General features: G+C 44.7%; 1 protein-coding gene and 1 long non-coding RNA gene across 2 annotated transcripts; both read left to right on the top strand.

Moving 5' to 3' along the window:
• The first annotated feature begins 17716 nt into the window (after positions 1-17716).
• On the top strand, positions 17717-21774 carry LOC125113186 (uncharacterized). The gene is made up of 4 exons (XR_007131378.1): positions 17717-17828; positions 18488-18707; positions 18988-20152; positions 21178-21774. It is a non-coding gene; the product is annotated as an uncharacterized LOC125113186 (long non-coding RNA).
• A 22882-nt stretch (positions 21775-44656) lies between these two features.
• ARGLU1 (arginine and glutamate rich 1) lies at positions 44657-71203 on the top strand. Its single transcript, XM_047755722.1, has 4 exons — positions 44657-45247; positions 53400-53625; positions 55915-55998; positions 70374-71203. The coding sequence occupies exons 1-4, from the start codon at positions 44901-44903 to the stop codon at positions 70536-70538; spliced, it is 822 nt and encodes a 273-aa protein (XP_047611678.1). The 5' UTR covers positions 44657-44900; the 3' UTR covers positions 70539-71203.
• Positions 71204-71676: the final 473 nt, after the last annotated feature.

The raw sequence follows: 71676 nt of genomic DNA, 5'->3' as shown, positions 1-71676 counted from the left end.
ATGAGATGAACACTCAGAGGAATTGAAGACTGCATACATAGGTTTGGTTTTGTTTTGAAATATGGGTGATGAGAAATGAGAGTTTCCAGTAAATACAGAGAACTTAGTTTTGCTCAGATATCTTGGTTCTAAGGCAAGTGTGAATAAACCAGGCAATAATGCAAGAGGGGAAAATCTGCAGAAGAAAATGACAGGTTTTTTTTTTGGTCTGCCTTTGAATCTCCAAATATTTGGCACAAACCTTGAGAACAGTTCAAAGATATTTCCTCCCAGCTGTAAGTTAAATATTAGAAGGGAATATGTCCTCATTGTGAATACAAACATAAAGCAAGAACATAAAACCGTCAGTTTCAAAGAAGATTGTATTTCTCATGCAGCTGGTACCTTATGAAACCAGCACGAACCTCATCCTTTTCTTCATTCTCATCTGTGACCCTTGCGTTGGGCTCTGCCCATGGCCTGAAGCAAGATGATACTTTCCAGAAGGTTTGAAACAGTTTGCTTCACTCAGAGCACGGGGAGGGGCAAGTCACGAGCTGGCAGGTCATAAATACCAAGACTTGAATCCGTGGACTCTTTGCGGTAAGGTAGCCCATCTCTTTTTCTAAGTATCCTTATCCACGAAATGAAGACATAGCCGTGCTATGGTCAAGATTAAATCAGAGACTGTGTGTAAAATACTGGCTGTGCTTGCTTGAATGGTGGCCCCCGAAAAGCTGTGTCCTCTCTGACCCCCAGAACCTGAGTGTGACCTTATTTGAAAAAAGGGTCTTGGAGTCCCAGCTGGGGCTCAGTGGGTTAAGTACCCGAGCAATATCCATGAGGATGAGGGTTGGATCCCTGGCCTCCCTCAATGGGTTAAGGATCTCGCATTGCCTCAAGCTGCAGCGGCATAGGTTGCAGTTGTAGTTCAGATCCCACTGTGCATGGCTGTGGCTATGGTGTAGGCTGGCAGCTGCAGCTCTGATTTGACCCCTAGCCTGGGAACTTTCATATGCTGCAGGTGCAGTCATAAAAAGGAAGAAAGAAAAGAAACAAAGAAAACAGGGTCGAAATTTCTAAATGCAATGACAAGTGTTCTTATAAGATGCAGCAGATGAGAACACAGGGTCAGGGAGGAGAAGCCGTGAAGACGGAGGCAGAGACTGTGCTGCTGCAGCTATAAGCCCAGAAATGCCGTCGGCCACCGGATGCTGGAAGAGGCAAGGAATGACTGTCCCCTGGAGACTCACAGGGAACACAGCCCTGCTGGGACCTTGATGTGAGACTTCCAGCTTCAGAACTAGAAGATAATACATTTCTCTTGTTTTAAGTCACCCAGTTTACATTAGGTTGTTCAGGCAGCCCTAGAAAACTAATATACCTGGAAAATTCTCCAAAAAAAAAAAAGGTTTATTCTCTTGTCTCATTCTTCCCCTTCCTCAGCTGGAGTGAGGCCCCCTACCCGTGGAACGGGGACATGGCTCCCTCATGGGCCACCTGCCATGCTCCCCGCTTATACAAGAGAATCAGTAGGTGCCATAGTACTGGGGCATCACCGTAATGAACAGAAGCCCCATCATGCCTTCATGTGTGTTTCCCACCATGACGTGCGGTCCTGTGGGGGAGGGGAGGCAGGCTGGGAAGCACATTGCGGATAATCGGTAGAAACAGCCAACCTGGAGAGTGTCCTGCTCTGTGCAAAGCACTAGCTGCATGCATGCACTCCAGGCACACATTTCACCTCTGTAACACGCTTGTGAGGCACATCCAGCCCTATCTGATGGAGGAGAGCACCAAGGACCAGAGAAGCTGAATGGCTTGCTCAGAGTGACAAAGCTAGTCGATGCCAAGCCTGGGGGATTTGTGGCCAGCCATTCGGATTCAGAAATTCATGCTTTTAACCACAGTATTTGTTTCCTGTGGCTGCCATAACGCACTGGGTGGCTTGTGCAATAGATATTTATTGCCTCGCAGTTCTGGAGGCCAATGTCTGAAATGATGTGTCAGCAGAGTTGGTTCCTTCTTTGCCCTGTCTCTTGGTGTCATCTTGCCTCCAGGCGTGTCTCTGCATCCGGATTTCCGCTTTCAAGACGGACACCAGTCTTTTTGGATTACAGCCTGCCCAAACGACCTCGTTTTACCCTGACTACCTCTGTAAAGACCCCGTTTCCAAACAAGATCTCACTCAGACGTATTGGGGTTAAGACTTCACCATATGGATTTTGGGAGAACACAGTCCAATCCACAGCAGCCACCCCGCCACACTGGCTCTCATCACTGAAGAATGAATGAATGAATGAGCAGGTGAAGCACCACCTTCCCTGCCAGAGTCGCCAACTCGGAGGCTCACCTCCGGGTCCCAGCTACTGCAAACCCAGCAGATGAGGCAAGAGTGTTTGGTGGATGTGAGTAGAGAGGTTGGAATCAAATCCTGGCTCTGACACGTCTTTCCTGTGGGACTGAGGGAAGGGGCTCAATTTCCGAGTTGAGTCTCTTTTTCCTCTTCTGATAAGAGAAAAATATACAGGGCCGACCTCTGAGGGCGGTAAGAGCTGCAGTGAGGAGCCCAGGAAAGCAGAGTGCCTGCAAGCGTTCTGAGTGCCGGCCCTGCCCTTAGATGCCTCTCTTCCTCTGTAGGACACTCTGCCCCCGTCCTTTGCTGGCCTCTTCTCTGGATGGCGCTGGAGCTCCTGATTTCTTACAGCATCTCTGCCTCCCGTTTTACACCAGTGGGAATTAGAACTTTCCCAGGAACTGACCTTGCTGGAGCAGAATATCAGCAGGTGCGGGCATGGCCAGGGCTGAGCAAACTAGAGCCCGCTGTCAAATTACAGGGTCCAGAAAAGCAGAGACAATGCAGACGTGACTCAAGCCAGTGTCTCCATTCAAAGGAATATAATGGGATTCTGGGATCCTCATGGGATACTCAAAAATCCCATGAGATTCACCAACCAGACACTATGATTTTCAACTCAGAGAGAGTGTAAATGACGTGTCCAGTGTTAGACCAAGGCAGTGGCCAAAGTCAACAACAGTACAAATGCCAGGGGGAGGGGGAGCCAGAGGACACCAGTCAGCTCAGTTCAATTGGTTTAACAAACATTTGCTGAGAATGAAGGAATCATTAGACCAAGCGCCAGAAAACAAGGGCCCAGAGCAGCCACAGAGATGTCTTCCTCCGGCCCCCTCAACAGGAGGTGGCAGATTTACAGGAGGGGATGAGCAAAAGGTTAGGGGGAGTCCAGGAGCAGGAGGGGCTGATCCGAGCCAGGGGCTCAGGGAAACTGCAGGGAACCACTGGCAAGGCAGCATAAGGGTGAGGAGAAAGCAGAAAGTCGAAGAGGGCCATGGAGGCCAGGGTGGGATCAGCGGGTACAGGCGGGGACGGAGCCACGGAAACCGACAAGCCATTCATTTCTGCTAACTCGGGAGCTGGGCGCAGAACTCTGCCACTGCGGAGGCAGCACCAGCCGCCAGAAGGCCGCCCGCCTGCTGCCTGCCCCGTGTGGACATCACCCAGAAATCGTCCAGGGGTTAAACAGAAGAGACAAGATCAGCTTTGACGCTGAAGAGCAGCTCCCCAGGGAAGGATGGACTGGGGCGTTGGTTCTTGATCGTCATGATTAGCAGAATCTCCTGGAAGGCTTATCCAAAGACACATTGCCAGCCTTCCCCCCCACACCCCCCCCCCACCCCACCCACCCCCCTGGTTCTAACTCACTAAATCTGGAGCAGGGCCTGAGAATCTGCACATCTCTTAGCTTCAAGCTAATGGCCTGGCAATTTTTTTTTTTAATTTTTTTTTGCTTTTTAGGATGGCGTCCGTGGCATATGGACATTCTCAGATCAAAGAGGAGCCACAGCTGCCAGCCTACACCACAACCACAACAATGCAGGATCCAAGCCGCGTCTGAGACCTACACCCCAGCTCACTGCAAGGCCAGATCCCCAACCCGCTCAGCAAGGCCAGGGATCGAATCTGCATCCTCACGGAGACTAGCTGGATTCATTTCTGCTACGACACAACAGGATTCCCTGGTCTAGCAAGCTGGCTTTCAAAGATGAAGCTAGATGGTGTTAGTCCTGAAAGCACAGTCAAGTGAGAGGCTCCCGTAAAAGGAAGCTGAGCCCCGAGGCCCTGAGCTAAAGCAGGGGAGGGTGGACGTGCAGAGGCAAGGCTGGGTCTGAGACTCTGATGACCAGTGGGATGTAAGGAGGAGCCTCCCAGGTTTCCGACTGGCGTGGCTGGGTGGAGTGGGGCAACCACCCGAGCCAGTGGTGATGCAGAAGGAGGCCCTGGGGGCCAAATGGGGGAAACTGCGATGGGCTTGAAAACATCTTGCACCTAAAAGTATTTCCTAGAAATGGGAAATTAATATTAGTTCGAGGAAGGGGCCTATCTCGGGGAGTAGCTTGGTTTTAAAGCCCTCTTAGTGAGTCACTTCCAAAGTCTTTGTTTCATCAGCCAGGCAGTCAATCAGAAAATTTCAATCTGTGTTATTGCTTTAGAACAATATGATCCGATTAGCAATACATCTTAGCATCTGTTTTAAACCCTAACTTTTCATAAGTAGTCCAGAGAAACATAAAGTGAGATACTCTAAATTTTGCATTCATTTGCTAATCTCCTTCTGAAAATATCATTTACCAATGATTTCAAAATACCTACAATGTGGTCTGTTTTACGCATGCGGGGCTTTGTCTTAGGGAATAATCTAGGTCATCTACTTTGAACACACAGTAGGAAATGTATAATTTGTATTTTATAGTTTTATTACTAAGTCTATTCTCCGCGAATTGTTTTATTAAATGTTACAGTAAAGAGAAGTTGCAACAAGCCTCATTTTTCACTGGTCTCTACCAACATTTTAAGTTTCACTCCTCTCTACCATTATTAAAAATATACAAATGATTTTATGTCTCAGAAAACAACTAAAATATGAATATAAATAAGTGAAAAGCATTCAATTATTATTCGGGCAAGTTCGGCAAACATCAGTTCCGGTGTAACATCTGTTACTCAAACACCGTGCCTATTCCTGAAATTCGCTGTTGTAACAGGTTATAATTGAGCAGATCTTGGAGAGAAGGCTTATGTGAGCTGCTGTTATCTTCTGGGTGAGAAAGGCCGTTTCCCATGCTCCAGAGACCCGTGTTGTGATGTTTTAACAGCATAGTTTTTGCCTTCCCATGAAGGGCTCCATTCAGTTGGTCCCAGCAGCAGCCCTTGCTCCTGAGTGGGTGGGCGGCCTGAGGCTCAGCACTCCTTCAGGAGAGCCTTCCTGGGTGGGCTGTGGGAAGCCTGCAGGATCCACCGCTGCTCTGACCATGGCCTTCCCCTTCCAGGAGCCTCCAGCCAGCAGGCAAGCGCCATAGGGGTACCAGCCCTGGCCGTTTCTACTCAACACAGGACCCCACTATTGAGAACTCTTGGCTCCAGGTTCCATATTTGTTCATATGTTTTCACTGCATTCTGACCTCTAGTTTGTAAACTCCATGAAAACTGGAACCAGGCCAATTTTATTCGTCAGTTTTCACGACAGGAGCACAGCTCTTGACACCTAGCGGGTGCTATGAACTGAATGTCTCTGACACACACACACACACACACACACACACAATTCCGTATGTTGAAATCCTAGCCTCCAGTGGGATGCTATCCGGGGCTGAGGCCACTGGGAGGTGATAGGTTCAGATGCAATGGTGGGGGTGAGGCCTGCAGGATGGGAGGGAGGGACGGGAGAGTCTCGCCTTCAGTCCCCCCCACATCTCCTCTCTGCCCGTCCCTATCCCTCTGCGCACACTCGCACCAAGGAAAGGCCCTGCGTGGACATAACAGGGGAGAGGGCTGGCCCCAGACCCCCGCCCTGCCTGCCCTCTGACCCGGGACCTCTAGCCTCCAGAACTGTGAGAAATCCATTCCTGTTGTTCAAGCTGCCCCATCTCTGTTCCAACAGCAGCCAGAGCTGACAGGCCAGCTCCCCACCCCACCCAGTGCTCTGATCCCATCACGGTCTGCGGCTATTTCTGCCCAGTCCTGCTTGGCCCCCCATTGCCCTCCGAAGGCAGCAGATCTCACTGCTTTGCAGAGGTGCCTGTGCAACCTTGCACCAGGGCTACATCCAACACACCTAAGCAAACCTCTCAGCTGTCCTTGAAAACAGTTCAGCGACTTGCCCTCAGAAGTGATCAAAGCCCTTAGTGAGCATGTGTTACAAAGAACGGCAAGGCTTGGTATTTCTGCCTTCCAGCCTCACCCCCTCCCCAGCTCCATCCCTCCGCGTTGCTTAAGGCCCCACCAGGTGGGTGTTTTGTGCATTCAGCCCCCCCACCCCCACCCCTGGACTCCTCTGCTTCTGGAACTCTTCATCCAGTCAACCTATCACTCTCCCTCCAGAGCTCAGCTCCAACTATCCCTCCTCTAAAAAGCACAGCCTAACTTTGCCCGTGAACCAAATTCTGCTCTTATTGCTTCTTAGGGAACCATGGGGGTTACTTGACGTTGATCACGACAATAGAGTCTCTTGACATCTGTCTCCCCCACTCAATGGCAAGCTCCCTGAGGGGCAGGACCAGGACTCCCTGGTCCTGCTGTCGTCACTCTGCTCACTGTGCTGTGTTGTCTCCAACACAACAGGCCATATGCATGGCCCCAGCTAGACACTCACACAGTGTTTCTGGAATAAAAGAACAAACAAAACTTGTATAATAAACATGAAAAGGCTGAGGTTCCCCCGTGCCAAGTCCCATGATTAAAAGATGAGAAAATGTGCCTGGTTTTCTTCCTTTGCTTTGCAATCTTTTCCCCAGTTTCTCTGGCTGGAATCAGTTAATATAACTAACGTGCATAAGAGCCGACCTCTGAGATCCAGCCCCAAAGTGCAGAATCTGTAAACATCTAACCCAGGACACCGTGCCAAAGAGCAAATGCTAGAGTGAGTCTCAGCCATGTGGCACGGAGCTGTGGGAGTTTCTGTGTGGGTTTTAACTGAATCGGGGGTTGGACACCCTTCTGCAAGGCTCCTCCCTACCACCAATAAAGACATTGTTAAACTTCTAGAAAACGTCCATATTTGAACCAAATCTCAACTTCCATCCCTTGCTAAAGCAATGTTCAAAAGTTGGACGATTCTTTTGCTTGACTCCCAAAACTCAGTTCCGTCCTAGGCTGGGCTCTCCTAACCAGTTCGGTGGCTAAATAGGTCGGCCACTGAGTTAAACTTCCAACATCCAGTTCAGCAGTACTGAACCCGTGTATCCGCAAGGACGCATGAACAATTCCGAAAGGACGAACACTTTCAGTGGGAATGCATTTCTTCCTTCAGCCTCAGTGAGGAATCAGAACTGCCTGACATGAGCAAAGCGAGGGAGGCCCAGACAGCATGTAACCTGCACATCTTTTCAACATATGAGGGGGGTGTGATGGAAAGAGAAGGGTGAGACTCTACGGCCCCGCGCCTCCAATAACAAGCACCATGCAGGCAAGGACTTTCACCTGTGCTCGCCGCAGCCTAAAATGCTTCCTGGCACGTAACTCAATCAATTTTTCCCAAATGATGAATGAGCAAATGGGTCAATGAACTGAAATCTTGGTACCCTCTAGATACTTTTCTAAGTCCTTGAATGTGGCCGCTCATTTCATCCTGACGACCACGTCATAAGGTGGCCACTATTGCCCTGTCTTCAGATGAAGAAACTTGAGAGAAGGCCCCCAAGTTTTCTGGTCACTTTGAAGGGTGAGCCTGATCCCCACTATGGCCAGATCATGAAACCAATGCTCCCCTGGGGCAAGAGGCCCGGGGCACATCATGTCCCATCTGTAATGACACACTACGGCTCCAGCTCTGCATTTCATGCCACACTGACACCCGGTCCCATATGGCTTCCCGTTTTCTGGGCTTGGACACACTAGCCTGGCACATCCTACTCCCACTGGTAAGAGGGGAGTTCGTCTACTCATGCATGTCTGCACGGAGCTAGGCTACCCGCCTGTGAAGAGTGTGATCAAGCAGAGCCTGTGACTGGAAAGGCGGCAGGTCCTCAAGGCTGAGGGAGAGGCGGCCGAGCTTTGCTGAGGGCTATTTTGCATATTCACTGGCTTCACTGGGTTGTGACTAGGAAATGAAGTCACACTTCTTTTAAGACCAGAGTAGTTACAGCAAAGCCCCCGGGGCCATCATGCCCACCTGGGTGTGGCCTCTGGGGGTGGGGGGGGCCCCTCCATCCTGACCTCTTCTTGTGACCATGCCGTGGCCTCTGCATCTCCTGAAGACAAATGCCCCGTGTCACTCTACCCCTTCCGTGAAGGCATCCTGCCCTCCTGATCTCCCAGCACAGATGACAGCAACTGCGACCCTGAATGAGAATGGACGCAAGGTTTACAGTCACAGAGATGGCACCAAGTCACGGTCACTTAGATCTGAGGTCCCCACCAGACCTCAGCATTCCTGCCAGCCTGTCCAGCCCGGGGCCCAGCTGGGGGCAGTCACTTCTGTCCCTCTCAGTGCAAATTTTGATGGCTCTCTCCCAGAGCTCTTGCTCCCAGGCCCAGGCTCACCTCAATGACAGCAGCCACAGCTATGTCCTCCAGGGTGTAACCCTCGGCCCACCCTCCAGCGTCTAACTCAGAAGGCCTGACCCAAACAATGACAATAATTCACAGAGCAATACCCAAAGTCTGGCTCATTTGGTTTTAAATAACACCACGTGTGGGAACCCACCAGCCTAGTTCCAGAAACTCTGTGCTGAGCCCGTTCCATTGTCTTCCATCCCACCCAAGGGGAGAAAACACCAGGCCAGCTGGGCCCTCACACTGGGGGCCAGTTGTCCCCCTATCAGCTGAGGGCTTAGGGAGAACTCACACACACACAGACACACACACACACACACACACACACACACACACACACCCCTCGTCTAAGAACAAGCAAGGATTTTCAGACAACTGGCGCTTAAGTCATGATTCAAGGGGAAGAAAGAACACCGCATCTGAGTCTACAACAGCACAGTCTCGGGGAAGGCTAGAATTTACCTCACTCAGCGGAACACTGACCCACCCAGCGTGTCCATCCACCTTTGCATTACACCGGGCATTCGGGAAGGTCCAGACTCAGCCCATTTGCCCCTCCAAGCCCACTCCCCTCCCCAAACACTGCGCTCCCTGATCGCTGCCCTGTCTGGTGTGCAGTGGCCTCCGAGGTCCAGCTCAGCCGGCTGGTGAGGAGTCCAGAGAGAGCGGAAAGAAACTTAGGATGTTCATCCCTTTGGCTCCTGCCCTGTGGCACCCTGTGGAGCGGGCTGTGTCTCCCCCTGCTCCAAGGGCCATCTTCTCTGCAGGACTGTCCCAGGATCCACCCCTCCCCTGCCCCTCTGGGCTAGGGGGGGTGACAGCCCTGTTTTGTCAGCCCTGGTCCTTGCACTATCTCTGGGCTCCCAAACAGCCTGCTCATATCTTTGTACCTAGTCCCTTGAGTCAACCATCCCCAGATCATCCTAATTTGAGATGCCAGCCATCCTGGTGGGGCGCTGACTGACACAGGGTTTTCCAAGAACAGAGCTGCGTGGCTGCAAAGCCGGACACGAGGGAGCAAAGGAAGAGTCTTCTGGTACTTTCTGAACATTTTGAGTTCCTTAGGGTAGCATTCCTGCAGCCCGTTCTTTTCTCTTCTTCTATCTCCACCCAACATGCTCTTCCTTATGCCACAGCCAGGCTTTTGTTCCCAAATACAATAAAGAAAAGCGCCTGAAAGTGAACAATACAAGTCTTGGCACCTATAGGCAAAATATATTATTATACTTGTTTTCCTCTGACCTGGAAAAGAAACAACATGAAAAGAAGAGCAATGTTATTATAAGCTGGACAACCTCCATCCTGGCCTCTCCAAGCTGATGTTTAGGACTTATTGCTTTCGAGTTTCTGTTTTATAGGGAACATTGGCTACAGGCATATGTTTCTCCCTTTCTAACCACTTGCTTTCTATATGTTATTAAACATTTATCTGGAGACTGAGGTTCTATTGCATTTTTAAATTTTAATATTTCTCAAATGATTTGAAAATGTCCATTTAGAGCAATGTTACAAGGGCCCACAGATATTATAATTACTCTTAACCAAGGAATGGTGATTGTTTGTCTTTTGAAATGCCCTTTTGGGATGGGGGAGCCACATGTTATTTCAGAGAAACAGTCAAGAGAATCAGAAACAGTGAGATGGGGAGTTCCCTCTGTGGCACAGTGCCTTAAGAATCCGACGACAGTGGCGGGGTCATTTCGGAAGCACATGTTTGATTTCTGGCCCGGGATGTGGCATTGTCAAGCAGGTGCAGGGCAAGAAGATTCAATATGCCTGAATCCCCAGCCTGAGAAGATCCAATGCTGCTAGTGCAGGCCTAAAAAAAAAATTTTTTTTTTGGCCTTTTTTAGGGCTGCACCCACAGCATAGGAGGTTCCCAGGCTAGGGGTCAAATCAGAGCTACAGCTGCCAGCCTACACCCCAGCCACAGCAACGTGGGATCCAAGTTGTGTTTGTGACCTATACCACGGCTCATGGCAATGCTGGATCCTTAACCCACTGAGCGAGGCCAGGGATCAAACCTGCAACCTTATAGTTCCTAGTCGGATTTGTTCCCGTGCCACTATGGGAACTCCTTTTCTATTTTTTTTTTTTTTGAAAAAAAAAATTTTTAATACAAGAAACAGTGAGATAGATGCAAAACAGAAGTTGGGGAGTTCCTGTCATGGCTCAGCAGAAGGAATCTGACTAGCATCCATGAGGACACAGGTTCAATCCCTGGCTCCGCTCAGTAGTTTAAGGATCCAGCGTTGCAGCAAGCTGTGGTGTAGGTTGCAGACACAGCTTGGATCCCAAGTTGCTGTGGCTGTGATGTAGGCTGGCAGCTGAAGCTCCAATTCCACCCCTAACCTGGGAACCTACATATGCCATAAGTGAGGCCCTCAAAAGACAAAAAGAAGAAAAAGAAGAAGTTTGGGTGGCGTGGGGGAGGGGGGTTTAAGCCGCCGCTGGGCCTGGAGATGGGGAGGCAGACTTGGGTTCAGGAAATCCGGGATAACCGTGCCCACCAACTGAGTGCGGTCTCCACATTTGTCTCCTGGTGGGCAGGCAAGCGGGTGCTGGACAAGCGAGGGGGCGCCCTCCCTCTGAGGGTCTCCATTCAACAGAGAGGGGGAGTGAGTGCCCAGGGTTTCAGTCACCAGAATGGCCTTGGAAGCCACTAATGTGATTCTTGCCTGCTTTGTTTCCAAGAGACTGTTATGGCCTCATTCACAGACAGGGTCCCCCAAAACTCCCAGTACCCCGGGGCCCTGCATGGAGGGCAAGAGGCAGCAGAGGCTTCATGCCCACCACGCCGCTTTCCAAGTCAGAGGAGGGAGGAGAAACACAGCAAGAGGGAGATGGAAATCCTGGGATGGCAGGACGAAAAGAGATCCAGAACGTTCATCCCACCTGCCAGACTTGGAGGGACGGCCTGGTTCCAAGTAAGAGGACCCAAGTTCAAATCTGGAACACTGCCCTTACCTAAATTCTCCAAACTATGTTCTTGGTAGGAAAACAGAGAAAGTGTTGACCTCACCGAGCTGATGTGAAGAGTAAGCAAGAGGAGAAATACACAAGTGTCTGGCCCAGGGACCAGCAGGTAAGGAGTGTGTTGTAATGAATAGACTGTCAGGGAGTGTGAACTTCAGCCTCGCGGTTCTTTACTTTTCTTACTCCCTGAAATGCCTGCCACGTCCTCGCCAGGAATTTGCTGGACGTTTCATCTCTGAATGGAAGGACTAGAGGAGGGCGTCCTCTGTGGACGCCAAGGCAGCTTCACGGCCAGTGATGTGGCTGCTATGAAGTGAGTCAGCTCTGTTCTCTAGCAAGTATCATGTCTTAAAAAAGGGATGGAAATGCACAGGGCAAGCTTAGAAGGACAGAGAGGATGGAGACACCCCAAACTACAAAATCTGAAAATGGGCTGAAAAAATGGAGGCTAATTCGCTTAAAGAAAAAGCAACCGCACAAGAACTATCTACGCACCTTCGATCATAACACTAATGATACTCTGTGCCTGCGTCACCACTGTACGCCCGGGACACATTGTTTTTCAAACCTCCACGACCCCCCTGTAAGTCAGGTTTTACAATGGGCATTTCACAGAAGAGGGTCAGAGAGGGTCAGAGAGAGCAGGACGCCGTTGCCCACAAATCCTTCTCACTCTACCCACTGCCTCCCACGGAGAGTTTTGCTGTTACAGAATGGAAAATAGGCCTCTTTCTTTTTGGGTCTGAGGCACATAACTAGAAACAATGGGTGGAAATGACAGGAAGAGAGATTCCAGTCGGATAGCAGGAAGAACTCTGTAACACTGAGGTCACTGTTAGCAGAAAGAACTCGAACAGTGGCGCCTTTGGGGACTCCACTTCCCACCGCTGGAGAAATTTGAGCGTTATCTGAAAAGGGGGTGCTGGAGAGGAGAGTGGAGGAGCAAAGGCATGAGATGACTCTGAGGGATGCTTTCCACTCTCTAAAACCTGCTTGGCCTGCAGGACAGTCAAGTCCCACTTGGGAGGAGAGGGGCATCTTTTTCTCCCCACCCTGCACTCACTGCAGATCTTCCCCTGCTCTGCCGAATCGCATCCCCTTCCAGACCAGCCCATGAAACGAAGTACTTGCGGTGCGAGAGCTTTCAATAAGCCCTGACACTGATCCCAGTGTGTGATGATGGCTGGGAAAGTGTCCGGAGCCCTCAGCCTAGACGGGTACCACCTTCCAAGGCTCTTGAATTCTTAACAACTGCAGGTTTGGGCAAAGGAATTCGATATCTCACAAAACCTTAGCAAAACAAAGTGAAACCTAACATGTAAAAGCGAACAACTTTCTTGCACACAAAGCCTTAAAAAGAAAGCCAGCCAATGTGTGTGAGACATCACACAAAGTTCACATTGTCTCGTTGAACTATTTTTAATGAAGCTGTTAGTGCGCTGCAGGAATGCAGTAAAACATCTGAAACCTGAAATTTCCTATTTTTATCACCTCCTGTAAAATTTTCAAAAGGGCCAAAATGATTTGTTTCGAAATGTGTACAGAAATAATTGGATTGAGAGTTTTCAGGCCAATTTTCCATTTGGAATGAAATCTAGAGGCCGTTACTTCATAAACCACTGCAACTATGAGCCCAAAATGAAAAGGGTAAAATATTATGGAATATAAGTATAATCCAACATAACAGACCCTGGAAGGGGCCACTGATTTTCCATCTCCCAGTGTGGGGTTCAGCACAGGGTCCTCCTGCTTATCACCAAGTGTTCATAAATAATTGGTTAGACCTGAATCCCCGAATTCCTTCCGGAAAGAGAAATACATACAAGAAATTCTGTATGTAAACACACCACACAAAGTGCTAATCCTACACTGATTAGTTTTTAAGCACAACAGTATTCCGGAAGGTTGATAGACCAACTCACGTTTTTTTTTTTTTTCTCTTTTTGACACGAATCCTTATTCCCTGTTACAAAACTCTGGCAAAAAGCAAATCCTTGGGTGCCAAGCAAATACATTCTTGCATACAAATTGAATAGAAGAAGTGTATTTCAGATTGTGATTTGTTTTCTGAGTCCTGCCAAGTGACCAGAAATTAATCAGATGCCCACACATGTAAGGCTGCAGGAAGATGCTACTTATCTCCTGATTTCAGCTTTAATTTTCAATTCACACCTTTCTTAAAGCCACCCTTGAAGATCCAGTCTCCGAGGAGACAGACACACCCTCAACTGCAAATCAAGTTTCTGGTTTGGGGTGGGGAGGGGAGATCTTTCCACAGCATTCGTCTCTGGCTATGTATCCAGGGCACCGTCTTTCATGAACAGCTTCCAGAATTCAGGGGAGCAACTCCGTCTACCATCTGGCTCTCTGATCACAACGTTTTTTCTATGTGAAAATATAAAACTGATCTGTCCCCTCGTCTAGACATAGAGTCTTTCCAAGGATACCGTCCATCCCTCAACCGTTCCAAACAGATGGAATTTTAGATGGACCAGTAATCAGAGGCGAAAGGAATGGAATTTAATTTCATATGTTTACTTAAGTTGTTTTTAAAGAACAGAGGAATTGGAATCACTTTTTTAAGAGTACCACCATCCCTGGGAATGGGCCCAATATTTATTTTTTTACTATGTGACAATGGAGCACATTTCCAGAAATACAGTAGAAAAGCCTGCATAAGGGAGGTGACACGGGTCTTATTTAGCTGTTGCAGATGTCAGTGGTTAAAACTACCCGGCTTTCGCTGGTTGATCTGGAATCAGATCTCCGCCCCCTTGGTAAGAGATCTAACCACATGGATTTATGCTAACCCACTAGAAAAAGTCATAGTTGGGGGGTGGGGGTGGGGAGCCATAAGAAGGCACCACGACCAGCGTGAGTTTGATCTGTCTTATTGTTCTTTATTTCAATGGCTTGTCTGCATGTACGGAGGGAGTTTGGGTTTCCGTCATGGAGTGGTTCTTTCCTCCATTTCTCTCCGGTCCCTACCAGAACAATGTGCTGCGAGGTGACAAACACGGTCAAGGTCACAGGGCAGGAGTTCTCCGGCTCCTGCTGCTGTGAAACTCTCAGACGGATCGTTTATAAACCACCAAGAACAAAAGCTTTCTTAAGAAAATCTTATCTTTGTTCTACAAAAAGTAATTGATGAAAGTGGGGGGTAAAGGGTATTTTCATTTCTGCCACGCGGTCTGGTGGAGATGGAGGCCACCCAAGATTCCAGCTCATCTGTATAGAGTTCAGCTTAGGGTCCTGAAGGATAAGATAGAAGGCCGTGCTGACTTAAGCTTCGAAGAAAGACTCTCCTTCCAAGACTGATTGATAATCAGTCAAAGTGCCCTAAAAGGTCATGGTCCATCCACTGCAAAGATCAGACCAGCTCCTGCTGCGGAAGCCCCGCCCTGCGCGCCTGCAGCGGAAGGGCAGCTCCCCGGCAGGGGTGCGAAGTTAAGGCACTTGCTGGGCTGGAATCTGCCCCCTCAGTGCCTCTAGACGAGTCCCTCAACCTCTCTGTGCGGCAGTTTATCTCTGCAATGGATACTCCCTCGTGAGGCTGTGAGGAGGATTTAATGAGTTAACACTCAGGTAAAATAAAGAATAAAAATCCGTCAGCCCTTGGCCTGTACCACTGACATTTTGGAGAGAGAAATTTTCATAAAGCCTAGTGAAATAGAAATTTTAAAAAGTGGTGACCAAGGACAGACGCTGGGAAAGCCCTATTCACACCTCTTTCCACCTTCTAGGACGCTCCCCAGTCTCTGTCCCCACTTCTCATTCTGTCTTTTAGTTACCTGGGGGCGAGAAAATGGACCCCTCCCCCTACAGCCCTCTTTCCCCACCTCTTCCCAGTGGCTCAGAGTTAGGCTTTCAGAGGTTTAACAATGGAAAGAGAGAAGGATGACAATGAGCTGATTCTCATGACATCTGCCTATTATGAGCGTTTGACTTCAGCTCAAGGTAAGTGAATCATTTCAGATCGCGTGACACAGAGTAAAATGTTTAGCCGCAGAAGAGCCTCCCCAGCCTTCTTCCTATCATACAGGCTAAGCCCCCTCCTAAGACTATTACCAGCCTCAGAAGTGCAGGCATCACCCTAGAATTATAGTTTTCTTAAAGTAACCATATAGATTCCACTCAAGACAGCAGTCAAGGTGACCAGTTGGTCTTACAGAACCAACTTACATTGCAATTCAGATATAAATGTTCAGATAAGAGCATTTTTTATTTTTTATCGATTTTATTTTTACGTGCGATAAAGAATCACACCTAAAAGTCTTGATTATATAAGTTACAAATTTTGGTTTACATGGTTGTGATTTTTTTGTGTGTGTAATCAGACAGGAAAGAAAAAAAAAAAACCTCACACAAGGTCTGAAGGGACCGTCGGTTGTGGTGAAAATAAAAGCTGGATCTCCGCTGAGGGATCAATGCTAGGCTTTCTCCGGTTTTAATGTCTTTTCCGTCTGCCTTGGAGCCGGCGCGGGAGGTGCCGGACCCGTGTTCCCACGGGTGATGGACGGCGCCCGCCGCTAGGGGGAGCCAAGCGAAGGCGCGGCCAGTCTGCGAAGGAGGTGGGGGGGGGGGCGTGCAGGAAGGCGGTGCCCAGACAAAGGGGCAAAGAGGCGGCCCCCGGAGGGGAGGAGCTCCGGGTGGCATCTGGGGCGTTTAGGAAACCAGCCACCCGTGTCTTTGGCTTGATGATCAGGTGCCCGGTACATAAGCAAAGGCCGAGGGGCTGGCTGCCAAAGCAAGGCGCCCTGGGCCTTGCGTTTCTCTCCCACTTTCATCTGCGCCCACCGGCGACAAGTGCAGGGAAATGAAGTCGGAGGTTCTTGATGAGAACCGGGATTTTCGAGGAATTATCAGCCGTGACGTGGAACCCGCTGATAACGGGCTTGGTTTCATTTAGCCATTGTTCAGTTTTCCTTCCAAAACCTCAGGGAGGTGGAATTGGGGGAGGGGGCGGCTCCTGGGCAGGCAGGGGACAACGGCTAAGGGTGGGGGCTGCAAATCTAACCCCGGAGACAGGCTCAGTAGGAAAGAGCACTGCACCTGTTTTCTTTTCTTTTTTTAAAATAATCTCTCTTCCCCAAGTCATGTCCTAGTCAGCATTTCCCAAAAATCATGGCCAAGAGGGCCGTTGAAAGGGATTGTTAATTGTCTGGGTCTAGTCACTGATAAGAATAAACCTGCTGAGGCCAGCTGGGCTTTTGTCGCTGTCACCCATAAGGGACATTGTTCCAGCACAGGGGGGACTGGGAGGATAAGGGAAGGAAGGCGGGAGAGAAGGGGAACCCAGGTGGCCCCTTGGCCCTCCAGGAAAGGTTACCCCCAACTGACCGAGTGCAAGGGGCAGGAGGAAGCCGTCAGTCCTCGCCAGGGGGCCAGAGCTTGTCCCCACCAGAGCCTTTTGTGACACACTAGAGTCTGCCCCCTGCCCAGAAGACAACGTGAGACCTTTGCTGATCTTGCCACACTCGGCCACAGTATTCTAAATCTTGGGGGTTTTGTTTTTTACTTTTGACTTTTTAGGGCCATACCCATGGCATATGGAGGTTCCCAGGCTAGTGGTGGAATCTAAGCTGTAGCTGCCAGCCTACATCACAGCCACAGCAACGCCAGATCAGAGCCACATCTTCGACCTACACCACAGCTCACAGCAACCCTGGATCCTTAACCTGCTGAGCGGGCCCAGCGATCGAACCCACATCCTCATGGATACTAGTCAGATTCATTTCTGCTGAGCCACGACTGGAACTCCTTATTCTAATTCTTGGCACAGCATTTATCACTCTCTAATACTGATTTACCCATCAGCTCATTCAGTCATTTCTTTAGTTTCCTGTGTCTCCCACTAAAATGTAAACGCCACTGAAAGCAAAGACTTTTTCTTGCTTTTGTTTTCTTTTTCTTTTTAGGTCTACACCCGCAGCATATGGAAGTTCCCAGGTTGGAGGTTGAATTGGAGCTACAGCTGCCAGCCTGCACCACAGCCACGGCAAGCTGGGATCCCTAACCCACTGAGTGAGGCCAGGATCTTTGTGGGTACTGGTCGAGTTCATCACCCTCTGAGCCACAACGGGAACTCCAAGCAGAGACTTTTTCTGTGTCGCTCACCATGACTGGCCCAGAATGTGATGTGGGCAGGCCGTGGCAAGCGTCCAGCAGCTGTTCCTATGTGAATAACAACCTGCGATTGAGGAAGTGTCCCCAGCAGCAGTGGCGAGGCGGAGGGACTGGCTTTGGGGGACGCAGGAGAGAGCAACACTGGAAACAGAGACAGGAGGGAGGAAACATGCATGTAAAGTGACCCTTTCCACTCCCGAAGGGGAGCCGGGGGCCTGAGTGGACAGCAAGCCCGGGAGGGAGGCAGTGAGGGCCGCGTGTAGGAGCAGTGTGGGGGGGGTGGATCAAAGGATGCAAGAGGTGGGCCGTCCCAAGGGGCGGGGCAAAGAGAAGCGTAAACTGGAGATGCTGGAGAGACAGGAAACCCTGGGGCCCAGGCTCAGGGCTGGTTAAGGCCAGGGAGCACGGGTCATGCTCCCTGCTCCCTCCAAAGAAATGGGAGTCAACGAAGAAAAGGCTTGAGAATGGAGCCTGGGGAGAGGCAATGCTCAAGAAGGGGCAGACAGGTCAAGAGGCATTTAAAGGGGACAGCGGTGGCCGCAGTGGTGCCCAGTTCCCCCTCAGCATCCCTCAGCTGCTGGGAACGTTGGTGGCTCCAGGCTCTCTGCTGAGCCCCTGGCCGGGAACTGGCCTGGGTGAAGGGAGCCTCCTGCCCAAGTTCACAGCACCCCATGACTGGTCCATGAAGGGAGGAGACAGGGGCAGGGCCTCCCTCGTGGCAGGACAAGTCTGCAAGGCCCTCCCACTCAGACCCCAGTGGGATGGACTGAGGCCTTGTTGCAGCCACCACCACAATCAGCTTCTGCTTGGGTTATGTCTGTTCTTCCTTTACAGGCGAAGACACCAGGGTCACTTCTCAGGACACCCATTTCACACAAACCGTCTTCTCCACATCTGCTTCCCAGCGCACCAGCTCTCAGAGATCAGGTGCCAGGAGTGATCTGAGGAAATGGGCTCTAAAACGGAACTGTGGCCACTCCCTCGGGCAGTTGTGGGATTGTGGGGCCCAGCATCAGCCTGCCAGCTAGAAACCCAGCCCCGTTCCTGGAGGCAGGTGAGGCCCTGCCAGTCAGTCCCTGGCTGGTTGGAGGAGCCACATCATGGGTGATGCTGGTGATGAACTGGGATGGGATCCAAGTGGGAAAGAAAGCTCTGGTCCAGGGGACACCCAGGCTACTGAGAGATTCAGGAAAGGTTCCACTCATGAGATGGGATCTGATGACTCCTCCTGAGTCCTCGATGCCTTAGGCTCGGGCTAGGAATCCCTGAGTGAAAGAAAGTGTGAAAGGTAGAAAGCCAGGCTGGTGGCATCTAAACACTCTCATCTCCTACAGGTGCAGGTGGAGGAGAGAAAAGCAGAGGCGGACGCCTGGACATGACTGTGAGAAAGCAGCTCTCCACACAAGTCTGTGTCTTCGGCCCTGGCAAGTCCTCTGTGACCACATCAGGGGCTTCAGTGGGCACGTGAGACCTGACCATTGGATAGGACATCTGAGTTAATGCTCTCGAAACCTTGAAAGCCCGCTGGGCACCCTGAAGGCCCGTAGAGGTGGCCCTGCCCTTTTGTGAGGATGTTCTCATCCTTTATTTGAACGTGAGGCATCGCCAAACAACACAGGCCCCGGAAGGACCTGCCCCAACTCCCACTCCCACCAGACCAGTAACTAGAGTCCAGTGCAAACAGCACATGGCAGGAAGAGCTGGGCCTGCTGACAGGAGAAAGGGAATAGATGCCCCATGGGGGCTGCAGGATCATGTACTGGCCAAGCTGGAAATGGTTTGCAGGACGGGATCCTAAGGCGCAAAAGATAAAGAGGAGTAAGTGTGAATTTATTTATATGGGAGCCGCTCCCTGACACGTGTGATTCACCGCCTGGCAAGGGCTCTGGGAGGAGGTGTCACCATGCTGCTAGGGTGACTCTTGGAACTTTGGAGAAAATTATGGTCCACACAAAGTAGAGCTGGAATGCCAGGCCTGTGCCGTAGATGGTGGAAGAAGTGGTGAGCCCAGTCTCAATCCTTGAGCCAGTTTTCTGCCATAGAACCTGCTCATTAAAGAGAAGGTAGGTCCTCGGGGGCCCCTGTGCAAGTGAACACAGGAGGGATTCCCACAGGCCTTTGCCAGAGGGGCCTATGGTCATATGTTTAGGAAACCACGAACTGGAAACGCGGGACACTCCAGAACAGAAGTGCCTTGGCCCTGCAGTCACCTCGTGCCTCGAGTCCATCAGGCAGGAAAGGAGCCGTCCTCCTGCAGAGTCCTTGGCCCTGACCATCCAGAGGAGCCCCTGTTGGACACAGTGGGGCCAAAGGAGAATATATTTGGTACCAGGTCATCCTTGTGCTGTCTCATGGCCCGTGTTGCAGGGAAGTGGACAAATGCAGTGTCCTGACTGAAGAAGGGCCTGTGGCTGCGGGGGGAATGACCTGCATCGCAGGAGTGCCAAGCGAGGGAGAAGGCACCCCAGGACTGGCAGAGGGGCAGGCATAGCATTCAAGGTCAGTGGCAGCATCTGTATTTCACCCTGATGTGGACTAAAGGTCTGTGTCCCCCCAGGTTCATGTGTTGAAACTTAACCCTCAATGCAATGGTATGAGGAGGTGAGAACTTAGGGAGGGATTAGGTCATGAAGGTGGAGCTCTCATGAATGGAATTAGTGCCCTCTGGCCCCTTCTGCCACTTGGGGACACGGCGAAAGCCAGCCATCTGGCACCCAGGAAGTGGGATCTGTGGGCACCTAGATCTTGAGTGTCCACAGATTGTGAGAAATGGATTTCTGTGGTTCCTGAGCCACCCAGCCTGTGGTATTCTGCTACAGCAGTGCAGGTGGACCAAGGCACATCCCATTAACCCTCCTCTTGTTACATCCACAGAAAAGAGACCAAGCAAAGCCTTGGGAAAGCCGTGCCCGGGACTGTCCTAGGAAGGTAGCAGGAATGACACATAAGGAGTAGACAGACATGGATACCGTGCTGTACAGAGCTACCCGACCTCAGCTGAAGACAATTTCACCCAAGTTCATGGCCCCCCTGGGAGCAACCTTGACCCAGTGATGGGTCTATGAGTAGAGGGGGATTTAAAGACCCATCCCCCTGCCCTCAACAGGGGACAACTCCAAAGCCCCATCCTGGCTCCAGAGCTCCTCACAAGATCGGAGACTAAGGAGGGGTGGCTGGAAAGGAAAGAGATAATCAGTGAGGAAATACATCCCTGAAATCAGAAAAGAGCAGCTAAAAGGAGGGTGTAGAAGTCTCCTGGGATTTGCTTTGCTGGAATCTAGCACGAGGGGCAGAGGAAGAGTGGAGGCAGGTAAACACGCCACTGGATTGGCCGTGCCAATTATGAAGCTGGGTAGCGGGTCCAAGGAGACTCATTTATGAATTATCTACTTGATATGTATTTACAATTTTTCCATGATAAAAACTTAAAAAACAGAAAGGGAGTAGACAGCAATGAATACTGTTTAGGTGGCAAATACAGAAAACCAGGAAAGCAAGACTTACCTTTCCTCCTCTCTCAGCAGGGCTGTCCTAGGCATCAGGGCCACAGCAGTGAACAACATGGGTGGGAGCTCTTGCCCTTATGAAGACTGTATTCTAGCGGGAGAGACAGACAATGAACATGATCGGGACTGGGAAGGCGCTCCCGTGCACCTGTGTGTCGACCCTGCTTTTTCTCCCCTCCACTATGGGCGTAGGTTGTAGCCTTGGAAACAACAGAACTGGTTCGGGGATCAGGGCAGTGCGATGAGGAGAGTCTAGGAGAGCATTGAGATGGCAGATTGCACACCCGAGTTCTTCCTTGGCCGTGCTCTTACGTACCCCCGTCCCATAAAGCAGAAATACAGTTTCCTCCTTCCCAAATCTCGCAGTCCCTACAGCCTGGAAAGAATCACCCACGGGGGACCCAGCGCCAACTCTGCACGCCACTGGACTGCTTCTTACGATAGCTCTACCAGATGGAAAATGACTGCAACCTCCATCACTCATGTTGGCTGGGAATCGGAATCTCTCCCCAGGTATTAAGCCAAAGCTCCATTCCATGTCATCGGCTCTGATTGGGTCGTGGACCCTAAACCAACCATTGTCATCAGATGAATAGAACACACTGATTGACTTGGGCTAAGTCTCAGATGCCTTTCCTGAGCTGAGGGTGGAGTCTTGCACAGGGACTTAATCGCACTGCGAATGACAGGGTTTGTTTTGACAGTTGAGTTGACAGGACTGGACGATGAATTTTAAAGAAATAATAGAGCCGTGATTTTTCAGTGGGGGTGCCACCACTCAGAAGGGATTTTTAAAAATCTGTGGGAGTATTTCTGATTGTCACAATTATTACAGGGGGGCTACTGGCATTTAGAGGTGAGAGACAGGGATGTCAGACACCCTACCTTGCACAGGGTCGCTTGCAAAAAGAAGATAGCTCGGAATCCTGCATAATTTCCATAGATCTCATCCAAAAATAAGCCTGACTGTACACTCTACAGTGAGGTAGGTAGCAAAGAGGACATTTATTTTCTGTAATATCTTTGCCACCCTGACCCATATCACAACAAAGAAAATTATTTTGTCCCTGCATTTAAAAATAGTAAAGAGGGGTTCCCGTTGTGGCACAGCGGAAATGAATCTGACTAGCATCCATGAGGACGCAGGTTCGATTCGGGCCTCGCTAAGTGGGTTAAGGATCCGGCATTGCCATGAGCTGTGGTGAAGGTTGCAGACGAGGCTCGGATCCTGCATTGCTGTGGCTCTGGTGTAGGCCAGCAGCTACAGCTCCGACTGGACCCCTAGCCTGGGAACCTCCATATGCCAGTGGGTGTGGCCCTAAAAAACAAAAACAAACAAAAAAAAAAGAAAGAAAGAAAGAAAAGAAATAGTAAACAAAGCTGGACTCATTTATAAGACTTACCCAACTTCCTCATTTTATTTTTACTTTAACTGTCCTGACCTGTTATCAACTTACGCAGTTCAATTAAGGATATTTCCCTTATCCTCTTATTTTACACCCTTGTGAGAAAAGGACCACAGACTATGAAGCCCCTCCAAGATTTTCCCCAGGGTCATCAGGGAAGGAGGGACCTCGGACGGTCAAATAGGGAAGATGGGACATCCCAATGCCCAGGAGAGAAGGAAAAAATGCCCCTATAGTCAAAGGCAGCACATTTAAGGGGGAGGTGACCTATTTCAAAGAGTACTGATAATAGGCATTTTTTAAAAGATTATAGCATTTGTCCAGAAAAACATTTAGTTTCTATTAACAAATCACTGTGCTTGTCCAGGGAAGTAAAACATCAAGAATCTTGCTGTTCATTACATTTTTAAATTTTGAATATGGGGTGTGAAGTTTGCTTGGCTATGAAAGGGATGGCTTTTGTCAACACTGGAGTAACTGTGGTTTTCCTAAAACTAGTCTGCGATCTAATGTTGGTTTTTAATCGGTGTCCCCTCAGGTCTCTGCTCCTTCCCATCCCTAGACTTTCTGTGCAGAACGATGTCTGATCTTACTTCCCATAAATCCAAACGATTCCCTAGAAGAAGATGCAAATCTCTGACCACTTCCCCATGGAGAGCTGGTTTCTACTGCTGAGTAGTTCACTACCCTGAAATTCAGTGGATTAGAACAACATTTATTATCTCACATTTCTCAGGGTCAAAAATCCGGGTATAGGAGTTCCCATTGTGGTGAAATGGAAACAAATCCGACTAGGAACCATGAGGTTGTGGGTTTGCTCCCTCGCCCCGCTCAGGGGGTTAAGGATCTGGCGTCGCTGTGAGCTGTGGTGTAGGTCGAAGACTCGGCTCAGATCCCACGTTGCTGTAGCTGTGGCATAGGCCCGCAGCAACAGCTCCGATTTGACCCCTAGCCTGGGAACCTCCACATGCCTTGGGTGCAGCCCTGAAAAAAAAAAAAAAAAAAAAAAAACCCGGGTACAGCTCAGCTGGTTCCTCTTGGACCAAGGTCTCTGATAAGACTGCAATCAAGATATCACAGGAGGGACCCACTTCTAAGCTTACTCATGGGGTTGTTGCAGGATTCAGGGCCATGCAGGCTTTTGGTCTGAGGGCCTCAGTTCCTCACTGGCAATGGGCCAGAGGCTGTACAGAGTTTGTTGCAACATGATCCTCCTGATACAGCTGCTTGCTTCACCAGAATGAGCAAAAGCCAGAGAGAAAGTGAGAGAGACAGAGGATGGAAGTCACCGGGTTTACGATGTAAGCTTGGCAGTGCCATCCCATGGTTTTACTGTGTTCTGTTCATTAGAAGAGAGTTGCTTGGTCCGCCCCACATTCAAGGAGAAGGGGTGTACAAAGGGATAATTCAACTGGGAGCCACTTAAGAAGCTACCTACCACACAGCCCAAACATCTGCATATTAACATCAATTTCCCCATTATAACTGCATTCCTTTTAATGCTCTGTTTTATTATGGTTAAGACATTTTAGTAAGATTTTACTAGGTGTAAGTTATGTTGTTGATGAATTCCACTTTAGAACGGAAAGAGAATACTGCAAAATATTTGTTATAAAAAAGGAGGGAGGTCAAATCTGTCAGAGTTGGGAAATACTATCCCAGATTATTTCTGGTTCTAATGGGAAGGAAGCATTAGGCAGGGAGAAATCGATAGTGGAGAAGAGAGAGGGAACAGAAATCCTTGAGAAGCCAGAGGAGATGGAATCAGAGTATGGTAGAGGGGTTGGGTTTTGAGGACAGAAAAATATGCATAAAAGAAACAGAGGAGGAGTTCCCGTCGTGGCGCAGTGGTTAACGAATCCGACATGGAACCATGAGGTTGCGGGTTCGGTCCCTGCCCTTGCTCAGTGGGTTAAGGATCCGGCGTTGCCGTGAGCTGTGGTGTAGGTTGCAGACGCGGCTCGGATCCCGCGTTGCTGTGGCTCTGGTGTAGGCCGGTGGCTACAGCTCCGATTCGACCCCTAGCCTGGGAACCTCCATATGCCGCGGAAGCGGTCCAAGAAATAGCAACAACAACAACAACAACAACAACAAAAAAAAAGACAAAAGACCAAAAAAAAAAGAAAGAAACAGAGGAAACATAATAATTACTTTCAAAAATCTGAATGGCCATCCTGTGAAAGAGGAGTAAGATATGTTTAATATTCCCCCAGTCAGTAGAATTGAGACCACTGAATGGGAATTAGAAGGCCCCGTGATGCCAGGATAGGAAAGAAAAGAATTTTACCAGGCAGAGCCATCCCAAGATAAACAAGCTTACCAAAAAATGGGTTTACCAAAGCCTACTGCATGCCTGCATTGGGTCCACACCTAGGCAACCTCATCACAAGATGGAAAGACTGAAACAAGTGGCTGGAGGTGTTCCCTTGTGGTGCAGCATATTAAGGACCTGGTGTGGCCACAGCTGTGACACAGGTCGCAGCTGCAGCTCAGATTTGATCCTTGACACTGGAACTTCCATATGCTGCAAGTGTGGCCAAAACAAACAAAAAGTGGCTGGAATAAATGGCCATTCAGATTTCTTCCAGCCCACAAGGTTCTTAGACATTTTAAAGTACAATTTGCTAAGAGACTATTCTGTGAAAACATCTGTGCCAGACCTTTTGTGCATGCTCAAGGAGCCTGTCTTTTAGAAGAAAAGCTTTGTCTTTTTAGTCTATGTCCTGTTTATGTGGAAACAGAAGGTAGCATCTGCCCGAGGTTCCAGATCTTAGAGGACAGAAGATACCAGCCAGAACAACGACAACACGAGGCCAATGGGCAAAGTCCATCAGTTTTTCCTTCATTCAGATATAAGCGTTGAATACCTTCCACGGGCCAGATCTGTTAACTATTGGGCACTGCGCTAGAGGCTAGTTATAATCTTCATAGCAAGATATCCTCATCTGAACAAGGTCAGGAAGACAGAAGGACCTGAGCAGAACTTCTTAACTAGCTCCGAAAATAGCAGACATGCAATAGACTGGTGTCTTGGCAAAGGTTAATTGGGAGAGTTCGGAAGGTTTCGTATTTGACACAGATGTGGGCCGTCTTTCTCTGAACACCCAGTGATGAGGCCCAGAGGAGCTGTCTTATGCTGAGTTGCTAGACAGGAAATCTGTTCAAGAGGTCGACTCAGACAGTGACCTTGGGAGAAGGGGAGTCCAGGAAGCAGGACGGAACAGGAGGAAAAATGAAGCAAGAATGTAGTTCCCGGGAAATGTGCCCATGGGGAGGTGTGGGAGTAAAGACAGGGGTTTGTCCTGCCTCGAGGCCAGTGATGCCGAGTCTTCAGTCAGTGGCCACAGTCCATGTTGATTTAGCAACCTGATGGTCACTCATGACCCTAATGGCAGTGGGTGGTGAAACTCACTGAGTGTGTTCAAGAGAACAGGAAGGGAGCAGCTGCAGACAGTGGGTGTAGACAGCTCTTCCGAGAAGTGCTGCTGTTAATGGGAGCAGAGCAGTGGAGCTACAGCTGGATAGGTGCACAGGGTCAGCGGGGTCATTTCTAAATGGAAAGAATGACGTCATGGTCTGCTGAGAGGGATAATCTAGAGAGTAGAAAACACGATGCCGCCAAGAGAAAGGAGGCTGGAGGGGATCATGGAGGGGCGGCCAGAGCACAAGCAGAGGGTGTGGCCTGGGGGTAACACACCGCTGGGAATTTGGGAAAACACAGACTCTGGGTGAATAGATTCATAGGCCAGGAGGGCCGGGGTGGTGATGGAGGCCGGTGGAAATTCTCTTCTGATGGCTCTTCGTTGGCCCAGAATTAGAAGCATGGGCGAAGGAAAGGGAGGTGGACAGGAGACCGAGAGAACAGAAAGGGTGCTGGAAGTTTGGGGAGAGAGGAGAAAGCCACCTGGAGCGTGATTGAACAAACGGGATGAGGAAATTCACGGTTATGAAATGTCTTTATATTTCAAGTGGTTCTTAGTTGATGACATGAGATCCCCTAGCTGTAGAGTCTGAAATTGTGACTTCTGGTATTTCCATACTTCTGTCCATCCTACGGTCCTCGCCAGAACTGCCCAAACACAGAGCTCTGTTGATTTTCGCCTCCTAAATATCCCTCCCTCTGCTCCTTTCTCTTCCCCTCAAAGCACCAACTGAGAACAAGCTCATCTTTCTGCCCTGGACACAAGACTCCTTCATCCAGGCCCGATTCCTTGTCTGGCCCTCATTCCATCCATTCTCTGGTCCAAAAGCGGAGTGGGTTTTCTGAGACACTGATCTGACTCTGTTACCACCACTTTATCCCCGAGATGGTTTCCACTGCTTTTTAGCCAAAGGCCCTCAACGAGCTGCTCCTTCCTACATCCCCAGCTTCATCTCCACATTCCCCTCAGTCTGAGAGCTTCAGCACACAAGCCTTCTCTCAGCCTTCTTCCACCAAGCCCGTGCCCCTCCCTCTGGAATATTCTTGCACCTCCCAGCTCGGCTCACACTTCCTGTGAAATGTGAACAGGAAGTAAAGAGAAATGGGAGGGCATTGTGAAGATTGGCATGTGACTAGTCAGCGTGTCTGTAGTAACGGAGAGAGGGAGCGTGATGAACAAGCAGTGTCTGGAGACGGAGTTCCTGAGAACTTTCCACAAAGACATCAGTACATATATTCAGGCATTCGATAAGTACCGACTATGGTAAATTAAAGAAAAAAAAAGAAATCCATACCTGGACACATCATAGAAAAGCTGAAGGACACCAATGACAAAAAGAAAAACAGATTTTTATCTTATTTTATTTTATTTGCTGCACACCTAGCATGTGGTAGTTCCCAGGCCAGGGATTGAACCCAGTCCTTAACCTGCTGAGCCATCAGGGAACTCCAAGAAAAGCAGATTATTTAAAAGAGAGAGATTGAGGAGTTCCCACTGTGGCACAGCAGGTTAAGGGTCCAGTGTTGTCTCTGCAGCAGCTCAGGTCACTGCTGAGACACAGGTTTGATCCCCAGCCTGGTACATGGGGTTAAGGATCCAACATTGCCAAGCTGCAGAATAGGTCACAGCTTCAGCTCAGATTTGAACCCTGGCCCAGGAATTTCCATATGCCTTGGGTGCTGCCAAAAAAAAGAGAGAGAGAGAGAGATTGAAAGTGAAAAACCAGAAAAACAAAAGACAAGACTACTCTTAATGGAGTGGCAACTAGACTTACAGGTAACATCTCAACAGCAACAATGGCAATCAGAAGACAAAAGAATGATACTGTCAAATAACAACTATCAACCTAAAATTGCACTCTAGTGAAGCTGTCTTTTAAGAACAAGGGCGAAGTAAAATCATGTTCAAAGACTGAGCATTTGCCACTGGCAGTCCGTCAAGACAGGAAAGTCTAGAGGCAGAAAACAGTGATTCAGATGGAATGCCTGAGATAAAGATGTGAAGGGCAAAATGGTAGTAAATAAACAAATAGGAAAACTGGCAAAGTAAGACAACACTAGGGACTGATAGAAAAACAAGTTAAAAAATGAAACTTCTAAGTCCTTATATTTTCCAGGTGTAGGATAAAGTTTTTGATTAATTTTATCTTTTTGGTTATTTTTTAGTTATTGATTAATTTTAGACATTGACAATTTAACCATGTAATTGGACTTCTAAAATTCTAATCTCTGTATTTTAACTGGAGCATTTTCCTCATTTCACATTTGGGTAATAAATTAAAGCTTAGATGTGAAAGGCAAATTTTTGAAACATTAAGGGAAATAGGAAAGATGTTTATGACCTCGAGGTAAGCAAACACCTTTTTTTTTTTTTTTCTTTTTAGGGCTACACCTGTGGCATACGGACATTCCCAGGCCGGGAATTGAATTGGAGCTGCAGCTGCCAGCCTACACCATAGCAACTCCGGATCCAAGCCTCACCTGTGATCTTTGCCACAGCTTACGGCCACACTGAACAAATCCAGGGATCGAACCTACATCCTCACATAGACCAGGCTGGGTCCTTAACCAGCTGAGCCGCAATGGGAATACCTAAATATATCTAATATTTATAGAAATATTCATGTCATATTATATGTTTATATAGATAACATATGTAAGTATATATATAACAAATATGTTTATTTTATATACTCTTGAATGCATAATATATTTCACAATACCTCACTTTTCTTTTTTTTTTTTTTTTGCTTTTTAGGGTCACACCTGCAGCATATGGAAGTTCCCAGGCTAGGGGTCTAATCGTAGCTACAGCTGCCTACCTACACCATAGCCACAGCAATGCAGAATCTACACCACAGCTACCTACACCACAGACCTACACCACAGCTCACGGCAATGCCAGATCCTCAACCTACCTACTGAACGCAGCCAGGGATAGAACCCACATCCTCATGGATCCTACTTGGGTTTGTTAACCACTGAGCCATGAAGGGAACTCCCTATCTCACATTTTAAAAAGTGAAAAGTAGATACAAACTACTACATATGAAATGGATAAACAGTAAGTTGTTACTTTACTGCACAGGGAACTATATTCAATATCTTGTAATAACCTATAATGAAAAAGAATTATATATAACTGAATCACTTTGCTGTACCAGAAACTAACACAATATTGTAAATCAACTATACTTCAATTTAAAAATTTTTTAAGTGAAACATAAACAGCGATTGAGAAAGGTACGGCAAAACATGTACAACTTGTTTTCCAAAAGTTCTGCTGTGAAACAACAAAGAAATGGTGCTGCAGCTAGAGGAGGATGGCAGGTCCATGACAGGTCCTTTTAAAGATGGAGACAAAACAGCCCACAGGGATGAGCCAGGGACGAAGGCAAAACAGATAATGAAAAGAGAGAGGTGGAGTAACAGCAGAAATAAAAGCCTAGAGCAGGCAGGAGGGGGAGGACGGTACAGACCATAAAGGAAAGAGCTTGCCTTTGAAAAAGAGCAGCCCCATCGCACTCCTGTGACAAGATGTGGGGACAGATAGGTGTGTAGTTCTACTCAAGGGACAAGGAGGGATTTCCCATCTCGGCAGCTTGGAGGTCGAGATTGGAGGCTAAAACAGAGGGCAGGGGAGAGATGGGGCCTAAAAATTCCAAGAAGAGTTGAAAAGCAGGAGATATTTTGGAGAATGTAGCAGAACCATGAGGGAGTGTTAAGGGCTGGTGGTCGTGAATTTTCATGGAAACCCTTCCACGTGGTGTATAATTTTCCCAGGTAACTTGTGACTCCTAGTAGGTGAAGCAACAGAAGAGCTGGAGGGCTGGGTCCAGGGGTTAACCAGGGCTGGAGGGTGGCTCTAATCAGAGTCAGAATTTTGTCACATTACAGCAGAGGCAAAAGGGTAAGAGAACTGAGTATGTTAGCAAGGGAAGGAATGAAGAAATCAGAGTTGAGAAGGGAGTGGTAAGGTCAAAGAAGTGGAGTTCTGGGGTGAGGTGGGAACTGCTGAAGGGACCAGAGCAAGTGAGCTTGAAGAGAGTGAGTGGTACAGGTGATGACCAAGAAGTGAGCACATTAGGAACTGCCACCTAGTCTGCACAGGGCTGGGAAGGGGTCAAGAAACCCTCAGGACCACTCCATGAGAGAGCATCCTTAGGAGTTATGCGTCTACACAACCTGTGGGAGGCCAGAATGCTCAGCAGGAGACTCGCCAGATGGCCAGGTACAAAGGCGGGCCTGGGAGCTGCAGCGGGATGGACAGGGAGCAGAGTCCATCAGGACGCACAGAGGCCTGCAGAGGCTCGTGGCAGTGACGATGCCGGGACAGGATGGGGTTAGAATCAGGAGGTGGAGCCAAAGGGGCAGCAGCTGAGAGCACCGAGGAAGTAGGTGGTCAGAGGGAGGGTGGCGGAGGAATCCCGCACTTGGCACAAAAGTTGTCGGATGCCTCTTACTGCAAGAGTTAGCCTGGGTTCAAAGCCCAGGGGCGGCTTGAGGGCTCATCCTCCACAGCCACCTCTATTGGAATCGCCTTTGACTGAGATGTTCACTGGAAAGTAAGATTTGGGAAAGACTGACAGCAGTTCACCTAGAGGGGTGAGGGGCATTCATCCAAGGGTGGGCATGAAAGGAGGATGCAAGGAAGCAGCTTTGTGAGGGCCAGTGGGAGAGTATGGCAAAAAAGCAGACAAGTCCTGATTTTTCCTCTCACTTTTTAAGAGTCAAAAAAGTGAAAGAAGGGAGTTTCCTTGTGGCTCAGCGGGTTAAGAACCCAACGTAGTGTCCATGAGGATGTGGGTTCAATCGTGGCCTCACTCGGTGGATTAAGGATCCCCCACAAGCCATGGCAGATGTGGCTCAGAACTGGTGTTTCTGTGGCTGTGACGTAGACCTGCAGCTGCAGCTCAGATTTGAACCCTAGCCCTGGAACTTCCACATGCCACTGGTGCGGCTGTAAAAAGAAAAAAAGACCAAAAAAACGAAAGAAGGTATTATTTGAGATTTAGTAAAGCTGTGGAGTTCCCTGGTGACCTAGTGGTTAAGGGCCGGGTGTTGTCACTGCTGTGGCACGGGTTCAATCCCTGGCTGGGGAACTTCTAGATGCTGTGGATGCAGCCAAAAAAAAAAGATTTAGTAAAGTTGTAAAGCAGTGAGACACTTTTTAAATTTGCACCACTGATCTTTGCCAAGACCCGTGTGCTCGTGATTCCTACATCGTACTTCCAGCCCCAGATTTTTGCACCCTCCCATGTATTAAACCGCCCACTGAAACTCTCCATTTGAGTGTCCTCCGAGGACCTTGACTCACCCTGCCCGGAGGGGGTTCTTCACAGCCGATGTCTCCCAAGGCCCGCTCGTGCATCTCTCTTACTGTTCCTTGAGATCCCAATTCCCAGAGCCCAGCTCCCCAGGCCCCTGGAGGCTTTCCCCACTCAACACCCTGTCACTCATCCAGATTCATGAATTTCACTTCCTTAACATCTGATACTAAGTCACTGAACATTAAAACGTATTCCCCCTCACTAGTTATCAAAACACACAAATCAATGGAAAAGGAAAAGAAAAACCATAGTCTCACCAACCAGTTTGCAAACATGAAAAAGATGGTACCTGATGTGGCTGACAGTCAGTGAAATGAACACTTCCAAGTGCCCCCCGTGGGAAGGCAAAACCCTCAGAGGGTACCTGGCAAGCGCCTGCCAAGTCTTTAAAAAGGCATCCTTTCGACTAAGTCAGTTCACCTCTTGCAATCTACACCAAAGAAAGAAACTGGCCAAAAAAAAAAAAAAAAAAAAAAAGAGGTATCTAACTACATTTAGCTTCACTATATTCTTTTAAATAGTAAAAACATAAATAGCATAAATGCCTAAACAGCCTAAATGAGGGATTGTTACATAAGCTATGGTAATTTTGTAATTTCTTCACAGCCATTAAGAATAATTATATATAGGAGTTCCTGTCATGACATAGCGGAACTGAATCCGGCTAGGAACCATAAGGTTGTGGGTTTGATCCCTGGCCTTGCTTAGTGGGTTAAGGATCCGGCATTGCCGTGAGCTGTGGTATAGGTCGCAGACGCGCCTTGGATCTGGTGTTGTTGTGGCTGTGGCATAGGCTGGTGCTATAGCTCCAATTAGACCCCTAGCCTGGGAACCTCCATATGGGTGCGGCCCTAAAAAGACAAAAAAAGACAAAATAAAGAAAAAAAGAAAAAAGAAAAAAAAAGAGAAAAAAGTCTGTTGGTGACTTTCCTGTTAAAAAAGCATATGAACTCCCCAAAGTTAAATCTTATATGAGCACAGACATATACAGGAATAAACTGTAAAAGGATGAATGTAAAATTATACTTCCTATGATTGGCAGTCCACCCCTGCCTCCTAAAAACTGCCTCCCACGCTTTTCTACAGTCAAATTGTTGTGAAGTCAGGTAAAATGAATATGGCTCATGTATTTATGTAGAAATTAGTATAATAAAACAAAAATGTAGGACACAGGTCCAAGGTAGACAGAAAATACACTCACTTAAAGTAAGACAACAATCCTAGGCCACATAGGCTAAGCACTGGAGCAGTACAAGCGAAAGGCGCAGAAGACAAGGACAGGTAAAATCAAGGAGGACATCATGGAGAGGGCAGGCTTGAGGCTGGCCATTTGCAGCAACATGGATGGAACCAGAGACTCTCATACTGAGTGAAGTAAGTCAGAAAGAGGAAGACAAATACCATATGATATCACTTATATCTGGTATCTAATACATGGCACAAATGAACCTTCCCACAGAAGGAGAACAGACTTGGAGAACAGACTTGTGGTTGCCAAGGGGGAGGGGGAGGCAGTGGGATGGACTGAGAATTTGTGGTTAATAGATGCAAACCATTGCCTTTAGAATGGCTAAGCAATGAGATCCTGCTGTATAGCACTGAGAACTCTATCTAGTCTCTTATGATGGAGCCTGATCATGTGAGAAAAAGAATGTACTCATCTATGTGTGACTGGGTCACCTTGCTGTAGAAAATCAACAGAACACTGTAAACCAGCTATAATGGGGAAAAAATCATTAAAATAAAAAAAAATAGAGAATGTTCCATGTGCACTTGAGAAGAATGTGTATTCTGTTGCTTTTGGATGGAATGTCCTATAAATATCTATTAAGTCCATCTGGTCTAATGCTTCATTCAGGGCCTGTGTTTCCTTATTGAATAAATCACAGGAAGAAAGAATGAAAAATATATTTCAATCAAGGTACATATTAAGAAACTGAAATTGTGCATAGAGCTTTTAGGGAAAGTTGGAGGATTGATTAAAATGAAAAGAATGCCCTTGTAGAAGAGCTAAGGCTGTAGATGCCACACACACACAACACACACACCACACATACCACATACACAACACTCAGAACATATATAATATATTCCACTCCACATACTCACACACAACATACACACTCCACATATCCCACATACTGACACACAACACACACAACACACATAATATACTTAACACACACAAAACAAACATACCACACAATATCCAGACACACCACAGCATACAAAACACACCATACACACACACAACATATGCACAATATACCCAACATACCTCACATGCTTAAAGTAAAAGCAAACAACTAGTTCCTTAATCCAAAAAAAGTTACATTATGAACAAAATCACATGTGGCTGTAACGTAAATTACTCATGTTTCTGTCATAAAATATTTGTCTCCATCTTTCCTATTTCCACCATCCCCACTGCCTCCAATGGCCTCCTGCAAACATCTGGGGGCCGGTGCCTGGTGGCAGATGTGACTGCTCTATATAGACTTTCAACCATTCCTCCCTTTCCAGCCCGGGCCTGTCCCTTATCTGCCACCACATCTGCTGCTTCCTTTGGCTTACCTCTTGATACCCCCTTCTAGAAATCTTTAGAAAGATTCCAAATTCCATCCCTGTTCAAAAACAACTAGTTACCATATTGCTTTCAGGTTCCAACTTGTAAAAATGCTGAGTTCATCACTCATCTGACATTGTTTATTCCCCACTATTTGTGCGTGTTTATTGCTTATCCCTTTGTATTAAGATGAATTTTCTATCCTTCTTTGGGGGTTCTAATTGTGGAAATGAGAAAGGGGTCTGGGCAATAGTAACGATAAATCTTATTCCTCTCAACTGAGATAAAGTTTTGCTTTTAATCCCACTCCTACGTTTTCAAAATAAATGCGCACAAAAGCACACACGCACATATCCACCCACACAGCCACCCCCACGCCTGCAGAGACCAACCAAGGGGCCCCACATTTAAAATAAAATGATCTCAGACTCTTGGCAGTAGGAGTGCCCAGCATGATATATAGCCGGTTGAGGCAAAAATAATAACGACTTTCCCCAGATATAAATTGCCCCTAAGCACGCATGACTTTGCATTTCAATCCTGTCACTATCAGGTGGAACCAACTTTTATGAAACAAACTTAAGCAACTGCAAGAAAAGTCAGTCATTTGAAAATGAGCTGGAGTCCATATTCATCCAAGCAAATAAGAGAAATCATACTTCAATTACCGGGTAGCCTCGGGTTTTGCTCTAGCATTCAGATATCACACAGGTGAATCTTGAAAAAAAATGTTTCCTGCCATGCGCCAGGCTTTCAAAGGCCGCTGGTGCTACCCTTCTCCGTGCCCCATGCCTTTTCCCCTGACCCCATCCCCAGCCTTCCTTCCCTCTGCAAACACACACCACATTCAGGGTTACCAGAAAGAAGGTGTTAATGAGCCAGTGGCACTGGTTTTGGTGGTGCTGCCGGTCAGAGATGTATAGGCTTTTTTTATCAAAGCAGGATTTGTATGAGAAGGACTTTTGCAGAGGCAGTTTCCAGGAGGTTGGAGAACCAGAAAAAAAGAACTTTAATTTTTTTTGGAAAAGGCAATAAACTTGAATCAGGCCTCTGGGATCCTCCAATTCTAGTCCCCAAATGGAACATCCCAAGTAGAGTGGCTTCTGAGGCCAGGTGCCCTGTCTTCTTGTCATTGCTTTGTCTACAGGACCTAGCATGGTGCAGGCACATATGCTTTTGTTGGGTGAAGAAGTAGAATTATTAAAGGGAAATAATTCAATAACAATCCTGCACGTGTATTCTGGAATGGTATACAGCATTCAAAGCATGAGGTAAATCTGTATGTACTGACAAGAAAAAAACTCCAAGACGAATGGTTAAGTCCTTCAAAAAATTAAACAAAATATGGAGTTCCTGTCGTGGCTCAGTGGTTAACAAATCCGACTAGGAACCATGAGGTTGAGGGTTCCATCCCTGGCCTTGCTCAGTGGGTTAAGGATCTGGCGTTGCCATGAGCTGTGGTGTAGGTCACAGACTTGGCTCGGATCCCGTGTTGCTGTGGCTCTGGCGTAGGCCAGCAGCTACAGCTCCGATTAGACCTCTAGCCTGGGAACCTCCATGTGCTGCAGGTGCGGCCCTAGAAAAGGCAAAAAATATATATATATATATATATATAAAATAAACAAAATAATATATTCAATAAGCATAAGAAAAAATTTAAAGGCACATGCAACAAATAAATAGATATTATCTTTGGGAAAGAAAATGCCAAGAGAGATGTTTTATCCATATTATTTGAATATTTTCAACAAGAGCATATTTACATATTAATTGATAAAAAATAAAGCAAATGTACCAACTACTATTTTTATGTTTTGTGCTTTTCAACATGCATAATTTTTTTTACTAAATATTAGACCTTTCTGTATGAGTATTACATATCTATATAATGATTTCATAGTGATTTCATTACATTCCTTTTATGGATATAATATTATAACCCCTTTTTTGATTTATATATTGTATTCCAATTTTTTTACGTTACAAACACAATTCTAAGAAGCATAAATTTGAGTTTGATTGATTTGTATTTTTAAAAAAGCTTTAGCAGTGTAAGTTACTATCCAGAAAAGTTGTTCTAGTTTAAACTTGCTGTGTGTAGGAACTCATTTCCCCCTACCAAAACAAAAATTGACTTTAGCATTTAAAAAAATGTTCATTATATGATAAGAGAAAAATAGGATTATATTGTTTAAATGTATACCTTTAATTATAAGTGAAAAAGTTAATATTTATCTTTATTTAGTGAAGTATTTATTCATGCCCTTTGCCTCCTGAGATATTCACTTTTCTTACTGATTTATATGCTCACTGTATATATTAAGGCTATTGGTCTTTGTAACATATGTTGAAATCTTTTTTACCAGGTCATTTAATTCTGAATATTGTTTCTAAAGATTTGTCATAGGAAGATTTAAGTTCTTATTTATTAAAATTCAGTAATATTTTCTCCTAACACTTTTTCCTCAGGGTCATGTTTAAACAATCATCCAAAATATACATGTGAGAAAATGTATATTGTTAAAGCATTAGTATAGTTTTGTTTTCTATCTTCAAATGTTTAAAATGTAAATAAAAAAAAAGAAAATGCGTGCCAGAGAGCACAAAACATAAAAACATAAATTTCCAACATAAATTTACAATTATAATTCATCATATTTATTTACCTATTTATTTACAAAGAAGCAAGACGTAAAATTTATCTTTTCCCAGATGGTAAGTTAGCTAGTTATCCTAATACCAATAAATAAACATTAATGATTTATCCACTATTACATAATACCACTTTCATTGTAAAACAAATCTTTATATAAAAATCAGTTTGTTTCTGAATTTTTATTCATTTATTCATGCCACCAAATTTTACTGAGCAAATACTATGTCCTAGGCACTGTTTTAGGCACAAAGTACATAGCACTGAGTGAGATGGACATGGTCCCTGACTTTTGAGCTTTTGTTCAAGTCGCAGGCAGACAATGAAGAAACTGCAATCAGCAGGAAGAGAAATGACGCATAGTCACGCTGTGGAGAGATGGCATGGAAAGGAGGACAGCAGAGCTATGTTAGCAAAAGTGGTCGGAGAGGAGTCTGAGGACTGATGTTTGACAGACACCTGAAAGCAAAAGCAACATGAACAATAAAAGGGATCCCCAAAGGTACTGAGGGAGTAAACCTGTGAAAGTCTGGGGATAGAGCAACAGGAGGTGCAAAGACCCTGGGGTAGAATCAGGTTTGTTATTTGGTGGAGAAGAGCAAAGAGGCCAAAGCAGCTGGACCGACATTTACAAGCAGAAGTTCAGAGACTGGGGCTCACTGCAGGCCGTGAATGAAGATTCTTTACCTAGGGAGTGTGGGCTGATTTACATTACTTAAATCGGCACCTTTACAGCCGTGTGGAAAACTGACCAAGAGATACAGCAGCAGGACCAGGAGGCCAGGTAAGAAGCACTGGAGTCATCCAAGAGAGACTAAGGCTGGAGGTACCAAGAGGGGATCAGATTCAAGCTATGAAGCTGTTAGAGCTCATAGGACTCGGTGATTTGCTGGACATGAGGGGAATGGAGGGAATTTGGGGCTGGCCTGAACAATTGAGGTGGGAAAAATAGGGGATACAGAAAGTTCCATATGGAACATCAGGGAGTTTTGTTTGAACGAGTTCAGGGTGACATCCTTGATACCTATGCAAGCAGTGACACTGGTTGGATATGCAGGTCTGGACCTCAGGGGAGTTCAGGCTGGAAATACATGTTTGGGAGGGTCATTAGCTGCCTGGTGGCATGCAGGGCCTGGGGGATCTCCTGGGAGAGAGTGAAGATAATCAGAGGGCCCAGGGGGAGAGGAGAATGCAGAGGAGTGAGCTGGGAGGGAGGACGGGGTGTGGTGCCCTCAGAGGACAGAGAACATTTTAAGAGGGAAGGAAGGATCTGCTCCTTCAAGCTGTTGAGGGGTGACTAAGGTCAAGACTGCACATGGACTATTGGGTTCTGTGAGCTCAAGATCATGGGCAACAAGGATGGGGCTATGGCAGTAGAGGAGCAGGGCTTCTGGCTAAAGAGAGTTCAGGGCAAAAAGAATAAAAGCGGAGCCAAGAGACAGAAATAGGTGTTCAGAGACTGCTTGGAGAAGTGTGTGGAACCAGGGACCCCGTTTTTCTGTGTGTGTGTGTGTGTGTTTTGTTTTTTTAATGAAAGCGAATTCAGCATGTTTGCACCCTGATCAGGTAACCCCAGAAAAAGAAAAAATTAACTGTGCAGATGAGGGGGGTAAAGGCAGGCGTAAGAGGGAATCGGATCTAGACCTAATTCAGGGACTAGCTAGCCCAAATCAGGGACTGGGCTTTGTTTGGGGCAAGAACAGTTCTTCCATTTCTATTCTGACCCATTCATCTGTCTCTTTAAACTTGGCCTAAATCCACTTAATGTTAGATATATAAAAAACATTTTAGCGTCTGATAAAGCAAGGAACTTGTTGCTAATGTGGTTTTTCATCCTTATTTTAAAATTTGATCATGAGTATTTGAAAAGAAACGGGAGGAAGAAAATGCTGGATCCTTAACCCACTGAACAAGGCCAGGGATTGAACCCGAGTCCTCATGGATACTAGTCCAGTTCATTAACCACTGAGCCACAATGGGAACTCCTTATGTTGGGTTCTTAACCCGCTGAGTGACAACAGAATTCTCAGATTTTTAGACCTCTGCACATTCTGTGAACTCACTTCAAGAGGTGATGTCTCCTCCCCTTAAATCTGGGCCAACCTCAGTGACTCACCTATACCGAATAGGATGGAGCAGAAGTGAGTGACACAGCTTCTGAAGGTACATGAGAAAAGGCTGGGTAGCTCCCGCCTCGCTTGTTCTCCTGGGTCACTGACATTTGCAGCACTGAGCTGCCACCAGGCAGCCAAGTTGTGAGGAAGCCCAGGCCATGTGTACGTGGTACAGCTGACAGCTGAGGCTCCAATGGTCCTCCAGCCACTGAATCACATCCCCCGTCTGCTTCCCCCCACTGAGTCTTCCCAGTTGAGCCCCAGACACTGCAGAGCAGGACAAGCCATTCCCACATTACAGGCCTGAATTCCTGACCCACAGAATCTCCAAACATAATAAAATGGGTGTTTTATGCCACTGGGTTTTGGGGTTGTTTGTTACACAGCAGCAGGAATATGGACACTATTGTTCCCTGCTACTAAGAACTTTTAAAGGGGGAGCAAAGAGGAAAAATTGGTTCCTGGTCTATTTTACCTTCGTGTGAGGCCAACTAAAGCCAGAACACTGCACTTCATTCAGGAAGAGAAATGAAGTAAAACTTGGTTCTGAATTTTAACTTTCTGCAGCATAGATTTTTTTGAAGAACAAATATAAGGCAATCCTAAAACGGTTTTCTTTTTTAAAATGTCATGAGATTTTCAGATGATAAACACTTGCTTAGCAGTACAGTTCCCAAGCAAATATCTAAGCAATTAATCATATGTATACAAGATTTTTTCCTGTGGAGAAAATTTTTTTGTTGTCGTTGAAAAATAGACCTTTAAAAGTATTTGAAAAAAAAAGCAAACTGGAGATTTCTCTGCTCTAGGGTACAATATGAAAAAAAAAAGTAAAATATGGCTGATTTACTTACAATGTAAACATTTTTTCTAGTTTTCTTAAGCTAAGCAAACAGAGCAGGATGAGAGCTTGTGTTGGTGTGAAGACGGGCTCTCAGCAGCACTGAATGTGTTGATGACAATGCAGCTGGACGCACTCAGACAGGGAAAACCGAGGCATGGTGTTGTTTCTATTCGCCTCCTATGACTGCTGTAAAAACTCTAACTTGGAGACCTAAAACATACACAACTCTATTGTCTCACAGTGATGGAGTCAAGATGTCCTATACCAAGAGGTGGGCACAGCCACATCCTCTCTGAAGCCCTAGGGAGACCCTTCCCCATCTTCCAGTGGCAGCTGTCAATCCTTGGGGTTCCTCTGCTTTGGCTGCATCCTTCCAGGCTCTCTGTCTCTGCGTGTCCCTGTCACCCTCCTCTTCTTACATCCATCGTATTGGATTTAGCGCCCCAACCACTCCAGTTTGAGCTCATCTTCACCTGATTATATCTAAAATGATTCTATTTCCAAAAACGATCACATTCACACATACGGGAGCAGGGTTAGGACTTGAGTATGTTGGGGGAGGGTGCAATCCGACTAACAACAGTATCCTAAAGAGGATCTAAACAAATAGCTGTGACTATGGGGCACAGGGGAGAGTTACCTGCAGGGATCCCTTTGCTGGATCTAAATACGGACTAGCTGTGATGCTCTCCAATCTCCAACCTCAGAGGACTCACCCGTAAACGCGGATTAACAGAGGCAAGTGAGACCAGCACCCGGGCATCACCCAGTGAGAAATGCTGAACCTCAGGCCCCGCCCTGGACCAACTGAGCCAGAATGTGCGTTTAAGTTGGAGCTTGAGCTTCTTCAGGTGCGTGTCAAAGCTTGAGGACTGAGCAGTCCTTGGGGCATGATAATTTGCAATAAATGCTAATCCCCTCTTCCCATAAACACCACAAAGGCACTTATATAAAACAGCTGAGTTTACATTTAATGTAATAACTGTGCACTAAATGAAAGACGAGAGGAGAGAAGAACGTCCTTAAAACCTCTCTTTCAAAAAAAATTTGGCTAACTAGCAAAGGTTAGTAGTGAAACACTTAACTTTGGGGTCTCTTTGGAAAATGTCAATTCTTTTTTTTTTTTTTTTTTTTAGGGGAAGATCGCTCACATTAAATGGGGAAAACAAATCCAGAGATGGGACACAGCTTACACACATTTTTTAATGGTTGTGTTATCTGAAAAGAACAGGTGAATTCATAGGCTACTAGTGTGTAATTCTTGTGGGAATTTAAAGCATTATTTAAGTGTAAAGACAAAACAAAAACTGTGAAGTCATGTCTCCATCCCTCGGAAGGAGAGAAGAGCTGGACAGGGAGCTCCCATTGTGGCTGAGCGGAAACAAACCCAACTAGTATCCATGAGGACACAGGTTCAATCCCTGGCCTCGCTTCGTGGGTCAAGGATTCTGAGTTGCTGTGGCTGTGGTGTAGGCTGGGAGCTGGAGTTCCAATTTGACCCCTAGCCTGGGAACTTTCATATTCCTTAGTGTGGCCCTGAAAAAAAAAAAAAAGAAAAAAAAAAAAGAAAGCTGGACAAACAAACTCAATGACTTTTCTTAGTTTCATCAGAGAATTGAGATCCCAAGACAAAGAACCACCCTGAACAGGGGAGAGTTAAGAACAGAGAACACAACCACACAGACCAGCCTCCCTGCAGAAGCCACTGGGGCCAGGAGCAGATAGGGGAGCTTATGCGGTGCCTGCAACAAAGTGCTGGAAGCTGACAATGAACTAACAGTTTAAGCAAGGACCCCTCACATTGTCACGGATCTTACCTCTGATACCCCCCACCAGCTTCCTGGTGCAAAAGGGAGAAAATTCCCCTTGTTCGGCTGAGGTGAGGGGAGTAGTCTTTTTGAAAGGTGTCGCAACAAATGCCAACCCAGCAAGAGAAAAGATTTCAATCAAATAAGAAACAAATCCTGACTTAGGAAGGGGAGGCCTTTATTCAAATGGATGATTGCGAGGGGGGGAGGGGGAGGAGGCCATGGAGGTAGGTAGTGTTCTGACCTGAAGATCTGCAACCATCTCCAGAATTAGGCAAAATGGGTTTTCCTCTTATAAAAGGAGTAAATAAGGTGGGAAGACAGTTGTGGATGGGTGGGGGAAGGAGAGTATGACTGGATGGGAGATCAAAGAATGTTCTGCCAGGGGCCAGCCGGTTCTCAGGAGGGGTTGCCTGCTGACTCAGGCTGAGGATGTGCAAAGTTCAGCCACCTGGGGCAGGAGAGAAGCTTCACCAAAGGTTGACTAACACACATTTTGTTCCCATTGATCATTGGGGACAAAGTAGCTCAGCTCATTTAAGAGGCAAAGAATGAATGTGGAAGGTCTGTGTCTGGTCTTTTCATAAGTAATCAAGGGGCTCCTGTGGGTCTTAACTAATCCTATGGGGAGGATGGATTCCTTTCGAGCCTTTTCTCTGAACACAAAACATTGGAGATGGATCAATCTGCACTAAGAGCTTGGAGTTCAAGTAACATTCAACACTGTCAGCGGTGAGGGCTTCCGAGAACAACCTAACACTTATTTCTTCTTTGACTCTCTTCCCTTCTTTACACAGATCCAAACTTCTGACACTTATCCGTTTCCTTCTCTCTGAAGAACTTTTTAAAATATTTCTTGCAAAGTGGATCTACTGGTGACAAAATTCCTTTTATTTTTGTTTATCTGAGAAAGTCTGTACTTTTGAAGGATACAAATGCTGGGTACAAAATTCTAGGTCAGTGTTTTTTTTTTTTTTTTTCTTTCAAAACTGAACTTCACCCCCCTGTCTTCTTTCTTGCATGGTTTCTGGCGAAAATTCTGACATGATGCTGATTTTTTTTCCCTCTGTAGGTGAGTTAATTTCAGGGAGTGTGCAGTGCTGAGACCTGGATAATTATAAAGTGGAATGAAGTGTGTGTGTCCCTCATTGCATCAGTGTATCCTCAGAGATAATCCCTAGTAATTTGAGTGGCTTTGATGCACTTTTTTTTTCCAGGTTTTTTTCCCCCCCAGGGACAGCAAAGCATATGACATGAATGAGATAAACACCATACTCCCTTAAAAGTTTCTTAACTACCTCAAAACCAATCCCAATATATTTATGATCTAAATAAAATAGATTACTTCCTTTGCAAGCAACTTCAGACTAAGTTCCCCAGCTTGCTTCTTCAATTCTAGACCCTTCTATGAAATATGTTGCTATCATTCACATAGATAAATATAACCATACAAATATGCTCTTAAGAACAAAAATGAGATTGGGGAGTTCCCTTATGGTGCAGTGGGTTAAGGATCCATCACCATCACTTCAGCAGCTTGGGTCACTGCTGTGACACAGGTTTGATTCCTGGCCTAGGAACTTGCACATGCCAAAGTCATGACCAAAAATAACTCTAAATAAACAAAAATTTAAAAAAAAATAAGAGAGGGAGATGAGATTGCAACCCACACATTCTTCTACAACTTTTTTTTTCTCACCTAATTGCCATAATTATACTAAGGGCATATTTGCAAATCAGTCCATATAGATCTGTATTGTGTTATATTTGTAGATACCTCATAAACTTCTTGCCCTTTAATGATTAGATTTTTTCAATTATTTGCCATCTAAACGATGCCACAATGAATATTCTTGCATATTGTTATATCATATAGGTCCTACCTGTGGAATGAGTTCTTGAAAGAGAGACTGCTGGGTCATGGGATGTAAACACCTAAAATGCTGGGAGACATGGCCAAATTATACACTAAAAATGTTGTAATAAACTATTACCAACAGTATATATGGGTGTTTATCTTAACTCATCTCCCCTGCATCTTAATACCTTATTAGTAATTTTTGAAAGAATTGTAAATCTTAAGTGAACACACACACACATGCTTGTTATTAAATTTAAATTTGAACTTCTCTAATTAGTGAGATTTAGATTCTTTTACCAGGTTCTTTTTTGGATCAGTTGTATTTGTTCTGTGAATTGTTTATATCCTTTCCTCATTTTTCTATTGAGTTGTCTTTCTTTCATTGATTATGAAAAACTCTTTAGGAATCCCATTGTGGCTCAGCAGGTTACAAATCTGATTAGCATCCATGAGGATGCAAGTTCGATCCCTGGCTTCGCTCACTGGGTTAAGGATCCCCATGAGCTATGACATAGGCTCAGCTTCTGTGTTGCTATGGCTGTGGTGTAGGCCAGCAGCTCCAGCTCCAATTTGACCCCTAGCCTGGGAACTTTCGTATGCTGCAGGAATGGACCTAAAATGGAAAAAAAATAAAAATAAAAAATAAACTTTTAAAAATTTTAGTTGGTTTTTGCTTGTTTAAAAGTTAAACTGCTAATTTTCCTTCTGCCTAGCTCTCCTGAATTAAGCCTTTTACTGAACTCAGTTTTAAAATTGAGGCATCTGACTTTTCAAGGCCTCTGTGAATAATAACTAGCCTCTTCTTTTGGGGGGGCTTGACAGTGACAATTTGCTTTTTGTATCACCTGGGGCCACACTTCCCTGACTAGCGCTTGCTGGGGCCTACCGGTTACGCGCAGGGGCGTTCTTTGCCCCCTAGGTACAACCCCTCTCCAGCTCTGCCACCTGAGCAACCTCTTTGCCCCGTGGACCTCTGCACGCACCCCCGACATCAGGACCGAACGCTAGCTAAGGAACGCAAAGCGCTGAGGACAGCGCCTGGCACTTGAAGCCCCATACTAAGCACTGACTTCCACTTATCAACGCCTCTTTCCTACCCTGGACGCCTCAGAACCGCTTCGTCAAGGGTGGTTCTTCCCACCGCACAAAATGAGGAAGCTAAGCTCAGAGAAGCAAGGGGTCTACTCAGGGTCACTCTGACACAACTTTGGTTCGCCTGACAAAACCAGCTCCTAGAAAACCATGCAGTCAGGTCGTGAGGAGGCGCGCTTTCAACCGCACCCAAACCGGACAAGCCCATTCTCAGGGTTGTCGGCATCTTACCGGAAAGCAAAAGCGCTCTAAAGCAGAGGCCAGCGGCTCGCGCTCCCGCGCCTCAGGCCGAGAGGGGCTGGCGGAAGGAGCCGAGCGCGCTCGGGAACGCTCGCCACGCCTTCCGCCAGGAGCGTCAGGGGGCGGGGCTCGCGCGACGGCGCGTTCCGCGCGGGGCATTGTGGGAAGGGCGGCCGGTGCAGCCGCGGCTGCCATCTTAGCAACTCCTGGCGTTGCGGCCTTGTGGTTTTAAGCGGCCTTCGTGGCGGCCGTTGACCTCAGGGAGCGGCACGAAGTCATCTGGGTAACAGCTGCCCTCTCCCCGGTCTCCACAGGACGACCAGCCCGAGTCCGGAGGCGAAGGCGAGGGTAGCCGGGCACGTGCAGGGCCCGAAGCCAGCGGTTGGTCACAGCGTCTCCCGGAAGGATGGGCCGGTCTCGGAGCCGCAGCTCGTCCCGCTCCAAACACACCAAGAGCAGCAAACACAACAAGAAGCGGAGCCGGTCGCGGTCGCGGTCTCGGGACAAGGAGCGCGTGCGGAAGCGCTCCAAATCCCGGGAAAGTAAACGGAACCGGCGGCGGGAGTCGCGCTCGCGCTCGCGCTCCACCAACACGGCCGTGTCCCGGCGCGAGCGGGACCGGGAGCGCGCGTCGTCCCCGCCCGACCGCATCGACATCTTCGGGCGCACGGTGAGCAAGCGCAGCAGCCTGGACGAGAAGCAGAAGCGAGAGGAGGAGGAGAAGAAAGCGGAGTTCGAGCGGCAACGAAAAATGTGAGTACCTGCGGGGGGAGGGGCGCGGAGCGGGGCGGCGGGGGGAGCGGGAGGTGGCGGGGAGAGGGGTGGTGGTGGGCGCGTCGGGGGTGGAGGCGGCGAGAGGGGTCGCAGGAGCCGGCCCCGAGGGCCAGCGTCCTCGGCGGCGTCTGGGAAGCCCGGTGCAGCACGAACGTCCACGTTGGCTGGGAAGGAGAATGGGGGGGACCAGGCTGGAGAGGCTGAGTGGAGAGAAAGCATTTTGGCGCGAGAGGAGGAGGCGAGTCCCGGAAGTAGGGGGTGGAGTTCACGGTGGGGTTGGGGAGCGGCATGGGCCCCGGACGGTGAGGGCCGAGCTTCCCGAGGACGTGGATGGGGTGCGTTTGCAGGCCCTCTGGACGAGAGCGTTCTTGCATTGCATCCTAAGCATTGCGCAGGGATTCTCCGGCGTGAAACACTTGGGGTAGTGCAACGCTATGCCCCACACGAGACCTTTTATTTCAGTGTATTCCTGTTAAGAGACGTCGCGGTCGCTTCGCCTTTCTCGGGTCTCCTCTTGGTTTTTAGGCGTGAAAACAGAGTGCACGCATTCTAAGTGTACAGCCACATAGATGAGCCTTGGTGTTTGAATTCAGTTCCAGCCGCCGTCCCAATCAAAGCCTGCTCCATCTTTTTTCTTTTTAGGGTTTTTGCTTCAATACTTGTCTGCAGCAACTTTGGTGCCATCTTGTTCGTTTCCCCTTGGGGATACCTGCCGTTTGGAACATACTTTAATGTTTACTTTTACTTTTGCACTGATCACATGCGGAAGAGTCACCTCTCAAGTATCTTTGATCTAAGAGATGGTGCAAATTAACCCCAAACTAATGAAATTTTGGCTTTCAAATGTGGAGTTTTGTCTTGGTGCAAGACCATAGTTACTCTCGAGCTCTGGGTGTTCTTTCCCAAAGCCAGGTTAGAAGGTAGAGTTAGATTTGCTGACTCCAAGTTTGACAAGCCGTCTTCCTCAGTTCTTCCGTGTGAGTTTTTAAGTGTTCATGAGTCAGGAAAGTTATGAATATAGAATTTTCCTGAGACAAATTTATGTGTACTGAATTGTGTAGGGGTTTTAAATAGTTCTGCAGTGAGGTTTGTGTTATGTGGATGTTCCAGCAGAGCTTGTTTCTAAAAGCAGATCATTAAGTAGGGACTGGAGCACTGTTACAGAGTACCTGGAGAGCGTTTTCGCTGCCTTCCTTGAAAACTCGCTCAGCGCTTTCATGTTTCCTTCACTTAGAACTGTCAGCAGTACACAGGAAAACCCAATACAAGGAATTGTGTCACAGCAAATCTTGGTTATGTAGAACCCAGGGGTTTTTTTTGGTTTGTAGCAAGATCCCTGACTTCAAATAACTTTGAACAGGTGAACTTTTCAAAAAGTTATCCAAGACATCTCTGAAGTAATATTTTCCCTGTGAAAACAAAGGATACCTCCAAAGGGTAATGATTTGCTCTTCACCAGAAAGACTTTGAGGAAGAGTGAAAGGAAACTTGGTGTGCAAGTCCTTAAGTGCATTTAGTGGGCTACACATGAGTAGCAGAGAAATCCAGGCTTGAAATGAATTCCAAGTTGATGAAGAAGCACACTACCATTCGTGTTTCTGTAGGGAGGAGGGGCAGAGCTAGCAGGCACCTGTACACTGAATGCCTGTGTGTCACACAGTAGGTACTACTTATATGGTCTAAGCACTGCTTAATACGGTTTAATGCCTAATAATGCAAAGGAGACAGTGGAAAGACCTAGGTTTTGCAGTCATGGCTATGGGTAGAATTACTGGTGCAAATCTTGTTGGTTGGTTCATTCAACTAATATTTATGAAGCATTTAATAAGTGCCAGGAGCTGTTAAAGATGATCGACCCCTCTCCAAAAGCTTGATCTAGCTTGAAGACAGGTAGATAGGTAATGATACAGTGTAGTAAATTCAGTGGCAGTGATAAGACTGTAAAAAGGAAGCATCTCAGACCGGTAAACACCTTGGTTCTCAAAAGGAAGGAGAGCCAAGGCTGGTAAAAACAGGAGGCAGAGGAGAATTCACGTGGACCTCAAGGGAGGCCCCCCTCCCCTGCCAGAATAAAGGGAGGGGTGCACAGTGGGCTTGGGATGGAGTGGAAAGGGGAATATTGACTGGAACATGAAGTTCTATAGGTGGTAGAGTCATGGAGTGACTGGAGAGGTAGGTAGAGGCTGGGAATCATGGGAAGAGTCTTGTCTGCCATTTGAAGGAGCTTGGAGTTCATCCCATAAACCAGAAAGATCTTAAGCAGGTAAGTGGCTTGAGTTTGTTTTTAAACAGATCAGATGCTATATGGGATGGAAAGTAAACAGTAAGTCCACATAGGAGTAGTGAGGGAGCAGTTGTTGGAATGGGAAAGGAGCAGATTTAGAAACATTTAGGACAAATAAAATTGTTGTGAAACATCAGGGATATAGAGCATTATTGTTAGCTCTCAAATTTATATTGTGGCTCTCGCATCTCAGCCACCAGATGTTTTAAGTACTCCTGTGTGTCAGACACTAGTTAACATGTCAGAATGGGAGAGGGAAGAGTCAAAGCGAGTTTCCACTTGGCTCTTCTGACATATAGACACTGGATTTTGGACATAGTGAGTTTATCCGAGGGTGGTATGGAGACAGGCCTGGGGAAAGATTGAAAGTAGCTGGGAGAGTGTGGAGGGTGGAGCACCTGGTTCTCTGAACGTAAGAGCCCTGGGGAATGTCTGCGTCTACAGTTGGTGGAGGAAGACAGGTGTGTGGTGGTCCAGAGAGCGGAGAAGGTGCCAGAAGAACACACTATCTTGTGTACCTTGAAGAGGTCCAGGTCGAGAAGCCGCAAAGTGAAAATTTTCTGTTGGGCTTAACCAATGAGAAAGTCTCAGTAAGATTGGACCCTGGATTGTTTTGCCCTTTGCAGTTCTGAGGGCTTTCTTAGCTTCCCTGCCTGTGAGCTTGATTTCTTATCTGAAAATGGAGGTACCTGTCTTGTTTGTAATGAGGATTAGAAATAGCGCATTTAAAGTATCTAGGTGGGAGTTCCCGTCGTGGCTCAGTGGTTAACGAATCCGACTAGGTTCGATCCCTGGTGGGTTAAGGATCCGGCGTTGCCGTGAGCTGTGGTGCAGGTTGCAGACGTGGCTTGGATCTGGCGTTGCTGTGGCTGTGGTGTAGGCCAGCAGCTGTAGCTCCAATTAGACCCCTAGCCTGGAAACCTCCTCATGCCGCGGGAGCGGCCCAAGAAATGGCAAATAAAGAAAGAAAGAAAGAAAGAAAGTGTCTAGGTGATACTTGGCATGTATGTGATGGGACTCAGTAAATAATGTTGCTTTGCGTACATGCAGCCAGACTGAATTAGTGGATTTAAGAAGTGACCTTACAGGTGATAATCTTAATGCAATAAAAGGCAGACCTTAAAATTAGAAAAAAAATTTTTTTCTCAATTTCGAATAGCTCATTTAATTTATGTAATTGAAAATTTAGTCCAAAAGGTCTCCTTAGATGCTTGTCATTCAGTGTTCCTTTCCTCCCCGTCCCCTGTATTCTTATTATTTTCATAGGTATTATTTTTGAGGTGCTTTATGTGTGTTGTATTAACTGTTGGAAAAAACGGGCAGCTGAAAATGACTTGGAGCAAACAAAGTAGTGTTAATGACATAGTAATTGACTATAGCCTTTGATATATAGGTTTGCATTGTATTTAGTGTTCAAGTGCATGACAGATTGAGAGCCTCCTAAGTTAAGTATCTAAAGTGAACTGGAATCTATCTATATGAGTGATTCTTAGAAGCACACTTGAACTGATTGCGAGAGCAGATTCAGTGTATGAAACTACTTATACCAGGGAGGTTAGGGCTTTGAGATAGACATAGGACATAAGATCAATCCAGATTAATGAGAATTTTATCAATTTCTAAGTATTTTGGTAGCTAAATTTTTTGGATATCTTTCCCTTTCACATTTGTGGTAGAGAAACAGTGTAGGGTAGTATTGAGCTTAAAATGAGTAGCTTTGGAGTCACCTGGGTTGAGCATCACCTCTCAGCAACATGCAGCGATCTGAAACTGGTTAGCCTCCCGAGCCATCAGAGATGTTCAGGATGCCATGGTGTAGAAAGCTTTGGGCAGAGCATTTGCTGTCTGTTCAGTATTGAGTAAATGCTGTTTGTTAATATTATAAAGCAGTTCCTAGAAGTAATCTCTGAGGGTTGAGTTTGTGCATTTTAAGGACGTTTAAAATTCATATTGCCCATTACTCTGTACAAAGTCACACTCTCTTTTAATGGGTGCTGTATTCCTGAGCCCTTGCTGTTTGTTTTAGTGGTTGCCATTTTAAAGTCGATTTTGATTTGTGTTTTTAAGATATCCGCGAGCAGAGAGAAAAGGACGACCTGCTCTCTACCATTTCTATTGAAAAACTTGAAGATTCTGGTTTACGCCTTTCATTAGTGGCACAGAGTCTTAGCAAGGGCATGGATTCAGCAGAGGAGTCTGAGGAGAACATCAAGAGAGTGGTAGCTCCTGTGAGAAGAGTTTAAGGGATGGATAGGCAGTGATTTTAGATGATACATGTCTTTTCTAAGATACTAATGACAAAAGTGGGTTTGGTTTTTTTTTTTCTGAAAAAGTTTTAGCACCTCCTATGAAGTTACTTCATCATTGTAATAAATTTGTCGTCAATAAAAATGAACCAGACTTCTTAATTTGAGGAACTATCCACTGGACCCCCATCACACCTGACTAAGCGGTAGAGCAAGGCTATGTTATTACAAAGTTTCCTTCCGTTCTGTACCTATATCATTGTGCATTTGTGGAAACAGAAATCGCTGAAACATGCAGCGGATCTTTATCTTGTATAGTAATACTTCTCAATTCAGTTGAGGAGTCACAGAAATACAGGGTGTATTAGTAGGTATTAGTGGGATTCAGGGTTCTAGTGCAGCATCTAGTACATAGTAGGTTGTTCAGTAAAGACTTGTTTATCTCCCAAATGCTGAATTCTGTTGTTTTATGTGTCCTTTGGTTTTCTGGATTTGGGTGGTGTCAGGGAGGGGAATTAAAGCAATATTGGGCTTTAACTTTTTCAAAACCAAGTGTGAAAATTGATTTAAATTTGTTTCCTGATTACTGAAGTAGCCATTTTAACCTTACCAAGAATAACAGCAACAACAGAAGTTATATCCTTGATGATACCTGTGGGGACAGCTCTGCTCCGGTGCCCTGACCTTGTCTCCGTGTAGGAAATGGCAAGCAAGGCGTAATAAGTAATCATAGTCCCGTGGGGGGTGGGGTGGGGTGGCCCTGAGGTTCCTCCAGGAACAAAGAGAGATAAGCAGCCTTGTGAGAAACTCTAGTAGGCCATTTCTCATCCTCCTGATTTCTGTTGAGCTTGGGAGTTTCCATTTGCCCTCCCCTTTAGGCTATAAAGCTGCTGAGCTATAGTTAGAAGTGACTCCTTAGCAGCAGCCACCTACTGCCTGCACAGCCTTTCACCTGGCCCCTCTGGTTTGTCCATCAGTGGGAGCAGAGACAGGGAGCTGACACTTTGCTGATCTGGCTTTTGCTGTAAGTAATAAACTGGATTTATTTAGGCTCATTTTCTCCTTACAGACCAAATCTATGAAATGTGGCCACCATTAGGCATTGCGCTGTATTGTTATTGCTTAGGGGCTGTTTGCTTGACAGAAACCCTGAATCTGTCTCAGGTCCCTTCCACCTTTTCCAGATTCTTAAGTTAATTAGACAGCTTTTCCACTGATAAGCTAACCCAAAGCTTTATCCCATTCTTCTCCCTCTTCTTTACTTTGTGTGGGAAGTTTTAATTGGAATTTGGTTTATGTTGTCCTTTTAGGAGTTGAATTGTACCATTTTTGAAGTTTTTCTCCTTAGATATCTCTACGTTTACTAATTTTAGAAGAACCAACAAAAGAATGTATGTATGGATGTGTATACTTTCAAAACTTTGTGTTTTGAAAACTTTTCAAATTACAAGTAAATTAGTGTAAACATCATATACCTCTACAGGTTCAGCACTTGTCAGCCCTACTTGTTTTATCTCTTACTCTTTTTTTCTCTTTGGATGAAGTAGAGAAACAACATTTTTATATTTGAAATGTAGTTTAATTTCCTTCAAAATCACTGCCTGCTTTCCTTTAGATATTCCTGGTAATTCATTTTTAGCATTGGAGTGGATTTCTGTTCTCTTTTACTCATAAAGGCTTATTGAAACTACCCTGTATCTTATTGGAAGTTAAAAGGAGAAGGAGTGTAGTTATAGGCTATATGTTAGGCTTTCGTGTTCTATTTTCTTTTTTTCCCCAATGAAAGTCACCAATGATTCAGTGTTGGGGAAGAGATTTAAGAAACAAGCAACAGAATCTTCCGAATGGTTATTGCAGATACCTAGACCCTAACAAATTACACTTTCTCAACTCTACTACCTACCTGGCAGAGATGGGTGGGTTGTAAATGTAGAAACATATGATTCAGAATGTTAGATACACTGGTGTTAGTGTGGTACTACCGTGAATGAGTAACAAGAATTGAGAACAAAAGCACTTGAGTGGGAATTGAATCACCCCCCCCCTTCACTGGCATTGAAGTGGATTGGAATATTTAAAGGCCACTTAGAAACTGTAAAGTCTTTACTAAACAAATAAATGGAATGCCTCTCATACGTAGGTATAAGTCATCAAAGGGTATAAAGTTTACAGGTTTTGTTTAATTTGTTAATCCATGATTTGTGGATCGTGAAAATGTTGAAGCATTAATAGATTGATCTCTTTAGGATGTAGTTATACTTCCAGAGTCTCTGCATTCATTCAGCAAAAATTATTGTCTCGAATAATGCTGTTCAAAAGATAAATGTGAGCCACATACGTAATTTAAAATTTTCTATATTAGAAAGAAGCTAGTGAAGGAGTTCCTGTCGTGACGCAATGGAAATAATCCGACTAGGAACCATGAGGTTGCAGGTTCGATCCCTGGCCTCGCTCAGTGGGTTAAGGATCCGGTGTTGTCATGAGCTGTGGTGTAGTTCGCAGACACAGCTTGGATCCCATCTTGCAATGGCTGTGGTGTAGGCCAGCAGCTATAGCTCGGATTAGACCCCTAGCCTGGGAACCTCCATATGCTAGGGGTGCGGCCCTAAAAAAGACAAAAGACCAAAAAAAAAACCTAGTGAAGATAATTTTAATATATTACTAATCTGTCTCAAAATATTGTCATTTTAGCATGTAATCAAATAAAAATATTTATGAGATCTTTTATTTTTTCTTCCTACTACAGTTCAGAGTGGACATATGTGACTAGTGGCTAACATAGGAGATCATTGCTATAAAATGTGAAAGGCTTCCACTACAGTGCCTTGATAAATGTCATATCTTCGACATAGAATTTCATTTTGAGTAAATAAGCTCATATATGATATCTGAAGGAGATTAAAATAGTTGAACAATATCATTATTAAACTTTTTAGCAGAAGTAATAACAAAAATATATTTTCATCCACTTTCCCCTATCTGGAAAAGCTTGTAATCAAAAGTTGGTTAACAAAAGAAAGAAAAGGTGCAATTAAGGGTATAAAGTTCAGAATCTGAATAAGTTGGTCTATATTTTTGCTCAAAGCTACAGTACTATTGCTTTAGCAGTCTGAATCTCTTTATTCTCGCCTTGCTTTAGGGGAGGGGGAGACTGATTTTAGTTGGCCTGGATTGCTTGCTCCGTGATAGTTTCTCCTAACTTCTTTGTAGCTCACCCCTTAGACTGAATGGATTGGCACATGAGCAAGTCATGATATAGCAGCCTGTCCTATTATTATAAAGCTGATAACAAAAATAGATTTCCTATTTCAAGTTTACTCTAGGGTCCTAAAAATAATGTATTAAACTCTTTGTACATATTGGCCTTTTTGTATTTACTTTAAAGTGATAGAGGAATAAAACATGATTTTGTATTTATGTGCATTTATGTATCACTTAACATCTGGGTATTTATCTTTTTCTTGACTGTTACAAATGAATTGTAAAATCATAGAGATATATAATCAACTCATTGTTTTTACAGACTTAAAACTAGCTCTGTTTCAGTTACTAGGTTTATTTCTTACATTATCTAAATCATTTTTCCCACTTTGTTTGCTAGTCGGCAGCAAGAAATAGAAGAAAAACTCATCGAGGAAGAAACAGCACGAAGAGTAGAAGAATTGGTGGCAAAAAGGGTAGAGGAAGAATTGGAGAAAAGGAAGGATGAAATTGAGCGAGAAGTTCTCCGAAGGGTGGAGGAAGCCAAGCGCATCATGGAAAAGCAGTTGCTCGAAGAACTCGAGCGACAGAGACAAGCTGAGCTTGCAGCACAAAAAGCCAGAGAGGTAACGCTCGGTCGTTTGGAAAGTAGAGACAGTCCATGGCAAAACTTTCAGTGTTGGGTGTGCCTCCTGCTCAGTTCAGAAAGAGATGGAATACAGACTAATTCCTTTCTCATCTAAACTTAACATTGCTGTGGAAGTTAATTTTTTTAGCCTATTAAGATGCACTGACTGATATTAAAAGTTATTTTCATAAAACATATTCAAGGATACGTTTTGATTTAATGAAACTGGCTTACATATTTGAGAAGTGTTTGAAACTTTTGCCATGGCTGCAGGACTTATATTCTTTTTTGGGAGGGTGGGGGAAGACAGGGAGTGGTAAAGGGAAAAGGTTAAAAATCCACCTGTGGTTGTGTGTTCTTCTTTTCTGTTTATCACTCTTATTACCTAGACTGTGAGAGGCTTTTTGCCTTCAGTCAGATTAAAAAGAGCAGGGCCTAACGTTGAGTGACAGCACCTGCTTTTGATAAATAGGTTTTCTTGCTCTTCTTTTTTTCCTTCTTTTATCCCTTACCCCCTACCCCCAATCCTGCTTCAACACAATGGACTAATCAAGCATTCTGATCATAAGGCCCTCCATTTTCCTAATGTGTTTCAAAGAATCTTTTTAGGAAAAATGTCCAGATTATTCATCCACTTTTTTAGTATCTACTAACAACTCCTTTTTTTCTCTAGAGAGTTATGAAGGAACAGGTTGTCCTTGTCTGGAGTCAAGCTAAACACATGATTTGTTTTATCAGCAGCTGGAGCAGAAGTTGAAAATGTCTTTCTGTGAGACAGTAATTTGCTACTGAAGCTTTATGGCTTATTTGCACTGATTACTCCAGGATCCTAAAACTTGTTAAAAGTCGCTGAAACACTCAAGGCCCATTATTACCTTGCAGCCTTGAATGTTCCTCAACATAGTTTTCATAATGAATATGAATTCTATTGGTGTGTGCTGTAGGAAATCCTGTAGGTGAAATATTTTCTTAAATTTCAATATTCGACTCAAAATATGTGACGCGTCATATTTATCTTGGCATTACTGTGGACAAGTTGATACCATATTCAATCTTTTCCAGTAAGGTTAGCCTTGCAAATGCATTTTTCCCTGGTGCTGTCTTTAACTAGGTAAACATGTTTATTATATTTGGTGGCTTTCACAGACTGTGCAATTGAATATATGAAATTTTTATTAGTGCTTTTAATAATGAAGATGCTTTTGGAGTAATGGTGCTGTCTTGTAGCGAGTTATTAATCATAGGAAGATTTTTTTCTCTTCATTTGCTTTTTGTTTCATATTAACAATTTTTTTTTTACACGGACACACCCCTCTGACAATCTTTCCAAATATTAAAATCATTTGAATATGTATGCTGTGATCTCAACACTGCCCAAACCATCAAGCAATCTTCATATAGTTTGCATTATAAAATCTCATTAAATTCTCCAAGAAAAAATAAATTACAGAATTTTATTTCCTGACCATGCACCCCCTGGATTCCTGAATTTCAGTTCAGACTGTAGATGACAAGATAAGCTGCCTTTAGAAATTGTCAACATCTGAATGTTAAGTCCATTTCCCCATGGAAGAAGCCCTTAGTTCCATGAAGTATGGATTACCATTTGTATTTTTCACTAACAGTAAATGTATTTTTCTTATTAATTGTTTGCCTTAGGAATGATGAATTACATTTTTTGTTCCTTCTTACCATAAACATCTGCATTCCTCAGCTCAGCCTTCCTTGTATGTTGTTTCTTTATAAATGGTTGAGCTGCTGATGCAGGTATTGCCAAGCTAACAGTACAAATCATTTTAAAGAGGAAGCTGGCGCGTATGGCAGCCGAGGAGCACACTCTGCAGGACACTGGACAAGACAGTAAATATTCAACTTTTAATGCTGATTAAAGGAGTATAGGTAAAGAATACGTAGGTATACATAATTGGTGAGACAAATATTCACTTTATTTATATTTTATATATTATTTTTTTAATTTGGTAAATACTATCCAGTTTTGTAGTTGTCCTTGTTGATTTGTGTGATATTAAAGTATTAGTAATAATTGCCAGGAGACTATCATTAGGGAGGGTTTAGTTGGTTGCTGTTTGGACTGGGAGGGATGATTTAAATTTAGTGCTAGAAACAAATTTTAGTGGCTGCACAGTTTATCATTTGTCAGACAGAAGGTGGCTATAAAGCTACCCTGTAAGTCAGATCAAAGAAGTTCAGAGGAAGATTAGTAAATATTGAATCAATTAAAAAAACATTTTATTTTCCTAACATCTTAACATGTCCTCCCCTTTAGGAGGAAGAACGTGCAAAACGTGAGGAGCTAGAGCGAATACTAGAAGAGAATAACCGAAAAATTGCAGAAGCACAAGCCAAACTGGTATGTACAAAGCATACGTGGAAATATTTTTTAATTTTTTAAATAGACGAACTAATACGTATCACTTCTAGTTTTTATTCCCATTGTGTATTTTAATACTTACTTGTCTGTTTGTAACATATACTACCATTTAAAGTGGAATAAAAAAGTAGATAAATTTTTTGGTACAGTAGGGTTTTCCCAATTAAGGGTATGAATTTATTTTGAAGCATTCTCAGTATGATGAAAAAGAAAGCTAGAATTAAAGGACTATAGATACACATAGATCAAAAACCAAAGAAGAATAGTAAGACATATTATAAGGGAGAACTCCCCCCCCCCCATGAAGAATTTTACTTCACATTAAGAATATAAACCAGAGATAGAAGGAAATTTATGTAGGATGAATGGGGATTAGTGGCATTTACTCCCTAGGGATGAAGACATGATCCAAGACAGATTCTTGGTTGTAGACAAGTTTTGTCCGGTTAGAAATAAGGCAGCCATAGGTAGGCATTTGCTGCTGTGTTATCTGTAGACCAGGGGAAAAACCGAGATGTGAGCTCTAACTAAGGTGTTTAGAAAAAAACCAAATTCTTGACTGTCTGAAGGCAAAGAAAAAGATCTGGGAGGATCTCTGATAAACAGTGGGTCCCATCGGGTGATCCGAGTGAGGGGGACTGTAAACATTGTCCTGTAGGGACAAGAATGTGAAAGTTCAGCCGACCAGTGCTTGGTTCTAGAGCAGGAACCTTTAAGATAGTCTGTCTCAGGTAAGAGCCAACCTGGAGACATCCTAAGCAGCTTAGTGCGCATGACACAGTGGATTCCTAATGTCACTGCTCTGATTCTTACGAAAGCCACGGGGAAAGGAGAGAGACCTACTCCTCCAGCTTTACCCATGAAAAGACCTTAAAAACTGCTTAGGTCGGAAAAAACCCTGCCAATATGAAATGGATAAAGGGTCATAATAAGATGTATCACTATCTGCTCATCAGTAAGTATGCGATAATGCTTTTTTTTGTGATTCCACATGAGAGAATCTCAGTGGAGGAAGTGAGATGATGGGAAGTGTGCATCTTAATTGTAGTTTTTAAGGTTGAACTTTGAAAGAACTTGCTTCTAAGGAATGGATATTCACAGAAAAGAGGAACGGTATAATTGAAATTTAAGACATTGAAGCAAAATTACCCAGCATGGGATAGAATTCTTCTTAGAACATGGTGTAAGGGATTGTCTAGTATAGGGAGTTCACTGTGGGTGCCCTGAAGTGCCAGATTGTGACCGCTAGAGCAGAGCTCCTCAACTTGCTGTACGCTGAGAAGCTCTTGATCCCTCCTGACCCTGGGGTGGCTGGCTGGTGCCTAAGGACAGCTTGGCCTCCTTCTATTCCTCCCGCATCCCGTCTTTGTTTCCCCACACAGACCATACAAATACAGCCTCCTGAGTGTCATTACTGGAGAACAGATCAGCAAGCGTTTTCTAGAGCAGTGTTTCTCAGGTGGTGATTGGCCAGATTTTTTGTCTTTTAATCTCAGTCTTTCTCAGACCTCTGCTTTTGCAAAAATAAGTTAAGATGAATTATTAGAAAAATGAGGTCAGGTTGCTGTAGAAGTTTCTAACATGGTAACTCTTGACTTCTACAGATCTTGTGGATTTTGATTAGTTTGCACTGTCGTTGCTCCGGGGGCCATACTAGCACTGCTCTAGAGCATCTGAGTTCACCTCTGCATGTTGTCAATAAAACTTCAGTGAAAAGATATCTTAGAGAAAAAGAAACTTGAATTTGAGGAAAAATTGTTACAAATATGGATGTAACTCATTCATGTGTTCAGACAAGTTGAAAACATAAATTGTTGATGTGGAGAAAATTCATTTTTATTTGGTAATATTGATCATATACTTGCAGGGAAAGAAGAGTATCCCATGAATAGGCAAAGACAAAAAAATGTTAACGTATAAAGATGCAAGGCGCATATCGAAGTTTCATTTTTGTAGTCCTTTCCTCTTCTTCTCAATTTCGAGTATAGTTCTTTAGTCCCATTTTTTGTTTTGTTTCACTTTTTTGCTTTTTAGGGCTGCACCCTTGGCATATGGATGTTCCTAGGCCAAGGGTCGAATGGGAGCTATAGCTGCTGGCCTACACCATAGCCGCAGCAGTGCCAGATCTGAGCCATGTCTGCGACTACACCACAGCTCACTGCAATGCCAGATCCTTAACCTACTGAGCCAGGCCAGTGGTTACTAGTGGATTAGTTACTAGTCGGATTAGTTTCCTCTGTGCCACGAAGGGAACTCCCATGGTTCTTTAGTCTTTATACATGTATACTAGGAAATGCCACATAGAGTATGTTGAAAGTCTCATTAAAATAATAAAATATTTAAGAAATAGGGAGTTCCCATCGTGGCGCAGTGGTTAACGAATCCGACTAGGAACCATGAGGTTGCGGGTTCGGTCCCTGCCCTTGCTCAGTGGGTTAACGATCCGGCGTTGCCATGAGCTGTGGTGTAGGTTGCAGACACGGCTCGGATCCCGCGTTGCTGTGGCTCTGGCGTAGGCCGGTGGCTACAGCTCCGATTCGACCCCTAGCCTGGGAACCTCCATATGCCGCGAGGGAGCAGCCCAAGAAATGGCAACAACAACAACAAAGACAAAAGACAAAAAAAAAAAAAGAAATAGAAGGATGTAATAGAGTGCTATAGACAGCATGAGATTTTCCTGGGTATGCCAGTCATGGTAGTATATATATCTTGTTGAACCAACAGTTCTCTTTGCTTCATTATGTTATATGTATATTGGAAATGTAGACCTGTTCATTTTTCTGTATAAGTTAAATGAGAAGTATTTTTCTTGTAGAAATCAAGGAAGGAAGAGGAGTGGCTAAGTGACTATTTACATAATTTATTTGAAAAACTAATGTGTATAAAAATCAATTTGGAGGAATTCCCGTTGTGGCTCAGTAGTGTAGGTCACAGATGCAGCTCAGATCTGGTGCTGCTATGGCCGTGGTATAGGCTGGTGGCTACAACTCTGATTCGACCCCTATCCTGGGAATGCCCATATTCTGCAGGTGCAACCCTAAAAAGGAAAAGAAAAAAAATCACTTTGAAGATTAAAAATAGCCAAGATGTTAAGTTCTTTTAAAGACTTTAATGTATTAATTGTGGAGACAAGGACAACTCCCAGGAAAGTTAATAATATGAAACTAATTGGTAAATGGTGTGAACTGTGTGAGATAATAACTGACATAGTTTTCCCTGGGAACCTTTCTGGAATCGATACCCCTGAGCTGTGCCTGGATGGATAATTAGAAGTTGAATTCAGGCTGGGGACAAGAGTCTGGGGAAATGAAATAGGGCCAAAGGCCTTTACACAAGTAGAATTAGAAGAAAGCAAGCGTGTGTGGGATCTCTTGGGATAATGGGAAAAGTAGTTGTTGATGTAATAAGCAAATTTTATATGCAGTAGGAAGTTTGTGTGATAAGTAATGGGAGATGAGGTTTTGTTTTTTCCTTTTCTTTTCAGGGCTGCACCTGCGGCATATGGAGGTTCCCAGGGTATGGAACAAATCAGAGCTGCAGCTGCCGGCCTACACCACCGCCACAGCAGTGTTGGATCCTAGCCACGTCTTGCGACCTACTCCACAGCTCACAACAATGCTGGATCCTTAACCCACTGAGCAAAGTCAGAGATTGAACCCACCTCCTCAGGGATACTAGTCAAATTCATTGCCACTGAGCCACGAAGGGAATTCCGGAGATGAGGTTTCCAAAGCAGGTTAAAGACAGGTTGGAGAAGAAAGTACCCTGGGGGAGATTTCTTAAACATTGTTTATAACTTTGAAAGAGTAACACAATGATCTTTTGTAAATCGATAAAAACCAAAAAAAAAAAAAAAACCTACTTTGAGATGTAAAATAAGTAACTTATATAAGTAAGATGAAAAATAGCTGTAATAAATTCCTGAAAATAAATCCCAATCTCAATAGGAATGCAAAGAAATGCCCCCCCCCTTTTCTTTTTCTCTAATACTGCATGACAGATCCTCATTAGTACCAAATGTTGGAAAGGGTATGCTATAAAGAGACCCTTTATCTAGTGATCCTGGAAGTTTAAATGGATTACGACCATTTTAGAAAATAACACGAAGTCAGTAAACATCGGGAACCTTAATGTTAATTGTTCCTTGGAATTTGTCTCATGGAAAATGAATCAGGTACCAATCAACTCAAACACAAAAATGTTCTGCTCATGTTATTTGAGTAATAAAAATTGCCCAGGTTTTTAGATAAGTTATAACATGTACAAACAGCGGGTTTTTCCTGTAGTCAAAAAGCATTTGATAATTTAGGGGAAGTAGCTAAATACAAAACTCTCACATACGACCTGATTTTTCCTAATGTAAAATGTAAGGTTTTCTGGAGTTCCCATTGTTGCTCGGTGGACACAAGCTGACTAGCATCCGTGAGGACACAGGTTCAATCCCTGGCCTTGCTCTGGGTTAAGGATCTGGCGTTGCTATGAGCTGTGATGTAGGTCGCAGACACAGCTCGGATCTCACGTTACTGTGGCTCTGGTGTAGGCCAGCGGTTACAGCTCCTCTTCAGCCCCTGGCCTGGGAACCTCTATGTGCTGCAGGTGCGGCCCTAAAAAAAAGAAAACTATTCCGAAGTGCTAAGAATAATTATCTCTAATTGATAAGCTTATATGTAATACACTTTTATGCAGTTTGTGTGTTTTCTACAAGTTAAATATATATCACTGTTATGATTAGATAAGAATAATTAGTAAAGAAAATAAATTTAAGCCACACTGAGATTAACTTTTAGGTAGGTTCTCATGACAAACTTGAAAGATTGGTCCCAGTAATGTGTGAAATAAGGAACACATACGGCCTCTCATACATGGTAGACAGGTTAAGTCATCCAGACCAAGAGGAATTTTTGCTCAGTCCAATTCCAAGTTGTTTATCTGTCCATAAGGAGGCAAGAAAATATTAACCAACTCAAACATGCTTGATTTGTAAAAATCAAATAAGAATTAATCGAAATGTGGATTGGCCTGGCTTTTTGGCAGATTGGTTCCTAGTTCTTGGGTTAGTACTAGCACTGCACAGCTGTCTTCAAATATTTGAAAGGGTGTTGTTAGTACAATGGAGAAATTCGTTTTCTTTAAAATTTTAAAAATAGTATTTTAAAATTTTAAAAAGTCTTTTTTTTCACACATTTTTTTTTATTTTAATGATGTGTCTGGGAAATTGCCCAGGTAGTTTTCTGAGATATATTTGAATCTCATTTATTCAGAAAGGGAAACAGACTAAACGAAGGTGATGCTGTGGAGCAGAATGTTCTCAGTTGCAGGAAAACCTCAAGCTGTAGGAAAAACAACTCAAACTATCCCCTGAAGTTCTCGATAAACACTATATTTCCTCTAAATTGGAATAGTTTTCCTCTTATCCCTGCGCCAGATAGGGAGATTTACCATGATCATTGCGCCCTGTAATACCTGGTATCTCACCAGTTTGAGAGAGGAGAAAAAATAGTACTGTGTTTGCAGTTGACTGTATATGAAATGTATTGCACATAGTTAAATTTATAGTAAACCGTATCACACTTTGCAATTTAGAGCTCTGAAAAGAGTTCTTAGAAAAATGTAAGTAAGAATTTTTTTGGCCACACTCGCGGTGTATGGAATTTCCTGGGTCAGGGTTGAAATCTGAGCCACAGTTGCAACCTGTGCCTCAGCTGCAGCATCTCTGGATCCTTAACCCACTGCGCTGGGCTGGGGCTTGAGTGCCTCCGCAGTGACCCAGGCTGCTGCAGTTGGATTCGTAACCCGCTGCACTGCAGTGAGAACTCCCAAGGAAGAATTTAATATTTATTTAGTAGGTAGACTGAAAAATAGTCCCCTTACCCCTCCCCCCAAAAGATAACCATATTGTAATCCCTGGAATCTGTGAATGATACTTTATATAAAGAGTCTTTAAAGATATGAATAAAGTTAACGTTTTTGAGGTGGGGAATTTATCCTGGATTATCTCTGTGCCCTAAATGCCTTATAACGGGAGACAGAGGGAGATGTTAGCACAAAACACACAGGAGAAGTCAGGGGCAAGGCGGAGAGGTGAAGATGCTGGCCTTGGAAATGGGAGTGATGTGGTCACTCCAGCAGCCACCAGGAGGTAGACGAAGCAAGGAGGAGACTCTCCCGGGTCCTCCAGAGGAAGCACAGCCCTGCTGACACCTCGATTTTTGGTGTGGTAACCCTGATTTTGGACTTCTGGCCCTCAGAATAATTTTGTGTTGTTTCGAGCCTACCTGGTTTGTGATAGTTTGTCACCTGGAAATGTGGACGAGTTTTTGGAATTGGACAGTGGGATAGAGGCTGGAAGAATTTTGAAGCACATGGAAGAAAATGACCAGACTGCTTTTAAAAGACTGTTGGTAGGAATATGGACTTTATAGGCACTTCTGGTTAGGGCTCAGAGGCAGATGTATAACATATTAGAAACGGGAGTTTTCTTGTGGCGCAGCAGATTAAGGATCTGGCATTGTCACTGCAGTGGCTTGGTTCACTGCTGTGGCACAGGTTCAGTCCTTGCCCCAGGAGCTTCCACATGCTATGGGCATGTCCCCCCGCCACCCCCAAAAAAAACTGGAGAGAAGGAATTCCTTGTTATTCAGCGGATGAAAATCCAACTGAATTGTGTCCAGTATTGTATGGAAGGCAGGACTTAGATAAGTGATGAACTTGGATATATAGCAGAAGGTATTTGCAAGGAGAGTGCAGTCTGGTTTCTTCTCACTATTTATGTGAAATGCAAGAAGCGAAATTGAGGAAGGAGCTAAGAAGTAAAATAAATGAGAACTTTAGGTTTGGGTTGCAAAAGATGCTAAAATTAGGTGTGCCGTTAGAAAAACTTACTCTGGAAAGAAGGCTCAGGCTGCATATGACTGGACAGTTTTGCTAATGCTGAAGAGATTAAGCATGTGACTCACAGGTTACCATAGTCATTTTGGCAAAAGCCAGGATTAGATGTGATTATCCAGGAAAGACCTGTGGAAAAGCCTGTTGTCTAAGGGCCTGACGTATGTGGGAGACCCACAGAATTTTTGAGGATGTTCTATCAGCAGAAATGCTGCCAACTGCCCTACAAGGAAGGGAGGACATCACGGTGAAAGATTTTCAGGGTCTGGTAATGTGGGACAAGGTGATAGGAAGAATAGGGAGGTTTGAAGATAGCGGTAGAAGAAGTGGTGGCCCTGTGTAATCTTGCTTTTGTTGCAGTGATTTTAGTATTGGCCTTCTTGCCTTCAGAATAAACTTCTGAGGTTTTAAGCTCTCCGTTTGTGATAATTTGTTAACAGTGGGTACAGGAAACTAACACAGTTGGAGAGAGAATGGGGGATTTATAGCAAAGTAGGCATGTGTAAGTTGAAATAGCACAGTACTTAGGATATATTTAGACATTTTAAGAGATGGAAGAATGTGGTGTGGTACCAAATGTAAATATCTATTAAATATTTTAATTTGAAATGAAATGGTGTGCAAGTTAGGTAAGAACATTCAATCAATGAGAGGCTTGTTCCCAGTTGATAAGATAGAAAGCTGATTTAATTATGTTAATGTATTCTGGGCAGCAGCTTTTTTAATGAGTTTTCTGGACGTTAATGTACTGGCATTGTGTGGGTGGTTCGAAGGACAGAGACTGGAAACACGATAAGCCCCTGAGACCAGTGCAAAGATGGGCACTTAACAAGGAGGCAGTGGAGACAGGAAAGAGAAGAGTTGGATTTGGTGAGTGATCGGGGTGCACAGAGGGAGGGAGAAGAGCAGCAGGGAGGGAGGAACGGGCTGCTGTAGGAACCAGGGAAGACCTGAAAGGGGTCTGCCCACAGCGAGAGCACCAGGCATCTCCGGGCGCTTTCGCAGAAGGGAATGGATGTCAAGGCAGCAGGAGCTCCCCTGAGCAGAGGGTGTAGGGCACAGAAGATTACAAGGACCACATCTAGAGTAGTGCTGTTGTTTTGTGAGGTTTTAGGACATAAATGGTAAACTCCTGAAAGTAGGAGATTTCTCTTGGCAGCAGCAGGGCGCAGTCTCTTCAAAACTCCGGAAGGCAGTGATTCGTGTACCTGATATTTCAAAACCAGACTCAGTCACCACTCAGTCCTTGAAGTAATTATCTGTCCTTTAGGTAAAGTGGAGTCTTAGGAGATATTATCTAATGTTGAAGTTCAGAAATATGTTTACGGTCATAAAGGTAACAGAGAAATTTAACAAATGAAAGGGGCTGGAGGGAGTGTGGTATGATTTCCCTTTAGATGGGTAACTAATGCTTTTCCGTAACGACAGCATTCATCCTGAGGAGAGGTGACTATCAGAATAACTAAACCGTCATGGGCCTGGGGCAGGGGGAGAGGGAGTTGGTTTTTTCAGTTCTTCTGATGTTATTTTTTTAACCTTGTACATGAAGGACATCGTAGTAATAGAGTTTGCTAAGCATCAGGCCTAATTACATCAATTTTTAAAAAAATTTTTTTACTCATTGTTTGTCTAAAGGGGGGCATGTACAGTATTGCCCTTGCTATGGAGGGAAAAGTGTATCAAAGAACTAAAGTTGCAAATGGTAGAGTGGCACAGGAGGTGCCTTTTGGAAGGTTACAACACAAACAGACGTCCCAGGTAGGGGCGTGATTCCTAATTGTAGTATTTTTCATTTTCTCCCATCATTCCTATAATCACCCCTGATAAGTATTTCTGTCTTTGGATCTTTTTCTTTTTTGGTAAAAATTTATATATATTTCACATAGAGAGTAGTAGATTTCAGTATCCCTGTTTGCAAAGGAAATTGCTGCTAAGGACCCTGATCTAAAATTATAGATAGTGTAAGGAGTAATTTTTACAAAGGCAGTGGGCCCTCTGTAAAGGGGAGAGGGAGGAAGCAGATATTGGGAGGGGGAATTGATCCTGCTACAGTGGGGTAGTTTTCTTTTGTGTGTTTCATTTCACCAATCATTCTTTTGAGCGGCACGCAGGGTTGAAAGCCTTTTTGAGACTGAACAGGGCCTTGGATGCAGTGGCTAGGAAGGCCTGCCGCCATGTGCCGGCTCCAGTGTTGTGGGTGCTGGCTGGCTCCAGGGTCTCTGTGCTGTCCCCACATAAGCCTCGTAGGAGCCTGGTGTTCATCTGTAAGGAATACAGGCGTGGATAGCCTCCCCCTATTTGGAATAATGTTTCTCTTTTTTGGAGCCAGGAGCACGCCCGTGGCACTTGGGAATTCCTGGGCCAGGGATTGAATCCAGCAACGCCAGGATCCTTAACCCGCTAGTCATGGTGGGAACTCAGGATGGTGCTTTCTTTTTTATATGTTTGAAACAAAATAAGGGGGGAGAGGAGCTGCTAGTCACCAGAAGCAAAGCAGAGAGCAAAGCAGTATATCAGATAATTACTACAGAGGGAGACTTAAAAGAGGCTTAAAAGAGTACCTAGCTAGTAAGGTGTGGGGTCATACCACACTTACTGACAGGTGGGCAGTTTTTCCTCACTCGAAAGCCACTGTATTAAAATAAGAGGTTGCTTTGGGTTTTTTCAACTAGCTTTTTTTTTTTTTTTGTATAAAGTTTACTTTTATTGTCAGTAGATCAAGACATAGCATCCAGTTGGAAAAGTTTCTGTAACTTTGAGTTCAACATGGTTCTCTTAGAGCTAAAATAACTTTTTTCCTTCTTTGGTCACTATACCTGGGCTTTCAGATATGTTTTGTTGGATTAAAAGGATAATTTCTAGCATTTATAAAGTTATTTGCATTTTACAATATGTTCTCATAATTAGCTCATTTCATTCTGTACTAACCCTGTGATATACTCTGTGATCATTTCGGGGTTTTTTTTGTTTGTCGGTTGTTGTTTTGTTTTGTTTGCTTTAGTGCTGCACTCGAGGTATGTGGAAGTTGCCAGGCTAGGGGTTGAATTGGACCTGCAGCTGCCGGCCTACACCACAGCAACTCCAAATCTGAGCTGCATTTGTGACCTACACTGCAGCTCATGGCAGTGCCAGATCCTTAACCCATTGAGCAGGGACAGAGATCAAACCCATGTCCTCATAGATACAAGTCCAATTTGTTACTGCTGAGCCACAGTGGGAAATCTGTGTTTTGTTTTGATCATTATTATTCGAGCCATTCTTTTCACATGTAACAAATAAGAATCAAAGAAATTAAGATTTTCCCAAGATTATTGAAGTCCTGAAATTTAAAGACCAATTATGCAGGTCATAAGATACTTGTTTTACAGACGCCTTGAGTGTTAATTTTAATATATTAAAATTGTCAAAGTCTTATACAGGGCGCATTTGGAGATACATATTTTTTTACATAAAGACACTTAAATTTGCGTCATTCTTTTTAGTGTTTTTTACTGTTTTTTCTTGCAGTTTTCTTGAGTTATAATTGACATGTATACGTTTGTGTACTTCGTAACGATTTGACTTAACATTGAGGAGTGATTATCACAACAAGTTTAGTGGCCAAGATGTAATTGAATAATCTTAGTTCAGAGCTGTAGCAGAACAACATAAAAATATTTGTACATAAAGATAGGAAAGATCTGCTTGATTCATTTTTGAAAATCACTCCATTATCAGGCACTTCCAATAGTGCTTAGCACTGTGTGCTTCACGCTGGGGATAACACTGCTAGCTGTAGTCCAGAGAAGTCACAGCTCCCCTTCCCACACACGTACTTCAGTGTCCCATCTTTGTAGACTTAAATGAAGCTGAACCTTTTCTTTTTCTTTGCTCAATCTAAAGGTGATTCCTATGCAGTAGAAATAGTATTTTCTGTCTAGGAAGGAAGTTACTTTTTAAATCTTGTTCGTTTTTTTTTTCGATTAGGAATATGATCACATTCAAGTTTTTTGGGTTTTTTTGTTTTTGTTTTTGTTTTTTTGGCCACACCCATGTGAACGTTCCCTGGCTAGGTATCAAACCTGTGCCACAGCAGTGACAACACTGCATCCTTCACCTGGAATTCCTTTTTTTTTTTTCCTTTTTTTTAATTTAAAAAGCAACGCAGTCTTTTCTTTTAAAGATCTTACATAATTTAATAGTTCCATAATGTATTTAATAGTTCCATATTGGGGGAGTTCGCTGGTGGTCTAATGGTTAGGATTTGGCACTTTCACCACTGTGATCTGGGTTCAGTCCTTGGTCTTGTAGCTGAGATTTCACATCATTGCTCTAGGGGAGGAGGGGTAATTCTATGCTGGTGAATATCTGGGTTTTCCAGTCTTTCATAGACTATGCTGCAATTGGAGTTCCCATCGTGGCACAGGGGTTAACGAATCCTACTGGGAATCATGAGGTTGTGGGTTCGGTGCCTGCCCTTGCTCAGTGGGTTAACGATCTGGCATTGCCGTGAGCTGCGGTGTAGGTTGCAGATGCAGCTCGGATCCCACGTTGCTGTGGCTCTGGCATAGGCCTGGCTACAGCTCTGATTCAACCCCTAGCCTGGGAACCTCCATATGCCGTGGGAGCGGCCCAAGAAATAGCAAAAAGGCAGAAAAAAAAAATAGACAATGTTGCAATAAACTTGTTCAGTTTCCATGAATACAATTGTATTTATAGGATAAATGCTAGAAAATAAAATCACTGGATAAAAGTACTGTGAAATGTAGTTGGGGTCGATAGTGCCCAAGAACTTTTCGTAAATTTCTCTTACACATTGAGGTTGTAGTGTTCAGACTCTTCACTCCCCAGGGTTTTCTCTACTCTCCTTTGCTAGGGGCTGACTTAGAGCCTTGGGGCAGAGTGAGTTTGGGATGTCTGTCTTAAGCGTTTCCAAAGCACATGCGTTCAGCCCGAGAGTCCTTAGTGCCTTGAATGCCCTTACCCCAAATATGTGATGACTTACTAAGACTGTGGATAAGGTAATTGATACAGGAATTGACTGATGATCAGAAGTAGAGACTTACTTCTTTTGCAGTTATCAGTGAAATCGTAAAGAAGAGAGTGGTGGTTTGAAATGGACTTTGACATACGTGAGCTGGGGGGAGGGGGGAGGCAAAATGGAAAGGAAAGTCTGAGAGAGAATCGGAAGAACAAAGTTGGAGCCAGGTTGTAGAAAGCCATCGGTAGTTTGGTGATTTAGGAAGTTAATCCTTTTCTGTGCCTTGGGAATCTGTTAGAAGTTGGAGGGCAGGAAAAGTGAGGCTGGCAGCATTGTGTGGGTGGGCCTAAGGGCAGAGCCTGGAAACAAGGAAACCAATTTAGGTCTGTGAGAGATGTGGGGCCCTGGCCTAGTGTGGTGGCAGGAAAAATGGGGAGGAAAACCCTAGATGGGGGCATATAGGAAGAGAGAATGTAAAGAGGAATTAGCAAGTGTGAGGACTGGTGGTTGTGTCTTGGGCAGGGGGTGGAGACGGTAAGTTGTGCCACACGGGCGGCAGCAGGGAAGATAGGAAGGGCTGGCTTGTTTTAGGGTTAGGCTTGAAGAGTTTCAGTCTTGAACAGGTGGGATTTGGAAGGTAGTGAAGAGGCTTCCAGTTGGATGTTCGTCAGCCAGCTGCAAATGTAGCTTAGGAGGAGGGCGTGAGAGAGGTCCTTCATCTCTGTTGGACGTTCCACCTTATGAAAATACAGAAATAGAGAAGTACATGAAGATCCACTTTTCCATCTTGCCTGCCCACCAAATTCCCACTTTTAAAAGTTTGAGTCTTCCTCATTTTTGACCTGACCCTAGCAGAGCGGATTTTTCCCACTGGCCTTCGTTCGGCCCCCATTCTTCCCTTACACCACCCACTGCCCCTCCATCTTAAAGGAAAGCAACCCTCTTCTGGTGTGACTTAACGTGTTTTAAAGCTGGGTTGGCTTGTTTGTTTTTTCGCCACAAAATAAAATGCAGACATTTTATGTAGTGTACCAGAAATTGTTACCTTTCCCATCTTCTGCCATAAAGCCTATAATTCAGTCACATTGATTTTTATTATTCCTGAGCAGGAAAAAAAAAATCTTATCAGTAGAGAAAGACGTGGCTGAGCTGGTGGAGGACCGTAACCTTTTGAACCTTAGTGTTTCATGTGTGGGAGGCGGGAAAATTTTTAAAACATCAAGTTCAGGTGAACGGAAGTGTGAGTAAAGAGGAGATCCCTCGTGACTCAACAGGTTAAGGATCCTGCATTCTCACTGCTGTGGCTCTGGTTATAGCTATAGTGCGGACTCAATTCCTTCCCTGGCGCAAGAACTTCCACAAGCCGTGAGGCCAAAAAAAAAGAATGAAGACAAAGGTCATTAAACCTGGTGTTAATTTTCGACCGTCTAGAATATAATTTCAGTAGAATTATGCTGGTGGAAGCACTGACTTTTAAAAATTGGCTTTAATTGGAAATAGACACTCAAAGGATGTAGTGGATATTTGAAGATCAAGGTCAGATGGGAAAAAAAGGACAACTCAGTGGTAACAATAATTCTTTGTATGGGCGTGTGTCCTCTGCATTGTAGGATGTCTGTCAGCCTGTCCTCTACCCACTAGATGCTGCCCCCAGTTGTGACACCCCAGATCGCCAGTACCCACTACCTAGTGTCCGTCCCCTGGGAGAAAGGAATAAAATTGCAGCTAGTTGAGAATTAAGGAAGTGGACGTGGTGGGAAGGAGAGACTTGGTGAGGAAGGAGCTCATGAGAAAAAGCCTGAATTTTCTCAGTAAAGAGGAAATCACAGAGAAACGAACACAGGTTGGTTGCTTGAGACTGAAGGAGTTGAAGGCATTGCAGGAAATAATTATATTGGTGTCTGTTTGAAATTAGATGGCATTTTATAGTCAGCTAGGTTAATAAGTTTTCCTATTATATTTCTCTTCAGAAAAAAAGTAGAGTGTCTTGGTTTATTGACAGTATAATGTAGCTCCATTGGGGATTTTGTCTGCAATTTTTTGTGTGCCTTTTTGATTATAAATTGTCTAATTTTTTGTATGCCTTTCTGATTATAAATTTAGTTAAATAATTGGTAGCTAACATACTCTGAAAAAAATCATACTTTCGTAACAGTTTGTTAATCTGGTGCATTGAAGGTACAGCTGAAAAATAGGAAATAAGACAAATTGTATGCTGATCTCAGGACATGATTTGTAGAAATTCTGTTTTCAAAATATACAAGTGCCTTCCTACAATTTGTTAATGTATTTTTCATTAAAACAATAAAAAAAATGTAGGAATAATTAGAAAGGAAATCTTTTCTAATTCCTCAGTATATTTTCCTTTGACACTTTCTGTGTAATCCTAGGCAAGATTCCTTTTGTATCATGCTCTTTTGTATGCTCGTATTGATTAATTTGTCACCCAGTTTCTGGAAGTTTACTAGTAGAAGGCTTGAAATTCTAATTTTTTACTTTTAACTTTTAGGCTGAAGAGCAGTTGAGAATTGTTGAAGAACAAAGAAAGATTCATGAGGAAAGGATGAAACTAGAACAAGAGCGACAGCGTCAACAAAAAGAAGAACAAAAAATTATCCTGGGCAAGGGGAAGTCCAGGCCAAAACTGTCCTTCTCATTAAAAACCCAGGATTAAATTGCAAACTCTGAACTTTTTACAAAGAAAAATGGAGAAACTTTGTATGGTAGCTTCATGTTGAAGTGGTTTTTTTGTTTTGTTTTCGTTTTTTTAATTTGGAAAATCTGGAAAGTTAGCTTGTTCTAATAGGGGCTATGCTCTGCAATTCCTTTTTCCCCCTCCCTCCCCTTAACTTTCATTAAGTCAAATCCTTATCAGATCATTGCTGTCTTCTGAAAAGTGATATATTTTCACTGGTTGGATTCTGTGTTAGTGGTCTGAAACAGAGATCACTTTGAAACTGTGGATGATCTGATACGGTTTTTACGGACCCACTGACTTCAGAGTTAGACTCTGTTGACTACATCATAATGCTGGTTTTGCTGACTTTTTGTTTTTTTATATATTTATAAAAAAAGAAAAAGTTGGTAATTGCATTGGAAGCGCCCAGGGTGTTACTGGACCTTTGTGTGGTGTATTGTTAACCAGTGTCTTCGAGATACTGTTGCTCTTGATGTTCCTGACACAGGTAAGGAAACAGTCGGTCAGCTCTGATACAAAACACACATAAACAATTCAGTATTGTCTGTTCAGTTTGTTTTTATTTCATTGACAAAATCAAACCAGCATTCCCCCTTGTGTAAATAAATGATTTTGCTGAATAAAGTCAAGTCTTAAATTCATATGTTGAAGCAATTTTCTTTAAAGTTCTGTTAAGTCTTAAAGAGGGTGGTTTACTTTTTGATGGTCAACAATCTAGAAATCCTAGAACTATGCTGTATATATTTCCTCTCATTTATACTTCTAACATAGGATTTATATGTACATTAAATATACTTGAAATTAGTATTTAATGGCTATTTTTTACAAATATCTAATTTATGCCAATACAGCAATTATGACAACAGTATTACCTTGAAGAAAGTCTGAGCACCCAGAAAAAGATGGAAGTTCTCAGTCCTCTGCTTTAGGATAGAAGTATTATCACCACAAATTATACTTAACAAAGACTAGGAAAATGCTTCTAAAAATTTATAGTATCTTAGATTATTTTCAAAGTGGGCCATCAGAAAGAACTTAGCTTTGTACTTTTACAAAAGGCTAAGGTAGTCAAATCATTTTCAGTGTAGGGTACCTGCACGTTTATTTTTGGGAC

This window comes from Phacochoerus africanus, chromosome 13 (genome assembly GCF_016906955.1).
Source record: "Phacochoerus africanus isolate WHEZ1 chromosome 13, ROS_Pafr_v1, whole genome shotgun sequence".
NCBI classification, from domain to species: domain Eukaryota; kingdom Metazoa; phylum Chordata; class Mammalia; order Artiodactyla; family Suidae; genus Phacochoerus; species Phacochoerus africanus.
The sequence above is the reverse complement of the archived record's forward strand: the minus strand, read 5'-3'. Positions and strand labels throughout refer to the sequence as shown.

Coding starts and splice junctions, on each gene's coding strand:
- ARGLU1 (XM_047755722.1), top strand. CDS start 44,901: ATGGGCCGGTCTCGGAGCCGCAGCTCGTCCCGCTCCAAACACACCAAG. Junction 45,248..53,399: donor TTCGAGCGGCAACGAAAAAT/GTGAGTACCTGC, acceptor TTTGTTTGCTAG/TCGGCAGCAAGAAATAGAAG. Junction 53,626..55,914: donor CAGCACAAAAAGCCAGAGAG/GTAACGCTCGGT, acceptor CCTCCCCTTTAG/GAGGAAGAACGTGCAAAACG.